The sequence below is a fragment of the Pleurodeles waltl genome, chromosome 8 (genome assembly GCF_031143425.1).
Source record: "Pleurodeles waltl isolate 20211129_DDA chromosome 8, aPleWal1.hap1.20221129, whole genome shotgun sequence".
In the NCBI taxonomy this organism is placed as follows: domain Eukaryota; kingdom Metazoa; phylum Chordata; class Amphibia; order Caudata; family Salamandridae; genus Pleurodeles; species Pleurodeles waltl.
In genome coordinates, this window is record NC_090447.1 from 1,300,348,840 (window position 1) to 1,300,420,928 (window position 72,089).

The 72,089-nt window shown below is 45.5% G+C and overlaps 1 protein-coding gene across 1 annotated transcript; it reads right to left on the reverse strand.

The window, feature by feature from the left end:
* Positions 1–8,454: 8,454 nt before the first annotated feature.
* On the reverse strand, positions 8,455–35,744 carry SAP18 (Sin3A associated protein 18). Its single transcript, XM_069202262.1, has 4 exons — positions 35,531–35,744; positions 22,518–22,627; positions 9,689–9,811; positions 8,455–8,862 (listed from the first exon to the last, which is right to left on the reverse strand). Exons 1-4 carry the CDS (start codon positions 35,663–35,665, stop codon positions 8,706–8,708), a joined length of 525 nt encoding a protein of 174 aa, XP_069058363.1. The 5' UTR covers positions 35,666–35,744; the 3' UTR covers positions 8,455–8,705.
* Between the last annotated feature and the right edge of the window lie 36,345 nt (positions 35,745–72,089).

The following is a 72,089-nucleotide window of genomic DNA, read 5'->3' on the forward strand; positions in this document are numbered from 1 at the left end:
AACGACATCCAGCCATCCCAAGACCCCTGCGACTCCCTAGCCTCCTACTTCCACTGCAAGATTGCAGACATCCACGACAGCTTTAGCACCCAGATTCCCCCCCCCCCCCCCCCCCCCAGCAACCACCAATACCACAGATTCACCTCCGACCAACCTCCTGCTCTCTGGACCCCCGTCAACGACGACACCATCGAAATCATGAACACCATCCACTCCGGCTCTCCATCTGACCCCTGCCCTCACCACATCCTCAACAAAGCAAGCTCCCTCATTGCACCCCAACTACAGAAGATCATCAACAGCTCCTTCGAGTCCGCCACCTTCCTGGAGAGCTGGAAACACGCAGAGATTGACACCCTCCTCAAAAAACCCAAGGCGGACCCAAAGGATCTCAAGAACTTCTGCCCTATCTCCCTGCTCCCCTTCCCGGCAAAAGTCGAGAAGGCAGTCAGCAGACAACTAACCCACTTCCTAGAGGAGAAACGCACCCTGGACCCTTCCCAATCTGGATTCCGCAGCAACCACAGCGCCCTCATCGTGCCACAGACATCAGAACCATACTGGATATCGGTGAAACCGCAGCCCTCATCCTCCTGGATCTCTCGGCCTCATTCAACACAGTCTGCCACCACACCCTATGCTCACGCCTCAGCAATGCTGGAATCGGCGACAGAGACCTGGACTGGGTCACCTCCTTTCTCATTGGCAGAACCCAGTGTCTGCCTCCCCCCATTCCGCTCGGAGGCCACCGAAATCATCTGCAGCGTACCCCAGGGTTCGTCCCTCAGCCCGACCCTCCAACACCTACATGGCCCCGCTCGCTAACATCGCCCAGTCCCACAACCTCAACATCATCTCATACTCCAACGATGCCCAGCTGATCCTTTCCCTCACCAAGGACTCTGCCAAGACCTACCTCCACGAAGGAATGAAGGCCATTGCCAAATGGATGAAGAGCAGCTGCTTCAAATTAAATTTGGACAAGACGGAAGTCCTTATCTTCGGCTCCACCCCCTAAGCATAGGATGACTCCACGTGGGCTGCCACTCTCGGAACCGCTCCGACTCCCACCGACCACGCACGCAAGCTAGGCTTTATCTTGGACCACTCACTATCCATGACCCAGCAAGTCAACGTAATCTCCTCCACCTGCTTCAACACCCTCCACATGCTCCAAAGATCTACAAATGGATACCCACCGAAATCAGAAGAACTGTCACCCAAGCCCTCGTAAGCAGCAAACTGGACTACGGCAGGCACCATGGCCAAACTCCAGAAGAGGCTGCAACGCATCCAGAACGCCTTTGCACACCTCATCCTGGACATCCCCCACCACTGCCACATCACAGACCACCTGAAAAACCTGCACTGGCTCCCGGTCAACAAGAGAATCGCCTTCAAACTTCTCACCCAAGCTTGCAACGCACTGCACAACACCGGATCAGAATACCTAAACAAATGGCTCCTTCTACACCCCAATCCGGAATCTCCGCTCCACTGACCTCGCCCTTGCAACCGTCCCTCACATCTGCAGAACTACAACCGGCGGTAGATTTTTCACACTGTGGCACCAAAACGTGGAACACTCTTCTCACTCAGCTGCGCCAGACCAAGACCTCCTTACCTTCAGGAAACTTCAAGACCTGGCTGTTCGAGAAGTAGCATAACCTCTTCCCCCTTCCCCCCCATCTTCTCAGCACCTTGAGACCCTCATGGGTGAGTAGTACACTTCACAAATCCCCTAATTGATTGATATATAATCCCACTGACATTTCTTATTCAATCATTTGATTTTCTCCTGCGCGCTTGTGGCTGGGCCTGCGACTCCTCCCTGGGCATACACCAGCAGGTGTCCGTTGCGACTAGCCCAGCTCCCTCCCCACCTGAGGCAGGGGAAAACAGGGTCTCATGTTTTCCCCTGGGCAACATTAGTGAGGACCTGATTGTAGAGACTTTGCTCGATCCAACTACAGCCGGCATTTGCACATGCAATTGCAGTGAAACTCAGTGTAATTGTAGGAAGCTGGGTTCTGGTTGTAGTACCCCCACCACCAATTTTTGCCTGTTTTTTTTTTTTTTTAAATACATTGACTGAAGTGCACTGGGCTCCTGCTAACTAGGTCCCAGTGCCAGTGTTCCTTCCCCCCACCCCCCCAAAAAGGCACACCTGGTCACTTGATTCCCAAGTGGGCAGGCCCCATTAGCACCTCCATAAGTCCCTAGTAAATGCTACCTCTGGCTTGGGTACTAAAGAGGGTCCCTAAGAGCTACAGCACAACTTGTGCCACTCTAAGGGACCCAGCACCAACCTCGTGCAGACTGCGACTGGAGGCTGCGTGACAAGGTGCTCCCTATAAGTGAAAACACGACATGGCACCCCTAAAACACTGCCTGTAATATTTCTAAGTCACCCCTACAGCAGGCCTTACAGCCCTAAGGCAGGGTGCAATAGATTACATGTGGGCATATCTGCAAGAGCCAACAGGACCCATCAGGGTCGGTGGGGCCCCCTTGGGTTCCACACCAGCAGCTTTGGCCTCTGCTCCCGAGGGCACCCCAAGATCTGTTTCCTGATCTGAGCAGATGCCAGTTGTGCCATTGTGACCTTTCCAGTCGCAGAAGTCTCCAGAGGTCAGTTGTGCCCACAATCCACGTTGATCCCATACTCATTCCAGATTCAGACCTGGAGCAGGAACGACGTCACCAGATGCAGATTTCGACAGGGACATCACACCTCAGGTTGAAGCCTGACCCTTATATCTATGGGTATGGTGAGAGTATGATTGGGGTTGCTGGATCCTCTAGAATACCAGCTTGAAAACCCTTATATAGAAGGGGCTCAGGAATTGGGTGAAGTCAGTGGGGTGGACACTTCCCCTGACACTGGCATGCTTTCTCCCCCTGCCATGGCTATGGAGAAGGGAGCCTCTTATTCAATGGTGGTGCAAAGAGCAGTGGAGGTCTTGCGACTCAAGCTGCCTTCAGTGGGGGTCAGAACTAACCTCTTCCCGAGGTGCTTTAGCCCCAGGCCTCCACATCTGAACCCATATTGCCCTTATATGTAGGGCTCACTGATGTCCTGCCGGGGATATGGTCTAAACCCAGCAGAGCGGCTCCTGTCGACGGGACAATTGCCCGGTCTCGGAAGCCTGCACCTAATGACCCTAAATTCCTGACCCAAGCCCCTATGCCTGAGAGCTTAGTCATTCAGGCTTCTTCCTCTTTTGGCACATTCCCTTCCGCACCCCCGGACAGGAAATTAAAAAGACTGGACCAACTTAGGAAGAAAGTGTTCTCTCCTCCAATTTGGCATTGCGGTCCTATAACACTGCATGCCTTTTGGGCAAGCAGTTGCTGACGGGTGAGAGACAGCCAAGTTCACAATTCGATGTGGACTGGACACCAGCAACTGACTGCCCAGATCGGTTGCACCAGAGGCCCTTTGGCGCCACTCGTGGTTGATGACATCTGGCTTTTCAGGGGATGTCCAGCAATCTCTTATGGATATGCCCTTCGATTGCACCCATCTTCAGAAACAAGTGGACTCAGCAACTGAGCACTTTAAGGAGCCCCAGGCTACAGCTCGGTCCCTTCCCCACCTTGAATCCATCACAACAGACAGGTGGGTTTTGCAAATCGTCTGAAGGTGTTACTCCCTCCCCTTCGAGACTACCCTTCCTGCCATACCACCATCCTATAATCAGATGTCAGAGGATCACTTGGCACTTCTCTGCGAGGAGGCTAGGGCTCTCTTGGCCAAGGGAGCCATAGAGGGGGGTCCCTGTGCCTGAAGTAGGTTGTGGTTGTTATTCCTGCTTCTTTCTGGTGTGCAAAAAGGACAAGGACCTTCATCCTATCCTAATCTTCCAGGCTCTCAATTTCTTCCTCAGGAAAGAGAAGTTCAAAATAGTCACTTGGCTCGGGTCCTTTCAGCCCTGCAACCTGGACGGAAGCGTTGGTCTTGCAGGACGTCTATTTTCATATTCCAATCTTGCCTGCCCATAGACTTTACTTGCAGTAGGTCACGAACACTTTCACTTCACCGTGCTTCCCTTCAGCCTTACCAGTGGCCCTCGGCTGTCTCCCTACTCCAGACTACGGTGGACCTCCTGCATTTGCTGGGGTTCACTATAAATGTGCTGAAGTCATCCCTGACTCCCTCTTAGACACTCCCTTTCATCTGTGCCATTCTGACACAGTGCAGTTTCGGGCCTATCGCCCCAAGCGGCAAGTCCAGGATATTCAGGCTATGATACCGATGTTTCAGCCTCTATCCTGGGTTTCGGAGATAATGACTGAGGCTTCTGGGCCTCATGGCTTCCTGCTGGTCACACATGCCAGATGCTGGCTCCACAGTGGGACCTGAAGTTCCAGTGAGCGAAGCATCAGAGGAAAATCTCCGACATGGTCCAGAGATCGGAGGGAACTGCGCAAGATCTACAGTGGTGGCTAACGAACAGAGATCGGGTCCGAGGCAGATCCCTCTCCTTAACCAGATCAGAAAGTGGTGACAGATGCGTCACTTCTGGGATGGGGCGGCCACATGGGAGAGGTGGGGATCAGCGGCATCTGGTCTATGGCGGAGTCCGGGCTCCACATCAACCTTCTGGAGTCAGACTTGCATTGAAAGCATTCCTGCCATCTCTCCAAGGGAAAGTGGTGCAGGTGTTCACAGAGAACACCACCACCATGTGGTAATACAACAAGCAGGGTGGGGTCGTTGACCCTTTTCAAGAGGTCCTGCGTCGCTAGACATGGCTGGAATGTCTGGGTATTTCCCTGGTGGTTCAGCATCTGGTGGGCTCTCTGAATGCCAGAGCAGACAAAATCAGCAGTCAATGCATGATCAATCACGAATGGTGTCTCCATTCGGAGGTGGCGCATGGTCTCTTTCAGCAGTCGGGAGAGCCTTGGTTAGAGTGCGCATGCTCTGCGGAGGTGAAGAAATCTCAGTTGTTTTGCAGGTTGGAGTATCCAAGGCGGCACTCCAACGGAGATGCTTTTCTTCTTGAGTTGAACTCAAGCTTTCTGTACGCCTTTCCGCCAAAACCACTTCTGCCCAGAGTTCTCAAGATGATCAACAATGACCGGGCCCAATAACTTTTTGTGGCTCCGGACTGGGCATGGTATACCAAGCTTCTGAGCATGGCCATTGATCCTCCACTCAGACTTCCTCTTCAGGAGGATCTTCTGCTGCAACAGCAGGAGGTCATCCACACAAACCTGCCCAGTCTTACTTCTTGCGTGGCGATTGAACAGTAGCACCTGACAGCTTTCAACCTTCTGCCCGAAGTCGGTGATGTTACCTTGGCAGCCAACAGAACTGCTGATCTCCTTTCTGCACCTCCATCTGAGATTCTCTTGTTTATTCTCTCTCACGCTCAGCAGGGCACTGCTTTGGGCACCATTACGGGTTAGCTGTCTGCAATCTCTGCTTTCACCAGACTTACTGATTAACCCTTCATGCTTATATCTCCTATTGTGGCGCGCTTCCTTAAAAGTCTTACTCACATGTTCCCGCCTACCCAGTTCATAAAGCCCCACTGGGATTTAAACCTGGTACTCACTTTCCTCATGTGTGCTCCTTTTGAGCCTCTTCATAATTGTCCTCTTCGGCTCCTCACCTTAAAAACAGCCATCCTTGTACCATCACCTCTGCACGGAGCCACCCTTCATCTCGGTCCATCCTGACAAAGTGAAGCTTCGTACTAGGGCCTCTTTCCTCCCTAACATGGTCACGCCCTTTCATGTAGGCCAAACCATCACCTTGCCTACTTTATATCCACCCTCACATCCTTCTCATGAGAAGAGACCTCACTGGATCAAAAGAGCATTGGTGTTCTACCCCAATCATACTAAAGACTTCAGGTGGATGATCAACTCTGTGGGTTATGTGGGTGCGAAGAAAGGACAGGCAGTACAGAAGAGAATCATCTCTAGATGGTTGTTCTCTGCATCAAAATGTGTTATGCTTTGACATAGAAGCAACCCCCTGAGGGTTTGGCTGCTCACTCCACCAGAGCAACAGCTGCAACCATTGAGTTAGCACGCAGAGTTCCAGTCCTGGACATCTGCCAGGCAGCAATATGGGCATCCTTGCACATGTTCAAACACTACTGCATGAACAGTCCGGTCCGAAGAGGCGGCTATTTTGGCTGTTCGGTCCAGCAGGACTTCCTAGTATGATCTTGGTTTGCAGACCCACCTCTGGGGATGGTATTGCTTGGGTATCTATTCTAAGGTAAGGAATCTATATATGACCGCAACGTCATCATATCAACCACGATGCCAACGACAGATGCGGAGTCGACCAACACCACCTGATCGCACCCAAGGGTACTGCACGAAGAATAATCTCCGGATCTATTCTGACGCCTGGGGGAAAAGTGTAAGTTAAGGAATCTGAAACTAGAATGTCTCTACCAGATAATCCGCTATCAAAGGTTAAGTAACTTGTTCGTTTTGTTTTAGAATTTGGTGTCAGATTTTTTTGAGTGTGTATCTCCCTTACATGCTGAGCTCTAACCCTTTTATTTGCTCAACTGCCCCACCACAGTACCCAAAAAGAGAACATTTGGGATGTCATTTGTACCTCTGGGGATTGCTTGGACTCTTTGCACAGTGTCTCTCATTTTGGTCCAGCTTTCTCCAGTAATCGTGTATAGCTCGGGACTACCAAGGAGGCAGATTTAAACAATTAAAGACATTTCAATGACTGACAATAACTTACTGCCTCGCAGGACCTGTGTGATTTTCCGAACCAAGAGTACCAGTAAAAAAAAAAAAAAGAAACACGTTGTGGTCCCTTTGTTCAAACCCCAGAGCAAAAATAACATTTTGCCTTACCCAAAACATGGAAAGTGTGATCAGTGCTGATCAGGCTACTGGTCATGAAGCTAGTTTAGTTTCAGGTCTTAATGTAGTACCACAGTTTCCCCACTCACAATGGAGGCAGTGTCAATATACCAGAAGCTAAGGAAGTTCAGCCCAGTTCCTTTTCTTACCCAATTCTCTGCATCACTGCACAACTTTGTTAATATTCAGTTTAAATCAACTAATGTTCTGAAGAAAGTCTCCACCAAGCTGCATGCCTTGGAAAGAATTGTGTTTTCATCCAAGAGGATCCGGTCTGGTGCTGGTGTCTAGGCCAGATGGAGTGCCTGAAGAAGGTTTCTTTGGGGAGGTAGGGGAGGGGCGCCTTGGCCTCATCCCCGTTATCGAACTACTTTCCTGACACTAAGTCGGGTACTCCCTGTAAATCATAGAAAACGTACAAAACCCATTTGTCATCTTTACCACGACCAGTTTTATTTTTTTTGGGGTGGGGGGGGGGGGGGGGGGGGGGGAAGGGGTGAAGTGGAAAGTCAAAGGAGATTAATTTCCCTTTTCCTCCCCCAGATCAACTGTCTTATAGTCACCAGTCTTCCCCTCCCACGATACACCTTCCAAATTGTGAAGTAATGCTTGCAGACTGGAACCTCACTTTTAGTTCTGCTAAGCAGAGGGTGTGTGTATGTGTCTTGGAGGGGGAAGGAGGAAATTAAATAACAGAACTACCACTGCTTAACCTGCTCTCTTTAATTAAAAAAACATACCAGGGTATGCTGAAGGCCTTGGTTTTGTCCACTATGCAGCAAATCAGATAGTCCTGCACGAAAGCTTAAAATGCATGGATAGCTAGGAACATTCAAGAGCCCACAAATACAACCTTGGGTCCAGACTCCACTGCAAGGGCTAATAATTATTCTCAGCATCGCATACATTATTCAAGTCACTACACCTGCAGGCCTGGTGACATTTGTATTTGTTTTTACACCTGGAATATGTGCCAACATTTAGCTTATTTTGCCATCTTGCTTGTGAGAAGTGCTGACAATGTGAAAGCAGATATTCCCGGGGGAGATGGGGATACCCATGTAGAATGAATATGCACTAAACCACAAGTCTGAGTCTTTAAGGTGTTAAGAAGAGAGGCAGATTCATCAGTATGTCCACTGTTTTAAGTAGAGCAATGCAATGTGAAATTGCAAGGAGTAAAAGCAGGCAGAAGCAAAGAATGAATGCAACAAGAGCAGTTAATGTAAGTTCCTGGAGTGACAAAAAAGGGCTTCCAAATGAAAGCACATTTAAAGTAGTGCAAACGATGAAGTGTAATTTTCATATGATGTGAACAAAACAAAAGCATGGACTCCTTCACAGGAGAGACCATCCATAATGCTCTATTTACTTGCAATTTGGACAGTCAGCATTGTAAATGTGTTCACATAAATGAATACAAAAACTACTCACTTTTAGAAAATAAATATTTGCTAGGAATATTAAGCTGTTTGAACATTCAATCGGAGAAACTGTAGTCAGTGGTCCAATTCAAGTGCAACATACATTTCAGCCAGCTACCCAGGAGGAAAACAATTGTGTGCTACCATAAAAACAAAGAGCCACATCAGACATGCGAAATTTCACAATGTTATATTTATTACAATGATAAACACTGACATTTTGCCCAATATATATGTGCATTTGTGACATTTTCAAAATCCCTTTCTTGTAAGGAAAAGGGAACCAACACTTGCATTGCATTTATGTTTTTTTTTTTTTCCAAATGGAGACTGTTAGCTTCAATGTGCTTCAGCAATTTAAAATAAAATACAAATTTACAAATAGTCCAGTAAGATTGATACAAAAAAGCCAAGAATGCCATATAGTTAATATGGTCTCATGCGAGCAGATGGTGGTGGTGCCCTGTTGGGAGGCGTGATTGCAATATCCAGGTAATCGCCAATCTGGAAACGTTGTGACTGAAGTGTCATTGAATCCTCGGTACCCTTCCTCCCAGAGATTGTACTCCCAATCGACTTCACCCTGTTGATGGAAAGCACAGTACTGCCTTAGACTGATAAGCTAACAGACTGCTGTACAGTACGTGTGTTTTACTTGACCAGTCATGCATTAGAAAATTACTTTACGGTACCAAGCAATCACACATAAAAGATACTACCAGAGTATGCAAGCTTGAAAAAGACGTAAAAGGAAAAACGACTTTTGTGGTTATTCTGATACACTTAAGTTCTTTGTGTTTTTCACAGCTAGCTGTGATTTGCCATTGCCACAAGGACCAAAATAAGCTCCTCAAAAGACCTTTCACTTTAAACAAATTTCAGTACACGCAGGTGTCCCTCCAACCACTTAGGTTTAACCCCTACAAACGAGCAAGGTTGCCGTACTACAGTTCAAGGGGGTGGCGGGTGGTTGAGTTCTAAACGTTCCAAGTATTCCACAGACAATCAATAGCCAAACCATTTCTTGGTCTAAGGTCTTGTAATTATTTTAATATTGTAAGATGCTACAAAATATTTCAGAATCATATCAAATAACATTAAACTGCTCTAATTTTAATGGTAAAACTTTTTTTTTTTTACTTGCATAGTCTGCTTATTACAGATAAGTGACTTTATAGCTCTGTATCTATCTTCGCAGCGTCGGAAATAAAAAAAAAAAAAAAAAAACTACAGTTTGCTTATTATTTCATGTGTGAATGCGTGCACATGATATTGGTCATATGCACCTATGTATATGTTGTCAGCCTGTAGTGTTGCACGCCCTTTAATGAAGTCATGCGTAAACACCGCTAATAGCAGAGCTAATTAACATTAAGAATGGTTCACCAAATTTAGCACAGTCCACCAACCTGTATGCTGGCATCTTCGGATCTGGGTAAACAATAGCAAAATTGAAGTGAGTGCCCTTTTTGCGAGCTTCTGGATATACTTCTTTAACCAAACTTGTTAACTCTTTCAATGTTGCATCCATCCTACAACAAAAACAGGACTGACTTGAAAAGAAGTGTAAATACGCTTTAAGAAAATGATGAAAACCACTTTTACACAGCACTTAGTTATCGTTTAAACCATAAGAATGCAATGTGTCGATTAAATACACACCCGTGAGTCAGAAAGGGGGTGGGGTCACAATTTCAAAGTACACCATTAAGCACCAGTTTACACTGGACGGGAGCGAATGCAAGCGATTCATCACACTATTTCAGAAAAGAAAAAAAAATGCGAATGAGTACTGACTGGCAGGCGATCTGGGAAACGCCGGATGCTCCACTTCCCTGAAATCTAGAGCTGCCAGGACTGCTGTGACTGGGGCATACATGACACTCTCACCAAACCTCGCTGCTGTCTTTCCTGCTCACCAGAGACCAAAGCAGCAGAGTGGCAAGAGAACAAGTGTGTATGGCAAAGTATGTATATCCTTGAAGTACATATTACTGGGAACTAACCAGACTTAAGCCTGCGTACATTGAGTCTAGCATTCCCGGCAACTTCAGCTGGGAACTATAAGAGTCCCAATCTATTATTTCTAAGTATGGAAGGCACTCGATAACTTGTCAAAGCACCCACACTATCCCACATCAGACACTCCATAAGCCAGAGACCTCACTGCACAGACACCGTTACAATTGTACAACATGAAGGACCAGTATGCAGCACAGCACAACACCAAACCTCCACAAAAGCACCAGTGCACTGTTCCCAACTACTAACAGATACGTTTCCACCGCTGTGTGCTCAGCGATGCATTCAAGCAGTGCAAAAGGAGGGTGTACTGGATCTACTTTATAAAAATGGCTTTGCTGCCTTTCCAAGTCAGTTGACCTATTGAATTGCACTGCAATTGTGAGAATTTCACTGCATCCAGAAATAGGGTCAAGGCCCCTCCTGTCACAAGAGGACACTAAAGCTACAGCAACAGATTAATAGTGCTGCATCCCCACACACCACCCTTCTTATTCACTTGGCTTTTCAGTATCTTATGCACTGAAGCCTGTGCCACTCCTCTGCAATAGGAGAAACCCGAAGTGACCATAGTCAAGATCAACAAGTGTATGTGGCTTGTGTCATACGACATCTACAGTGTTACTGAGGTCACTGCCACAGTGCCTCCGATGGTGGACCCCCAAATGGAAGCCATCGATGCATTCATGGATTAATAGGTACACATCACCCTCAGGAGTCTCCAGCATCTGTCACTGACCCAAGAGCTTTGCAAGTACTCAAACTGGTACATCAAGCCTCCTATCATGAAGATCTCATCACTGGACTCTATTCTTTAGGTCAAATGGGCTTCTTTCTACCTGACTGTTTCCTGGTAGCTGCTGCCTAGACCACCATAGTGCCGAATGTGCCAAAATCCCTTGACACTATATTACCCCGCCAACCCCCTCGTTCTTCTGGGACTCCTGAAAACATGAGGACCAGCCAAGTGTGGGTTTTAGGTTGCCCAGTAGAGACTTTCTGGGCAGAATGCATTTAAGAATCACTGGTTTTGGGTACCCATGTTTGGTCTCAAGTATCACCCCAGGCCTATATGGAAACATAGCACAACAATATATTTTCCACATTGACAAAAGGTTTTTAGCACTGGGTGCCAGACCTCCGTTGCCCCGTTTAGCTGGCTTGGACAATACTTTGCACAGTAAGTTTGGAATATTTTCAGAGCAATTTGTCACCCAAAAATATTAACACTTTAGATAATGGAGAATTATTAGAATTTTTTTTTTTTTTTTTTTTTAACAAGGGAGCTTCTACAGGGGGCATCTGCAATATCTGAGCCCAGAAAGGGTCTGCATCCAAAGAAACCTACCAACCTCAAACAGTTCTAAACACAGATCCATGGGAATCTCTTCTGGTGTGTCTAGTATAGATACCAGCACGTTTGGCTACCCAAAATGCATAGAAAGTGAGAAAATATGGATTTTTCTATAAAAAAATAAAATAAAATAAAAACACAACACACAAACACATTCATCTTCACTTGTCCGCAACAATTCCAGAATGTCTGGCAAATGTCCCACCCCTTCCTGACACCAATAACCTAAAGAATGAACCTGCCTTATAAGCAAATAGAAACATAAATGTATACTATATCATTAGAGTAGTCAATGTTTTATCCTTGTATAGTGTTAACACAATTCAAGTTGCTTTATAGGTTTAGAGGTGGGATAGGCAACAAACCAGATTATCACATAATTACACAAATTATAAGATTTGTTAGCAGGCAATCGTGAATAAAGTCGAACGCCTGGCTGTATAGATTTTGAAGCTTTTAGCACAAGGAGGGAGTTTTGCAGGATGAAGTTTTGTTGGACCAATGTCATGTATAATCATCTATCTTATAGTAAATTTGAGACTACTTTCTTTCCTTGCTAAGAGATGGAGTATGCTCGTTAGTATACCAACTGAAGATGGAGTTACTACAATAAAAGAACTTAAAGCGCCACAAACGTTTGGTAAATGTGACAGAAGCACACATTTCATATGGCCTTTCTCACTGACGTTACCCTCATGACAAATATACACTAGCACCTATTTTTTTTTAGCAAGGTCAATATGGAAATTATTAAGTTTTGCTCATTACCACTGTGTTATGTAACAAAATAAAATAAACCCCCAAACTGTAAGATTGCAGATCCATCATTAACTAGCTTTGGCAAAGCCTACATGTCTTTCCTATGAGAGTCACTAGCTTTGGCAACGTTTTTTAACCATGCTATACAGCAGCAAAGATGTTTTTCAGTCGGGCTAAAACTAACTTTAAAAAAGTACTATGATGCAGCCAGGGCTAACACATTTTTCTTTTTTGGAAAATTTGTGCTGGATGCATCATACTTCTCTCCTTTACTAGTTTAGCCATGCTGTATAGCAGCCACATTGCTATACTGCATGGCTACAAATCATTGCCAAAATCGGCAATACCCATGCGATTCAGCATTAACAAAAGGCAAGGTAGAACCGAACCAATAATCTCTAAAAGAGAGACCTTTGCTAATGCTAGTTATGTCTCAGCACAACACCCCTGTGATTCTTAGCAAATAAGTCACTCTCTCCATGCCTGAAAAGAAAAGTTAGATATGAAATTTGGGGGAGAAATCCTTCACAAAGAAAGCAACTGCACCCAGGTCCATGTCTTAGTGAAAATACATTTGGAAGCAGAAAAAACGTCTTTTGCCAAAATACACATCCATTTCAAAGGAGAAAAGAGCTTCTTTGAATTGTGTGGCACAGTAAAACAGCTACAAATGGCAAGAGGTTCAACAAGATTGACAGGAAAGAAATCCCATACAAAAGGTACTGGAATGAGGGTCTCAGCAGGACTAGACCCAGTACATATTTTTATTTGCCCTACCCATGAGTGATAAGGAGCAATAATTACATTGAAGTGTTGATCAGTGAGGTAACAGTATATAAAGCTTCTTTTTATGGGGAGAGTGGACTGTACAAAAAAGTCCCAAAAGAAGCTATGGGAAGCATGCCCATGTTAAAAATGAATGTATTAACCCCTTCTGTGCCGCGGACGTAGTGGTTACGTCCCGCGGCACAGTGCTGCTGTGCAGAGGACGTAACCACTACGTCCTCGGCACACAGCCCAGAGGGAGCGCTCTCGCTCCCTCTGTGTGCTTCCCTCCCACCCCCCAAAGTCGGGGATGGAAGGGGAAGCCCTTCCCCTTCCACCCCCGACCCCCCCATAATGACGTCAGCGCGCGATCGCGCGCTGACTTCATTATGGGATCCTCGCCGCACAGGAAGCCATTTGCTTCCTGTGCGGCGACGATAGAAGAGGCGAGTTCCTCTTCCCGGTGGGTGGGGGGTTGGGGCTAAAGAGGCACTGGGGAAAAGGAAAGGCTTTTCCTTTTCCCCGGTGTCTGAGCATTCCTGCTGCCCGATCGCATTGCGATCGGGCAGCAGGAATGCCCACTAGACACCAGGGATTTGTTTTCTTCATAGTTTTTTTTACTGTTTTTGGCACGCGGGGAGCGGCCCCTTGGGCAAGGGTCGCTCCCCTTTAGGGGGGCAATTACTACGGCCATTTCTGCCCCCCTTGGGGGCAGATTGGCTACTTTTCAGCCAGATCTGCCCCCAAGGGGGGCAGAAAACACTAGATCACCAGGGATTTTTTTTTTTTGTTGCATGTGTTGGGGGTGCCCCCTTGGGCAAGGGGCGCGCCCCCCCCAAGGGGGCAGAGAACTGTTGGCCTTTCCTGCCCCCCTTGGGGGCAAATCGGCCTATTTTGTTTAGGTCCATCTGCCCCCAAGGGGGGCAGAAGCCACTTAGGCACCAGGGATTGTGTGTGTAGTGGATGGGGGGGCGCCCCCTTGGGCAAGGGTCGCTCCCCTTTGGGGGGCATGTCTTTTAGGGCCATTTCTGCCCCCCTTGAGGGCAGATCAGCATATTATTTTTAGGCTGGTCTGCCCCCAAGGGGGGCAGAAACTACTAGAACGCCAGGGTTTTTTTTGTATTTGTTTATTTTTGTGGGGGGGTGTCCCCTTGGTCACGGGGCGCCCCCCCAAGGGGAGCATTGACCTGTTGCCCATTTCTACACCCCCTGGGGGCAGATGGGCCTATTTTCTTAGGCCCACCTGCCCCCTAGGGGGGCAGAAGCCACTTAGGCACCAGGGATAGTGTTGTGTGTGTTTTTTTTTTTTTGTTGCTTTTTTTTTTTTTGAGGGCTGTCCCCTTTGGCAAGGGTCGCTCTCCATGGGGACACACTACTAAAGGTATTTTCTGGCTTCCTTGGGGTAGACAGGTCTATTTTATTAGTAGGCCCATCTGCCCCATGGCAGAATCCACTTAGGCACCAATTTCTAAATGTTTGATGGTGGGGTGTTTGTCAACTGAAGAAGTCTTTGCATTTGTGATAAAAAATGTTTTCCTCCTTTTTGTTCTAGTTCAAAGCTTTTGCTTTATTTGCTGTGGCTCCTTGCGGTTTTGGCGGTGGTTGACCTGCAGTTTGCACAGTTGCATGTTTTAGGTAAGTAAAAACAATTTACTCCAAAGGAGTATTGTTGCCATGCATGAATGACATGTTTGTAGGGGGTGTACTAAATGCAGGATTGTGTGTGAAATTGTCCTTAGGTTTGTGCACAATGATATTTGTTTTGTCTTATTTCTAATTTGCCTTTCTTTCTTTATTTTTAGTGGGATATCATTGGTGATTGCCGTGTAGTTGCTGGTGAATCAAGCTTTTTCAGGCAAGTGAGCGGTATAGTTTTTGAGTTTACAACTCTTACTAACAAAGCTACACTTTGTCACTTGTCTTACACAGTGCTGGTTGTTGGTGGTGAATTTGTCCAGTTAATTTTAGCAGGAGATATCATGGCTAGCCGCAGGATGACTGCTCAGCAGGTGGTTGGTATGCTTTTTGAGTCACAGTCTGATCAGGACTATGAGACAGACTCTGCATCTGAGGCAGAGGAGGAAGTCAGAGATTCTGGCAGTGATGTTTCTCTTGGAGGGGAATCTTCTGATGAAGCCACACTCAGTGCAGATGAAGGGCCTGTTGTAGAGGAGGACATTGATGTGCCAATAGTGCAGCAACCTGGGGCTGAAAGGTTTCCCGTTATAAGACCTGATGTCTGGGTTGCCCCAAACATGCAGCAGCCAGAGTTGCCTGCCTTTACTGGTCTCCCAGGGTGTAACGCCAATACAGAGAACTTTATGCCTATCAATTTCTTTGAGTTATTCATGGATGATGTGTTTTTGGAAGAGATTGTTGAGCAGACTAATTTGTATGCGGAGCAGCATTTGAGGGACAACGCTGCTAGACTTAGGCCACACTCTAGAGCTGCCCAGTGGATTCCCACTAATTTGGAGGAGTTAAAAAAGTTTTTGGGTTTGACTTTTTTGATGGGGTTGATAAGGAAGCCGTCACTGGCTTCTTATTGGTCTACTAGTCCCTTGATGGCAACAGCTATATTTCCAGCGACCATGAGTCGTAATCGGTATTTGCTTCTTCTTAGGATGCTGCATTTTGTTGACAATGCATTAGCCTTGCCACGAGATCACCCAGATTCTGACCGTCTTTTTAAGATTAGGCCTGTCCTTGATCATTTTGTAGATCGGTTTTCGGAGGTCTATGTTCCAGGCAAAGAGTTAAGTGTGGACGAGTCTTTGGTCCTCTTCAAGGGTCGTTTGGTTTTTAGGCAGTACATTCCTAGCAAAAGGGCACGATATGGAATTAAATTGTATATGCTGTCTGAAAGTAGGACAGGATGTGTATAGTTTCCGTGTGTACACTGGTAGGGATTCCAATATTGACCCCCCTGGTTGTCCTCCCACTTTTGGAGTTACTGAGAAAATTGTGTGGGATCTTGGTAGACGACTGTTCAACAAAGGTCACCATTTGTATGTAGATAACTTCTACACTGGTGTGCAATTGTTCAAGGAATTGTTTAGAGTGGACACAGTTGCTTGTGGCACAATCCTTTCTAACCGGAAAGGCTATCCAAGGGAGCTTGTCTGTAAAAAACTTGAGGACAGTGCTGTGCCTTGCGGAACGAGGAGCTGCTAGCTTTGAAATTTTCAGATAAGAGGGATGTCTACATGCTAAGTACCATCCATGATGAGAGTACTTCCCCTGTGACTGTTTGGGGCCAGGTTGCTGAAGTGCGCAAACCTGTGTGCATTTTAGATTATAATAAGCACATGGGAGGTGTAGATAGAGTTGACCAGAGGTTGGAACCTTATACTGCTATTCGTAAGTCTTACGTTTGGTATAAGAAGTTAGCACTTCCTCTTCCACTTAGCAACCTTCAATGCTTTTATTGTGTTTAGGGATAGGTCTCCAGAGTCAAAGATGACTTTTGTGAAATTTCAGGAGTCAGTGATAGAGAGCCTTATTGTGGTGGAACAGGCCAGAGTTCCTAGAGAAGCAGTGGTGGAGGATGTGGCTAGATTGAAAGATCGCCACTTTGCTGAGCACATTCCTCCCACACCCAAAAAAGACTTTCCAGCTAAGAAATGTAGAGTGTTTTCGAAGAGGTATCCGGAGGGAGTCTCGAATGTACTGCCCGGATTGTCCTTCAAAGCCTGGGCTGTGTGTCGGTGCTTGTTTTAAGAATTACCACACCCAGAAGAATTTCTGGGAACAACCATGAGTGTAAACTCATGTCTGTTTTGTATTTTCATGTGTTTAGTTTCATGGTTAGCATTTCTGTCATGTTCTTAGTTAGAGCTTTTGTGTTTGTAGTTTTGTAATTCTTTCTACTTAGTTAGGGGTTCCTCTGTTAAAAAAAAAAAAAAAAAAAAATGATGCCATTGTGGGTGGAGTGGGGCTTGGCTGAGAGTGTACATATTGACTTGCTGTTGGCTACTGCAACACACTCCCATCAGCTGGTGTGATTGTTGTATCAGGCACGTGGGCGTATGTAAGTGATGGGCCCTTGAGTGGCGCTGTCTGTCGATGTGAGTGTTGTAATGTGCTGGGCCCGTGGCTGGCGGTGTGAATGGCCTTGTGTGTGTCATGTATGAAAGTTGTGTGAATGGACTGTAAAGCGGTTGGTGCCTTGTCGCGGCTTTACAGCTCACGAGCTGTGAGCCGTTGGTTCCGTTTTTTGCCTTTCAGTTACTAACAGTGCATTTCATTTTTGTGAAAGCTCTTGTTAGTAAAATTTGATCCACTGAACCATCACTCACCCTCGTGCCAAATCCAACCAGTATGTGTGGTAAAAATGACAAAACCTGCTCCGCTGTAATCAGGCGTCGCAGCACACCTGTGACACGCTAGGTGCCTCAGGTGGGACCCCGATGATGAAGCATGCCACCAACTTGGTTGGTGGGTGAGGGGTCTTTTTCACATAACCTAACTGTTTCTTTTCAAAATTTTAGTGTTTGGCACATCACGGACATATGTGGGCACATCAAAACGATATATTACAAAACTACCTGTGTTTGGGGGGGGAGAGGGCACCTATGTTTTTGGTCCTGTGTGCGGCCTTCATCTAGGGAAACCTACCAAACCCAGACATTTTATAAAACTAGACACCCCAAGGAGTCCAGGGAGGTGTGGCTTGCGTAGTTCCCCCAACATTTTCTTACCCAGACTCCTCTGTAAACCTCAATGTGCTTAAAAAAAGCATATTTTCCTGACTTTTCTTCGTAGGATCACCACTCCAGCACAAAATTCCTACTCCCCAGTGTTCCCCTCAGCCTCCCAAGTAAAATGACACCTCACTTATGTGGGTCCCCAAAGCAGAGTCAGTCTAAAGATGTATAAAAGAATATGTCCTTATAAACTTGCTGTGCTATCCCCTCTATCTCTACAAGTTTTGGGCCTTATTCTGTTGCAGGCACCTGGCCCACCCACACAAGTGAGGTATCATTTTTATCGGGAGACTTGGGGGAACGCTGGGTGGAAGGAAATTTGTGGCTCCACTCAGATTCCAGAACTTTGTCACCGAAATGTGTGGAGAATGTGTTTTTTTAGACAGAATTTGAGGTTTGTAAAGGATTCTGGGTAACATAACCTGGTCCGAGCCACACAAGTCACCCCATCTTGGATTCCCCTAGGTCTCTAGTTTTCAGAAATGCACAGGTTTGGTAGGTTACCCTAGGTGCCGGCTGAGCTAGAGGCCAAAATCTACAGGTAGGCACTGTTTTCAATGAAAAAATGTGATGTGTCCACGTTGCGCTTTGGGGCGTTTCCTGTCGCGGGCGCTAGGCCTACCCACACAAGTGAGGTATCATTTTTATCGGGAGACGTGGGGGAACGCTGGGTGGAAGGAAATTCCTGGCTCCTCTCAGATTCCAGAACTTTCTGCCACAGAAATGTGAGGAACATGTGTTTTTTTAGCCACATTTTGAGGTTTGCAAAGGATTCTGGGTAACAGAACCTGGTCCGAGCCACACAAGTTACCCCATCTTGGATTCCCCTAGGTCTCTAGTTTTCAGAAATGCACAGGTTTGGTAGGTTTCCCTAGGTGGCGGCTGAGCTACAGGCCAAAATCTACAGGTAGGCACTTTGCAAAAAACACCTCTGTTTTCCTTCACCAATTTGGCTGTGTCCACGTTGCGCTTTGGGGCGTTTCCTGTCGCGGGCGCTAGGCCTACCCACACAAGTGAGGTATCATTTTTATCGGGAGACGTGGGGGAACGCTGGGTGGAAGGAAATTCGTGGCTCCTCTCAGATTCCAGAACTTTCTGCCACAGAAATGTGAGGAACATGTGTTTTTTTAGCCACATTTTGAGGTTTGCAAAGGATTCTGGGTAACAGAACCTGGTCCGAGCCACACAAGTCACCCCATCTTGGATTCCCCTAGGTCTCTAGTTTTCAGAAATGCAAAGGTTTGGTAGGTTTCCCTAGGTGGCGGCTGAGCTACAGGCCAAAATCTACAGGTAGGCACTTTGCAAAAAACACCTCTGTTTTCTGTGATGTGTCCACGTTGTGTTTTGGGGCATATCCTGTCGCGGGCGCTAGGCCTACCCACACAAGTGAGGTATCATTTTTATCGGGAGACTTGGGGGAACATAGAATAGCAAAACAAGTGGTATTGCCCCTTGTCTTTCTCTAAATTTTTTCCTTCCAAATGTAAGACAGTGTGTAAAAAAGACGTCTATTTGAGAAATGCCCTGTAATTCACATGCTAGTATGGGCACCCCGGAATTCAGAGATGTGCAAATAACCACTGCTTCTCAACACCTTATCTTGTGCCCATTTTGGAAATACAAAGGTTTTCTTGATAGCTATTTTTTACTCTTTATATTTCAGCAAATGAATTGCTGTATACCCGGCATAGATTGAAAACCCACTGCAGGGTGCAGGTCATTTATTGGCTCTGGGTAGCTAGAGTTCTTGATGAACCTATAAGCCCTATATATCCCCGCAACCAGAAGAGTCCAGCAGACGTAACGGTATATTGCTTTCGAAAATCTGACATTGCTGGAAAAAGTTACAGAGTAAAACGTAGAGAAAAATTGATGTTTTTTTCACCTCAATTTCAATATTTTTCTTTTTCAGTTATTTTCTGTAGGAAACCCTTGTAGGATCTACACAAATGACCCCTTGCTGAATTCAGATTTTTGTCTACTTTTCAAAAATGTTGCGGTTTCTGGGATCCAGCGTTGGTTTCATGCCCATTTCTGTCACTGACTGGAAGGAGGCTGAAAGCACAAAAAATCGTAAAAATGGGGTATGTCCCAGTAAAATGCCAAAATTGTGTTGAAAAATTGGGTTTTCTGATTCAAGGCTGCCTGTTCCTGAAAGCTGGGAAGCTGGTGATTTTATCACCGCAAACCCTTTGTTGATGCCCTTTTCAGGGAAAAAACCACAAGCCTTCTTCTGCAGCCCATTTTCCCATTTTTTTTTTTAAAAAACGAAATTCACTCTTTTTTGGCTAATTTCTTGGCCTCCTTCTGGGGAACCCACAAAGTCTCGGTACCTCTAGAATCCCTAGGATGTTGGAAAAAAAAGGACGCAAATTTGGCGTGGGTAGCTTATGTGAACAAAAAGTTATGAGGGCCTAAGCGCGAACTGCTCCAAATAGCCAAAAAAAGGCTCGGCACAGGAGGGGGAAAAGGCCTGGCAGCGAAGGGGTTAAAGTTTCGGATTTTATTTAACATACCAACATTTCACAGGTAATTACCAGTGTATAGTACCATTAACACTATTTACCTCTTAATAGAATTATAGTCACATCCCCCACGCCACATTTTTAAGGGGTATCATTTATATATGGTGAGCCTGGTAAGCATGGCCTATCTATGGATACTACGAATCAGTTGCTGAAAGTAGTCTTGCTCTGCCTAATTTCTTCAGGTAGTTGGTGACAACTCAAAACCATAAGAAATAATTGTAAAAAGAACCTTGCAAATCGATAAGGCCAACATAAAAGGAAAACTGACACCTGCCTATGAATCATTAGTACAACACAAATAAATACGTCTGCAGTCATAAGCGATAGCGTTTGCGCCTACCACAGGCTGTCAGAGCACAACCCTGTTCTTCCTGTACCTCACGCACGAATAAGATTAGAAAAATGACTACGTTTGACAAACTCCAATCCTTTCGTGACTATACTGGTAACAGGCCCTTAAGAAAGGAGAAACATTTTTGAGTAACTGAAGACAACAGATTGAAGAGGCTTGGCTGACCGTTTGGCATATACTGTAATTGTTCAAAAAGTCTAAATAACCCAAGACTCTTCTTTCTCTTGAATATGCACTCTCCCTGTGGGCTCACACAAATACACATCCCAGAAGTTAGATTTAGGACTTTGGTGTCCAAGGAAGAGAGTCTTACTTTTGGTTTGTCTCATATTAGTATGATAATCAAATTAGGTCTGTGGTACAAGTGATAGGATGGTAAATATTCACTAGTAATGGTCATCATGCACTGTAAGAAGATTGTATTCAGCACCATACTATATTTAAGAAAGTTAGTAGGGGACATTAGAAGTCTGAAAACTGGTTAATGATCTACTCAAATGAACAAGCTTTGAGCAGGTTTCCACCAAAGTTGAATGGTGAGAGTCACTAATGAGAAGGGACTACTGCTCTTCAGCTTGAGTACTGCCATGATTTGTTTGTGGTGTTGTCCTTCAAATGTGGAATCTGAAAAAGATGTGGTTGTTTACGGTGTAAGGGTTCAACATCAAAGCCATTTCACATTTTGGGGACATTTGGGAAATTACCAAATCTCAGTGAGAAATAGTACATGAGGCTTGAAGCAATTTGTTTTGTCTCAGATTACTGTGTAGATAGGAATCTATGGTACAAAGCCTCATTTTCCTCTTCTAAATGGAGCCCCATAGATTCTACTCAGTGACTATAACATTAAACTTTGAGAACATGCAGATAAAACTCTACTTTAACATCCTCTCCATTACACACATCCAACACCTCAAACACTGCCTGCACGCCCAGCAACGAACTGAAGAGCAACCCTCCAACAGAATTCTTGTTATTTGCTAGCAGCAACTAGTCCAAACCTAGCTCAATCACACGGACCTTGAAGGCCTTGCACCCTAACTTCTACCCAAAACAAAGCCAGTTGAATTCATTCTCTAATGCCCCAGTACCTCTTCCTCAAGGAACACATTACCAAAAAAACTAAAGACTTAAGAGTGGCTTCAGAAATGTTTAAGATCTCCATCTTGCATCTTGATGGTGACTTTACCCTGCTCCATGGCTTCCCCGACTCCACAGTGGGCTGCCCTTTAGGGCACACTACAGCATGTGGCATGAAATGCAAGCACGTCATTGGCTCCCCTTGCCATCTTCATGACCACCTACATAATTTACAGGGTTGTTAGAACCAGCATCTGTCTGACATACTCATGACCCATGGCAAGAAGCAATTGATGGGAGGCAAACAAGTGCAAAAATAAAAGCAACAAGTCTTTAACTAGGGTATGGAACAAGCATCCCCATATCCACCTGGACTCCAACTATGCTCCAAATTTAGGAAAGGTGAAAGCACACCTCTTTAAAAACATTACCTGCAATAAAACACCCCGTTTCTGCTCCCAAAACCCAGCTACCTCTTCAATCTTTTATTGGCCATCTTTGTCTTGGACCATGTACATTGTATCCTAACATTCTGGCTAGATTGCTACATAAAACGCACATACATGCATACCCAAGGTTGTAATCAGTGACATGTTCTGATAATGTGCTTATCATGCAAAAACACTATTTGTTTTATTTTCCCTTCAAAATCTAATATTGTCTAAAACTCACCAGGTGTATATTTGTAGTTCGCTTGATGGAACATTGCCTCTAGAGAATTCTTCCAGCCGGTGATGCCGCCCGTTGTTGGTGGTGAACACTCTCAACAGAAGTGGGCAAGTCTAGAGAAACACCAAAAAATAAAAATAAGCAGCTGAAAACAGTTTGCTACTTGCAGACAGACCACAAGTATTTGCAATGCAAAAGGTTTCCATTAACTTGAGTTGGAGCTACTGGCACTGTAAATTTAGAACTGGACTTCTTTTGCCACATTAATTGGTGAACCCTGCTGCATATTTTGGTCCTTTCTGCCCTGCATAGAACTAAAGGGGTAGTTGGCCTACTGGAATATTTTTCAAACAAACAAGGCCTTTAAAACACCAACTATTCCCAGGTGCAAAACAAAAGTTCCAGCCATAAGAGGGCTTACAAATACACTGAATGGTGGGATAGGGTATTATTTTGGGGATCCAGGGATGATTTAGACAGAAAGAACACGTTGTGATGAACACGTTTCGAAGGTGATCCCATTGTCCTAGGACCACCATAGGCTGAGTTATGAGCAAACATGTTTTGCAAAAAGGATTGCCCTGCTAAGCACTATTGGGAGACGTTCGAGTGCCGCAAATATTGTAGTATGTTGACTGAATGCTCAGAACAGCTCATAAAGGACACCACAATAAAAATATCATTTCTAAGAAACAGTCACATAACCATATAGTTCGCCCCTAGACAGCTTAACCACATTAAAACAGAATGGCAGAAAATGCAGTGCAACCATATATTTAGCCCCTAGAGGGTGTAGTGCATTGTACATTTTCAAGGCTAGCAGGTCTACTATAATGATATTACAAACCAGACCCTTAAAACACAAACTACTCTCAGCCGTAAAACAAAAGGTTCCAGCCACAAGAGCTTAAAATGACACTGAATGGTGGAGAGGGGTATTAATTTGAGGTACCCACCGATGACTCAAACTGAAAGAGCATATCATGCTGAATGTTTTGGTGGTGGCCCCATTGTCGTAAGACCACAACTGAGTTGTGGGCAAAAATTTTTTTGTAAAAGAATGCTTGCAAAGCACAGGGCGTGTTTCCACAGTGTAGTGCAATCTGTAGTATTTGCTCTCCCACTGTGCTGGGAAGAGCCACTTTGAGGATTTCTGTGTTTTTACGTAAACCATTATCAATTACAAGTGTTTCTGAAAAGTTATGGAGTGTGAAGGGAAGAGGCAAAAGAAAAGACTGATTAGGTAATAGTGTGAACAATCTGACCAGTGCTTCTGATGAGTTGCACTGCTGTTCTGCACTGTGAGCGCCATGGCCACCATGGAGCACGAATGGGAGAGACAAAGGGGGGAAAAAAATAGCTCACCCACGCTGAAGTATATGGGCAATTGTGCAATAATCTGTGTAAGATGGTAAGTCTGCAAGGTAGAAAAAAAACTGCCCCAAGGCGGGACAAACAAAGCATTTACCAATTATATCAAAGGATTTTTTAAAGGCAAGTCCATGACCGTGAGATGGACATGGTTAAAAGCCCACAGAATACTTACAACAGGTCGAAAAGCACTTGTGCGCTTGACCTAGAAACGTGTGAAGAGCATTTTGTGACATGGCTAAAGCGGAAAGGAAACAACAATGTGTAAAAACGAATGCACAACTTCACATCCAACTAAATGTAGTACATAATGCTAGGCACAGACAAGCCAAAGGGTGCTTAACCGCACATGGGTTTATCACAGTATGCCGGAATAACATGCAGACCCATGTTTCATGCTTTGGAAGGATGTCAGATTTGAGTACACCTAGTATTCTGCTTGCGGTGCATAAATTCTACATTACAATCTGAGCCTTTTTGAGTCTCTAAATATTCGCAAAATCAGCTAAGGTGCACAAAGCCTCGGCTATTTACCATGCTGGCCACAAAAAAGGTGTTTTTTCCCCTTCTTTAAAGTCTCCAGGCAGTAAAAGAGGGTGTATACTAACTTTAGTGACTCAGGAGGAAAAAAAAAAAAAAAAAAAAAAAAAAAAAAAAAAAAAAGGGGAAAAAAAGGGTTAATGGCTGTATGCATACATGTCAAAACATACCACAATGCAGCCATGTTAACTGCTTCTCTAATGCAACACAGTTCACCAAGGCAGAACGTCAGGCGCACCACAGAGGGGCCCACGAAAAGGCTCAGACACTGTTGCCAACGTAAGGAGCATGTTGAAAGCAAGCTGTACACTTCCAAGATCTCCTCGGATACATCGCACTTAACGGTATTTTTGTTGCAATCTGTTTTAATTTCCATTTAATTCAGAGCACTTTGTCGTCTAGCGTCAGAGAAGTACTGAAACACTTTGCCCCAAATTCTGAACTTCCTCTAAGTTTGTTTTTCACAATGAAAAACACAATATTTGGTTCTGTAATGGAACGTCCTAACAGCATATAAATTATTCTACCTTTTGCCACCATTAAAAAATGTAAGTTACACAATACTCAATGAACGAAAACAAATGCTTCCAGCTAGATAAGCAAAATAAAAGTCAGAAGGGAAGCCCACATAACCATCTTCAAGAATGACAACTTTCTCATACAAGTAGCAGGCCACAGCCGTCAAACATTTGATCCTCACCTATATATTAAAAAAAAAAAAAAAAAAAAACTCAAACTACAAACCCGCATCCCACTGCACTTACTGCTCCAGCCAGTAACACCAGGCAACACACTGCCTCCTCTAAAACCATCCAATCAACCCTACCACACCGTCAAAATCTCCATAGGACCCCAACACATGGAGAAACACTGACTAACCACAGACCTATGCACCATCTTTGCACCTTCAGAGATACCATCTGCTATGACATCATCCCACCCGATAATTCATAAACTGAAGCTACAGCATTCCCAGACCGTCTTAAATCATTAGTCCTTTACACATAACCACACAAACCTCCAACAGCTAGAAACTGAACCGCTCGTTATTCAACACATATATTAAATCAACACTCGAGGAGACCCACCTCAACCCATACACTCTGACCCCTCTTCCCCCACCCTTCCCCAGCACCCTTCCCAAACCAAACAAGTCACACAGCTGAGCTATTTAAAGGGAGCCCATTTTAACAAAGCTGCCCAGACTCCCTCACACCCACACAAAACAAAACCTCACTTCGAGGGACATTAGATTGTGTAACTCACGTCTCCATACTTCCCAGAGTACATAGTAACGCACAGAATACCTCAAAGCCCAACTTCGGATTCCACTCACAAGATATCTAAACGCACACTTAGCCCGTCCACTAGTCCTCCATACATGCACACATACCTATTGAGACTCACACACCACCAAACTACTAAATAGCACAACGCAGAGGCTAGCAAGTTACCCCACATGTTGACAATACAAACAGAGAACTTCAGAATACCCCACCACACAGGCAACCCAACGCCCCCTAAAATACTAACTGCCTCGCGCTAAATGGTACTGAAAACTGCCATTCCATCCACTAACCCCCCTGCATTCCTCCTTACTACTCATGGTCCCATATAAAACAGATCTGACAAACTAACCAAAGGCCTTAAAGCCACCTCAAACAACCTCAACTCTGGCACACAAGTTGGCAGAAATCTCATCACCAACTGGAAGCATGAAACTTCAATTCTAGAATGGAGCAAACTAAAACAAACCTGGCCCACTACTCTAAAAGATAACACAAGAAGACCAAAAGTGACCAACAACAGGCGCTTACAAAAATAAATTGACTCACTGCTCAAGTTCTATGGCCCTTGCAGCCCAAATATCTATTTCAACAAAAAGCACAGGGAGCCAATATGATAAGCTGCCAAACTACATTATAAGCTAACCAACAGTCCAGACCAAGCAAAATCCATACCCAAAACAAATCACAAATGTACGCTCCAAAACTGAATATATGCAGTCAAATGCAATACAGAAATAGCTGAACCGATTAATACACACAAACTAGATATTGCAATTTTCACATAAACCTGGCCGACATTGCCACACCCTGGGTAGATGTTTAGGTCCCCCCACCTCATACCTCCCCAAAGATTATACCACTGGGCCACCTAACCAAGACAACTGACAGAGTAGGGGAGTGGTGGTAATCCATAGGGGCAACAAAAAAACAAGAAACACTCCTTTAAATGCGTAGGAGTCGAATTCACCCCACCGGGCTTGGAACCAACATTTCTTCATCATCTAACACTCCCCTGGAGATCAAAAACTCTTCTCAGAGCATCTACTAGACCGCATAACAATCTCATTGACCACAACAATATATCTAGGGGATTTCAATATTCACCAACACAGTAAGAGCACAACTGCTTGCCAGAAAGTGTTTCACTGACCTTTCACAATACTGCAATGACAGATCCCAATGCGAATCCTTTTTGACCCTCGATATATGCATTGGCAATCCGACTGCCTATATCTGGGACTCCATCTAACCTGAAGTCTTGCCAGAAAACCGCACCCTTTTCCACCCAAATAAAGAACCCCAAAAAGATCAATGGGCAAAGTTATTTACTTAAGTGGTGGTTAAGGGGAAGAAAAAAAAAAAAAAAAAAACACACACACACACACACACACACACCACATTGGAAACAAGGCTGAATGATCTGCAGACGGCAAACAGGCACAAAAAACATATCTTTAATGTTAAAGCAACTATCCACAGATCACAAATACCCCAAGCGAAAACTGTCCACCTCCATCCCCCCAAAAAATATATACAACTGACAACAGGTGACCCCCTCATCCTCACTATCCAACAGTGAATGGCCACAGTGAAACGATGCAAGCAAGGGCTTCTCAAAATTCAGAAACAAGACAGCAGATCAAAAGTTCCCTGATTAACAGTCCCATTACCATCAGACCTTCACTGACACCACAACAAAACCATGGGACAGAAAATAGTGAAACCTCTCCAATGAAGAGGAATGCAATCTGGCAGGAATTCAAGTCACTCAATATTAAGAAAATTAAAATATTTTAGTCATTAACAATGACCCTGAAACGTGCCAACCGTTTATACCACCACAGGGCGCAAAAAATAAAAAAAATTTACTAGACCTGCAGGTCGAGTAACTTGAATCTACTCGGCCTAATCAGTGTACTTGACCAGTAAACGGGTCTCAAATTGTGTGATCCTAGGCAAATAATTTAGAGTCTCCTTTTTCTTAATTCTCACATTATGATTGCACCTTCAAATATGTGAGCTCCATATTGCTGTAGGACAAAAAAAGCCTTGTTTGATTAAGTAGACTAAGGTTTGCTGCATGCATCATAACAATCTAGCCTTCATACCCATGAGGTCTAGCCCACATAACCTAGGACTTCTTTTAGTTTACTAAAAACATTGACATCAGGGAAGGAGTGTTTCTCTGTTTGAACACTCAACTTTAATAAATATATTACAAAACCATGTGGTAACACATTGTCATCTACACACAGTAACGTTCCACGAAATGTCCAAACACCTCTCCACTAACTTGCAGCGTTACTGATAAAACTATATAGTGTATTACAATCTGTAAAAAATGGGTTTCAGAAAACATATCCTATGCACATCCACATGTAAAGTATTCCGATTTGTTCTCTTCCTATTAAAATATGTTTTCATCACACAAATATAAAAAAAAAGAGGGCACAGTTGACTGAACCCATATTTCCTTTTATTTTACATTCTAAGCAGGACACACAGTTCACCTTACAAGGTCCTGGAACTCTGCAGTCACCTCACACCTAGAGGCCCTAAACTGCAGGCCTACAATCACTGACGTCATCAAATCACTTGGGATCACGCTAGACAAAATCCTGATTGTAACTGCCCAGAAACTCCATTGCAAGGAATGCACAATTCAACCGTAAACTCCTCAAAAATATCAAACCCATATTGAAAGACCCTGAACATGTGGTATAAATCCTACTGATGCATGGCTGGCCTATGCTTGGGGTCCACAGGGCCAAAATGAAGTGTGTGTGGGGTGGCTGCAGACAGCCCCCTCCCCAAAAAAAAGAAAAAGAAGCACAATCCCAGGGATGTGGTCCTCGGGGCCTCAGAGGGTTTGGGGAGTGGGACACCCTGCCCCCTTCTCTATAACATTTAATATGGGCCTGGGAGATAAGGGCCCCAGGGCCTGAGGCTCAGTGAGCACCCCCCGATCCCTTTGAAAAACAAGCAACTCAGGGGTATGGAGTCTCTGCGGGCAAAAGAGGTTCTGGGGGGGGGGGGGGGAGGAGTTGTAAGCAGGGTCACATATCACTCAAGAAATGTTATATGAAATTGCTGTTGACTTTGTCCAAGCTTCTTTTCTACACATTCCTTTATAAACTATTATGTCATTAGGAGCCTGAAAGCAGGTACAAAACACCTAAGCTGTATCAGATACAATTCCCTTAGGTGCAGCAAGCATGTGCTATATGCAACATTGAGCGTATACCATGCACGTTGTGGGTAGACTAGTTCACATTAACAATCAACCACAAATATAGGGGAAACTCATTGCATACAGTTTAATACTCCGGACAGCTTTTATCTGCATCAAATCACTTTGTGTCACTGAACCTACTTTGAGAAATGAAGTTGATACGATTACAAAAGTGGGTACTGTAAATAGTGATTACACTATGGCAAGCGTACACTCTGTACCACACTGCTTGCAGACCGTGAAACTCATGAGAAACACGCCACTTAGTTTTAAAAAGGTATACAATAAAAACAGTGTACACTATGCAACACTTGTTGCAAAGACAGTATGCGCTTAAAATAGCCACGGTTTGAGGGTTCTAAAGATTATACTATCTGCAGACATCATACTGTGGTGAAAATTGAACATATAGCCCACCCTCTGAAGCAAAAGAACATGCACATAGGTTAGTCCTGGTAAACGCAGTTTTCTATGGTATGTAAAAACTGTCACGCCAAAAGACTTGAGGAACATGCTTAAGTTGTAAACTGTGCAGTTACTCTTCAATGCAAAGTATAACATGTTCAATCTCTCTACACACCTATGATGCATTAAGAAAACATGCATTTTGTAAACACTTACACCCATTAGCTGGACACAGGCTGTACAAAATTAGGTATACAAGTAGTATGATAGCTACCAGCCACCATGTAAACTATAAAAACAAACTTATTGGATGATGGCATCAAATATGTCATTTGAGATGTAATATGTGAGGTAATAAGCAGTGCATGGCGGGTCGGCAAGTTAGCTCTGCTAATTTTACCTGGTGAATGTGGCCCACTGAAACTATGTGGTGGGAAGCACTAACTTATGCAGCAAGGGAACACTAAATTACATTTTTTTTTATAGTTTTGCTAATACTGTCTAGGTAAAGATTTCACCTGCCACATAATTCCAGTGTCGCTGCATATCAATTTACCTTCTTCCTCTATCTGCAGCCAAAAATGAAAAATGTTTCCTTTCAGCATCCTAATTTAAATCTGCCATGCTGATTCCAATAGAAAACTACGTCGGATGCACAAAAAACCTTCAATTCACCAACTGACCAGTACACTGCAGACGCCCACACCCAAGAGAGGCCTACCAAGGAGTAGGGAAGGCAGGCTGGAAGATTGCCCACCGAGTGTGAATGGCGGTGTGTTTTGCCTTTATAAATGAACATCTGTATTTTTATACACCACATTTCTAAATGCAAAGAACTAAGGCAGGAGGCATGTAGTAAAATCCCAGGATCAGACCGTTTCTTTGAGTATGGAGGCATGTGGCTCAATGGTTAGAGCGGTAGACCCTGATGCAGAAATCTGGCCCGGGACCAGGGTTCAATTCCCGCCTCGGCGGGTCTTGGGCTCAATTTCCTCGGACCTGATAATTCTTGCATCAGTGCCTAATCTAATTCATGGGTCCCACTCTAACTCTGGGCAATAGCTTGCTTAACCTCCACAACGGCCCCAACAGCGCTGGGATGCCTGGCTTCACCTTGGAGGTTGCCCATGAGTGGGCACCTCACAGGGAAAAGCCAGGAGGGGTTCCACAGCGGTATGAGTAGTGCGCTATACAAGTACGAAGTTTACAGTTCATTAAAAAAAAAAAAAGTGTTGTCTTTTTTTTATAGAGATGTAAAGATTTAGACAGCAGAATGTCACTATCTTTAGTGGATTCCCTTGAGATCTGAATTCTAGGTGGACTGAGATTCACAACCCTGCATCTTGCGAAGGTTTAAAAAAGAAAAAAAAAAAAAAAAAGGCAGAGATACTGGTGGGCACTCCTCACGCCACCAGAAGAAAAAAAAAAGTGGAGGACAGCATTGAGCACAACACAGATATCAACAGCCATGGCAACACCTAACTCTTCCCACGATGTGGAGATACTGGACTTGCCTCCAACATAAGCCATACCATACCTGAGCTCTTTGCTTGAGCCCTAAAGGTTATTTACCTCTGTTCAACGTCAGCAGATCATCCTCTGCATTATGGGCAGAAACATAACTACTTTTACCAAAACTGAAATACTTCAAGAAGTCTGTTGGCAGTATGCTCTCCAGCCAGAAAGGCACAATTAACCTTTTGGCTACTGGGAGGAGTAGCATTACCTGCTTTCTAATGTTAGAATGAGCAGGAAGTTATATGGGATTGGCTACCCAGTGAGACCTTGTGTTATTTTAAAAGCCCCATAAAGAGAGAAGTATAACTTTACAGGAAAAGAATGAACAGCTCTAAAAGTGCTGCTGTCATGATACAGGACCCCCTTACACATACTCTTCACACATCTCAGCACACAGATGCTAGTTTGCCCGTATTCTGGAACGCCTTCATTCAGGAGTGGAATGTGTTCACTGGCTAAAGCCATCACTCCGCTGAGGGTTTTCCCTTTTGAGAGTTACTCTGTAGTAGATAGCTGCTGTGCCGGCCACAGACCCTGTTCTCAGAGGTGCCTTTATTTCAGGTGGTTGTAAGACTTTAGAAGAATTTAAGGTTGCACCAGGTCCGATGTCTTGAATCCTAAACTACCTTGCAGTGACACACAATCTTAATGAGGGGCCGTTCACTGATCTGAAGCCCCGTTTAACAGGAGGCGGGGCCACAAAACATGCCTTCCCTTGCAACCAGGACACAACTTTGTCCTCCATTGCCCCATTGTTCCACCATCCAGTCTGTAACCAGGGTCAATGGAATGATGCAACTGTGTAGTGTTAGCTCTTTCTGCACTTGCCATATACTCCATTGTCTGCTGCACAATTTGAAGACGAAGGAAATAAACTGTTTTGAAATCCAACGGATCAAAAGTTGCTAAAGAATGCTGCAGGAGTGTTGCTGCTCAATGCCATAACTACTGCATAATTTGCCTTTTTCGGCCACATAATTTAGTCAACTCTGCTTCATAATTTGGTCCTCCCTCGCAGCAATAATTCCAATGGTCCTGTCCAAATCAGAGGAGCTGCTTTTATATCGAATTACAAGTCAATGCCGCAATGGTGCAGTCACTGCGGCTCTGCCTTCATGCGGTAGGCCGCTGCGAAGGTATTCTCAGCTGAGGAGAGAGAAAGCCAGTGCCGCTGGTGTGATTATTTATGCAAAGCAGAGAAGGGAGTGGGGGGGGAGAGGGAGCAGAGCACAGGCTCACATCAGGAAAGCGTTGCAGCATGTATGTGATGATGAATGATTTAGAGAACACTGGCTTTGTACATATAAAGTACAGCATGCATCAGAAACATGTAATCTGATTAACATGCATGTTACAAAACATACATATGCAGGCGTTAAAAATGTGAATTCTATAAAGAACCCGAATGGACATATAGCAGATGTGCAGAGTGTACTCCCACTTTCGAGTGTGGGGAGGCAGCCAGGAGTGAGGAGAGACTGCACTAGAGGGGCTGCGATGCCACGGTCCTTCCCAAAAGGTAATAAGCTGCATATTTCACTCATGCTTATGTGGTTTACGCCATTCTGCTTTGACGTATACTGGTTATAAACACAAGATATTTACCCAGAAGCTGGATTCCACACAATATTCAAGTGAAGAGGTAAAAATCACACTAGATAGGGTTTAGGACTACCTGAAAAAAAACCATGGAATATAAACAATAAGGTGGTAATATTTGTGAAGTTCCTACACCGTCAACTAGGGGTTGACATTTACAAATAATGTTGATTGCAAAATAAGACCCTGGCACCCCTGCACTCAGATCCGAGGTTGCCTTGGCACATGGTGAAAGCCCCGAAAGGTGCCGTGCTAGGGCCTGTGTTGCTCTGCTGGGCAGCGCCGTCTGCTGCCAAGCTGAAAGTAGCTGTTTCGGGGGCAGAGCGGAGAAAAGGGCTTTCAGTTTATGATTACCAGTCTGAAGCTAGGGGATCCTTGAAACTCAAATGTGAACGCTTCTCTGGTGAAAAGCATGAAGACAATCAATCTGCGTCATTGGTATCCCACGGATGTTAATGGCCAACATGATAGCACCCAATGGTAAAAAAAGTGAATAATACAGCTCAGAGGTTTACTGCACACTAATGTAATAAAGAAGTGCCACCGAACTGGGAAATATCACCGCCAATCCATAGCGCCACGAACAGCGCCATAACCTGGAGTCATTGGCACAAGGGTGCAGTGCCATGGGCCGGTTCTAGGTGTCCATGTAGAGTCAAAAACAGAAGGAGCAGTACCACTGGCAGTGGCTGGATGACCCTGTGGAGCCAGAAGTACTATCAGAAATAAACTGTTTTTGCATTTGCAGAAGGTGTAACCCCACTAGTCGCAGCTAGATGTCCCCCTTGAACCTACTGAGTTAGTAGTGCCTTGGGGCAATTATCATCCTTCAGTCCTTGGACAGCATAGTGCATTACACATTTGCAGGCAGAGCAAGGCTGTTAAAATATTATTACAAACAAGGCCCTTATAACACAAAGTCATCTGAGCTGTAAAAGCAAAAGTTCCAGCTAGAAGAAAGCTTAAATATGCAATGAATGGTGGAAGAGGTTATGATTTTTGGGCCCCCTCTAACCAGTGTGACCCACAAGATAGCATGGACAGAAAACACATTGTTCTGAATGTTTTGGTAGTGCCCCCATTGCCCTAGGACCACCACAGGCTCAGTTATGGCCAAAAAGGTGTGGTAAAAGGAATGACTGCAAAGCGTTCTGGGGTGAGTTTCCGTGCACACATTAAACCTTCATCAGAAATAAACTGTGACAGTGCATTAGCCAAAGGTGCATTACCACTCGGTGGCTAGATGTCCATGTGGAACCCACTGAGTTAGTAGTGCTTTGGGGCAATCATCAGCCTTCAGCCCTTGGAGAGTTTAGGGCATTACACATTTGCAGGCCGAGCAAGGCTGTCATAATATTATTACAGAAAAGGCCCTTATAACACAAACACCCCAGCTGGAAAAAAAATTCCATCTACAAGAGAGTTTAAATACACATTGAATTGTGGAAAATGCTATGCTTTTTGCTCCCCCCTTCCTCTAATCTAGTGTGACCCACAAGATGACATGGACAGAAAGAGCACATTGTTCTGAATGTTTTGGTGGTGGTCCAATTCCCCTAGGACCACCACAGGTCGAGTTATGGACAAATATGTGTTGTAAAAGGAAAGCCTGCAAAGCATTATGGGGTGAGTTTCCCCCGAGTGCAGTGAATACTATAGTATCTGCACCCCCGGTTGTTGAGGACTCATTCCTGGGTCGATTTCATGCTACATAAAGCAACAAAAAAAATAAAAAAATGTACAAAACACACCCATGACACTACTTGTAAGTACTGATTACATAAAGTAAGTACCATGTGAAGGGCAAACGCAGAAAATGAACCACACGAGTGAACACGAGTGCTTACTGGCAAACACAAGAAGCAAATAAAAATAGTCCATCCACTCAACAGAAAAACATTCCAGGCATAATTAAACTGTACTTGGCCGGTGCTCGTCAGCCAAGTACAGGAAGTGACATATGGGCTGCCAAACCAGTTACGAAGCAGCAAAACAAGAACGACATTGCCTTTAACCTATTGTAAGCAGCAAAATCCTATACCCCATCCAACAGGTCTTGCAGACAGAGCATGCGTGCTGTCTAGGCTCAACCTAAAAAATAGCCCAGGAACTATGCAGAAGACATGGAGCTGTGTATGTTTTCAGTAGTTGGTTGGTGCTCTCAAGAAGGGCTAAACACTAGAAAAGGCATGATGTATGCATGCCTTTCACTAATGAAACCAAAGGAATTTTAAAAGGCAAGCCCACAAACTAATGTGATGGGCGGGGTTAAAAGCACATAGAAAGACCACAGGACGGAAGCGCTTGCACGCTCAACCTAAAAAACTGCTGCCGCAGAACACGTAGTTCCAGTGACACTGATTATGTCTGTATACTAGAAACTAAGCAACTTGTAATTACCTCTGAAAACTACACAGATCACGTAACCGCTAATGTCGATTTGGATACATTATCGTGTAAAGCAATCTGATGCCAGAGGGTCACTATAGAAAACTCTCAAATAAATAAAAATAAAAGCTGATGGGGCAAAACCAGCACACGGACATCAAGATTTCATTCTTTGAGGCACTACAGGTTTGCATTTATCATAACAACGTCGCTTTGAATTAGCTTTGTGAAGGACACCTGTGCTGCTTCTGATTTTCTCTTCAGCCATTCAGTAAATAAACAGTGGCTGCTGAAAAGCACCCTTTCACAGTTAGCGATAGTCACATCATTTGGGGCACCCTAAACAGTTGCACTATGCTGTTGCACTTGGGTTCCACAAAGAATATTCAGCAGACCGCCACAGACACTTTGAACATGCCTATTCCATCATGCAATAATCCAAGGGAGTATGTCCATATAAGAAAAGTCCAATTATCGCCGTGCCCCAAGAGGTGGATGAACCAGTGTGGTAGCAGATTGCTGACCAGCTAGCTTGCGGGCTGTGTACAAATGAGTACTCGTTCAACATACTCTACGCTATGTTAAAAAAAAAAAGCTCAGGTCTCTTCTACGAGGTCAGTGGAGAGGCTTTCCTCCCCCAAATAATGTAGTCTGGCCCTCCGGTAGCAAGATACCTTCTCGCGGTCGATGGGTTTCTCGGGCTCCTTCTTGATCTCCTCCTGGGTGACCCGGGACTCCACCGCCATCTTATCTCTTCGCGCTGCGAGCGCCACCTCTGCGCCTGCCGCCGGGGAGCGACTCCCTCCCATCACCGAGAAACCGAACCAAAGGCGCCTGCGTCGCCGCCGCAGCGTATTAAACACGTCACGGCGGGCACTGGCCGTCAAGCACGCGAGAGTACGCTAATGAGCGCACACGCCGCTTCTCCTGGGCTTACCCAATTGGTCTCACGAATGTGGGCGTGGTCAGGAACAATACAATGAGCGATACAAAAGGGAGTCTTCCAAAAGTGCTCCATTGAAGGTCTCGGTTTACAGTTCACACCCAGGAAGGTCTTGTACCTCTGTGCTAGACATCCTTAATAGTTCTTGGAAAGAAATGGAGTGCAGAAGTAACGAAATCACTTTAGAAATCCTTCAGTTTCTTATACTGTAAAGATTGAGTTTGCGAAAGAAAACGATTAATTTCTAGTATCTCGAGGTCTACGAGTAGGGGAGATCAATCAGTATTGCCATTCGTTATTTACCCAGTTTTTCAGTTCGCAGCACTTTTTGAACGGCAGAATTCATTATCATTTTTAGGGTGGCCAGATTTTCAAAACCAATACTGAAAACGTGTTCAGTCTGATTACACCGACAAAACTCACTGACAAACTCACTGGCATAGCAAGACTAGTGTTAGAAAAGAAAACACTAGGACCAGTATATTAGCAGTGGCGGCTGGTGAATTTCGCAATTAGTGGGGCAGAAGATTTTAGATATGACTGTAATGCGTAAGTGCAGCAAGCAAGTCTGAACTGAAAATGGAGAGGTGGGGGTTCCTGTTATAATAACATGCTGTAAGATTAGGTCATTTAGGAATGTTGGTGTGATAGAACCTTTATTGTGTAGGATTCTGTGATGGAATGTATAATGTAATGGGGAGAGGGGTTAAGAATTATTACTGAAGAGGACTCGGCTGGAGGAGTACTGTGCTAGAAGAGAATAAAGACATTGTTAAACTTTACATCTTACAAGTGGATTGGATCCTTACAGTTCCCCCCCAGCAATTTTTTTTTTTTTAATGGATTCACATGGTGTATTTTACATCATACATTTGCAACAATTTTTTGGGAAAAAGGGTAGATGGAAATCCAGCACTTTACCACACAAGTGTAAAAGGGTCATTATAAGCAAGCCAAAAAATACCCCAGACCTAACTGGTGTGTTTGCAAGCTGGCCAGTCACCCCAAGCCACCCACCCATGAAAATAGGCATTCAAGGTGTGCCCTACTTGTAACATCACTTCTGCTTCTTCACTGTATAGGTCAATCAGAGCAAAGAAAATTGGTGACATTATATATAACAATTACTGCAAAAAAAAGGTGCCAAAAGATGGATGCATCCATAGCATTTCACCTTTGTACTATTGGAATAAGCCATAGAAGTAACAAAAAGTTTGAGCTTCCAGTTACAAGGCCCATTTTTTTTTTGTTGCAGTTATATACCGCATACAAAGCAAGCACCTGAAGGATCTAAAAAACAGGAGAAAAAACAACAAACACCTAAAAAAATAAGGGAAGAATCTACACATTCAGAGACCTTTCAAAACCGCTATAATCTTAGAAATAGAGACAATATACAAACGCCTGACAGATATCAATAACTGATATACGCCAATCTCGTTCCTTTCAGGACTCACCGGAAAAACGCAGTGAGGGAGGTGGGCGATTAGAGCAGTGAACAGAGTACATGAAACTGAGAAAGGACTCACAAGGCTTGTCTGAAGTTTCTGTTGAGAAAGAAGAGAAATGTCCCCAACAAAAACCCCAATTCAAAAAGAAAAACGTGGCAGCAGTTGCAATACAACATGCCACTCAGGAAGAGGGCTTTACTGAAGCACAGTAAGTGGGCACTAGCACTGCTGACAGTGCAGCAGAGGTCACAATAGTTCGCTGGGATCTTCAAGAGCATCTGGAGGTGAAAGTAACTGATGATTTCTTACAAGCTGAGACTACAGACATGCGTGTCTCCACGCCCGACAGGGCGTATAAAGTAACTTTACAGTTACAATGCGATATCAAATGCATAATCAGCACCATCTTTTGGGATTGCATGGTTGCCATTTATGATATCTTGCTGGCCGAGAAGTATTGGCCACCAGAGTTTGTCCGTAATCTCCCTTATGGGGAAGAAATAATTGAAAAGTCTTTCTCGCCCCGTGTTCCCAATAAGCTTGTTGAAATTCACGCCATTGATTGGGCAGTGGTGCAGGTACCTGATAGGAGGAATCTTTATCCCACATATGGTGGGATAAAGATTCCCCCTATCATGTAATACCTATTAAATCCCAACCCCAACCTTAACACCAATATCCAATAAAGCATGAAGCTAAAGCACCTGTAAGGGAAATCTTCACACAGTGTAAGACCAGGGTGTAATTGAGCCCTGTGTCTCACCAATGAACAATCCATTGTTCCCAGTAGCTAAACCAGACCATTTGTACAGAATAGTGTTAGACTACAGACTTTTAAACAGTCATACACGCACATTTGCTATACAAAATGCACACAGCACAGCACTTATGAACAACATAGTGTGCAAAAAATATAAAAAAACCTTGGATATTTTCAACAGATTTTTCTGCCAAAATATAGCGCCTGAAAGTAGGGACTTAACACATTTTAGAAAAAACTTTTTTGACTCCCACAAGGGTACAAGAATAGTCCAGGACTGATTTTAGCTCATGTCACATCTATTTTACACAATATTGACCCTGATGCGTTGTCCTACGTGGTTGATATCTACCTTACGGATGACAATCTCATGCAACATATGACAGGTAGCCTGCATGGTTGTGGGATTTGCTGAAATAGGCTATAAATTCAATTAAAAAAACATAGCCTTCCTTAGAGTCCTGTTCCTGGGATACTAATTATCAGATGAAAGCAAGTGTCTAGTGCCCCAATTTTTAGAAAAATTAGCACAACCACAACCTCCAAATACTATCAAAAAGCTCCAGTCTTTATTTGGCTTTTAACATTTTGGCAAAATTTACATTCTAGATTATGCACAATACATCAAACCTTTATATGGCTTGATCTGTCCTGACTTCTCCAGTAAATACTGGACAGTCGGACACATACACATTCTCAGAGCACTACAACAAGGCATGCTTGCAGCTAAACACTTACACACAAGGGACAACAAAAATCACCTGGTCATCAGAATAATTGCTGGTGCCACTGGTTTCACCTAAGTAACATTCAATGAGGTTGAGCCCTTCCCGATTGCATACAAATCACATTTGTACTGTAGAGCAGAACAATGCTTTGCTCCCACTGAGCAAATGCTCACTGCTGTTCCGATGGCTGTCATCAATGAGAGACCTCTGGCCCAGGGGAAACGTATCATTGTCGCATCCCCCATCCCGGCCCTTGAGGCTGTTACTAAGGCTAGTGTTCCTAATGCTAAAGCACTACATCCAAGTTGGATTCAATAGGCACAGTCTTTGACGGACACTGATGTTGACTATATTTTTGGTTTAAAATTACAAACTCAAGAGTTTTGCAATACAAACTTGAATACCCAGTTCCAGCAAACACATTGCCTGTTGAACAACATCAGCCCAACCAGCTATAGGCACAAAACATCAATACTCCGGCGCTTGCTTAGTCGTGAGTGGTTACATGAAGGATGGTGAATTCCATCCACAACATACTTACACCCAGACCTTAGGGGACTGCACTGTACAATTAGCAGAGCTCAAGGCTTTGGTGATGGCACTGGAACACGCGGATCCTGAACAGCTGATGCTGATTGTCTATCATTCATACTACTTTGTCCAGTCCTTCAATGAATATCTGCATTACTGGCACCAGAATGGGTTCAGAGATTCAAAAGGAAACACCATCAAACACAGACTCTTGCAGGGGAAAGTAGCGGATCTGAAGGAAATGCTACCCAATGTCCATTTTGTACAGACACTGGGACACCATCATGTTGGAATAGACGCTGCTGGCAATACCTTGGCTGATGAAGCAGCCAAATCAGCAGTAGCTACAGCTTCTCTTGCTGCAGTAACTCATTCTAGAATAAAATTGGATGATGAAACACTGACTGCTGTGAAAGCTGCGGCTGATGGCACGTCCTTGCCAAAGTCTTATCCTGCCAAATATTCCTACCGCATATCATGCCTCGGTACAGCCCTAGTAGTAATACCAGGAGTAGGTAATCGTGTGATTCCCAATAAAGATCAAAGACCAGAATTGATCAAAGCAGCGCATGAGAGAGTTGCTTCTGCCCATGCTGGTGTGGCGGCTACAAAATCATTGTTACAAGCACGTTACTGGTGGGTAGGTCTATACAAACAGACCAAGCAGCATGTCCTTTGTTGTGACATCCGTCAGCAAATAAAGAGGTCCACCGTCAAAAGGCCCACTGCAAACACCCCTCCTAATTTCAAACAAACCATTACAATGTGTGTACTTGGACCACTGTGGTCCCTTGATACTTGACAGAGCACACAATTACATTTTAGTCGCTGTTGACTCATGCTCCAGATTTCTAAGGGTTTGGCCACAATGCTCGGCTGACGCTCAAACTGTTATTAAAGATTTGCAAGTCTTTATCGGCACATATGCTGTAGCGGCTTTCCACTTGGACCAGGGCCCTGCTTTTGCCTCAAGGGCTTTCAGGGACCCCATGGCTTCATTAGGGGTCCAACTGCATTATTAGTTTCCATTTAATCCAGAGGGAAATGGTGTTGTGGAGTGAAGAAACTGGGATTTAAAGTAAATATATATCATAATGAGGGCCATAGTGTTGGGACATTTTTCCAGCAATGGTTGAAAAGTTCCTTGCTTGCTGCTGTTAACCCCTTCGCTGCCAGGCCTTTTCCCCCTCCTGTGCCAGGCCTTTTTTTGCCTATTTGGGGCAGTTCGCGCTTAGGCCCTCATAACTTTTTGTCCACATAAGCTAACCAAGCCAAATTTGCGTCCTTTTTTTCCAACATCCTAGGGATTCTAAAGGTACCCAGACTTTGTGGGTTCCCCTGAAGGAGGCCAAGAAATTGGCCAAAATACAGTGAACATTTCGTTTTTTTCAAAAAAATTGGAAAAAGGGGCTGCAGAAGAAGGCTTGTGGTTTTTCCCCTGAAAATGGCATCAACAAAGGGTTTGCGGTGCTAAACTCAGCAGCTTCCCAGCTTTCAGGAACAGGCAGACTTGAATCCGAAAACCCAATTTTTCAACACAATTTTGGCATTTTACTGGGGCATACCCCATTTGTGCAATTTTTTGTGCTTTCAGCCTCCTTCCAGTCAGTGACCGGAATGGTCATGAAACCAATGCTGGATCCCAGAAACCTAAACATTTCTGAAAAGTAGACACAATTCTGAATTCAGCAAGGGGTCATTTGTGTAGATCCTACAAGGGTTTCCTACAGAAAATAACAGCTGAAAAAGAAAAATATTGAAATTGAGGTGAAAAAAACATCAATTTTTCTCTACTTTTTACTCTGTAACTTTTCCCTGCAATGTCAGATTATCGAAAGCAATATACCGTTACGTCTGCTGGACTCCTCTGGTTGCGGGGATATATAGGGTTTGTAGGTTCATCAAGAACCCGAGGAACCCAGAGCCAATAAATGAGCTGCACCCTGCAGTGCGTTTTCATTCTATACCGGGTATACAGTAATTCATTTGCTGAAATATAAGGAGTAAAAAATAGATATCAAGAAAACCTTTGCATTTCCAAAAAGGGCACAAGATAAGGTGTTGAGGAGCAGTGGTTATTTGCACATCTCTGAATTCCGGGGTGACCATAGTAGCACGTGAATTACATGGAATTTCTCAAATAGATGTCTTTTTTACACACACCCCTATATTTGGAAGGAATAAATGTAGAGAAAGACAAGGGGCAATAACACTTGTTTTGCTATTCTATGTTCCCCCAAGTCTCCCGATAAAAATGATACCTCACTTGTTTGGGTAGGCCTAGCGCCCGCGACAGGATATGCCCCAAAACACAACGTGGACACATCACAGAAAACAGAGCTGTTTTTAGCAAAGTGACTACCTGTAGATTTTGGCCTCTAGCTCAGCCGCCACCTAGGAAAACCTACCAAACCTGTGCATTTCTGAAAACTAGAGACCTAGGGGAATCCAAGGAGGGGTGACTTGTGTGGCTCGGACCAGGTTCTGTTACCCAGAATCCTTTGCAAACCTCAAAATTTGGCTAAAAAAACACATGTTCCTCACATTTCTGTGGCAGAAAGTTCTGGAATCTGAGAGGAGTGACAAATTTCCTTCCACCCAGCATTCCCCCACGTCTCCCGATAAAAATGATACCTCACTTGTGTGGGTAGGCCTAGCACCCGCGACAGGATATGCCCCAAAACACAACGTGGACACATCACAGAAAACAGAGCTGTTTTTAGCAAAGTGACTACCTGTAGATTTTGGCCTCTAGCTCAGCCGCCACCTAGGGAAACCTACCAAACCTGTCCATTTCTGAAAACTAGAGACCTAGGGGAATCCAAGGAGGGGTGACTTGTGTGGCTCGGACCAGGTTCTGTTACCCAGAATCCTTTGCAAACCTCAAAATTTGGCTAAAAAAACACATGTTCCTCACATTTCTGTGGCAGAAAGTTCTGGAATCTGAGAGGAGCCACAAATTTCCTTCCACCCAGCGTTCCCCCACGTCTCCCGATAAAAATGATACCTCACTTGTGTGGGTAGGCCTAGCGCCCGCGACAGGATATGCCCCAAAACACAACGTGGACATATCACAGAAAACAGAGCTGTTTTTAGCAAAGTGACTACCTGTAGATTTTGGCCTCTAGCTCAGCCGCCACCTAGGGAAACCTACCAAACCTGTGCATTTCTGAAAACTAGAGACCTAGGGGAATCCACGGAGGGGTGACTTGCGGGGCTCGGACCAGGTCCTGTTACCCAGAATCCTTTGCAAACCTCAAAATTTGGCTAAAAAAACACATGTTCCTCACATTTCTGTGGCAGAAAGTTCTGGAATCTGAGAGGAGCCACAAATTTCCTTCCACCCAGCGTTCCCCCACGTCTCCCGATAAAAATGATACCTCACTTGTGTGGGTAGGCCTAGCGCCCGCAACAGGATATGCCCCAAAACACAACGTGGACATATCACAGAAAACAGAGCTGTTTTTAGCAAAGTGACTACCTGTAGATTTTGGCCTCTAGCTCAGCCGCCACCTAGGGAAACCTACCAAACCTATGCATTTCTGAAAACTAGAGACCTAGGGGAATCCAAGGAGGGGTGACTTGTGTGGCTCGAACCAGGTTCTGTTACCCAGAATCCTTTGCAAACCTCAAAATTTGGCTAAAAAAACACATGTTCCTCACATTTCTGTGGCAGAAAGTTCTGGAATCTGAGAGGAGCCACAAATTTCCTTCCACCCAGCGTTCCCCCACGTCTCCCGATAAAAATGATACCTCACTTGTGTGGGTAGGCCTAGCGCCCGCAACAGGATATGCCCCAAAACACAACGTGGACATATCACAGAAAACAGAGCTGTTTTTAGCAAAGTGACTACCTGTAGATTTTGGCCTCTAGCTCAGCCGCCACCTAGGGAAACCTACCAAACCTGTGCATTTCTGAAAACTAGAGACCTAGGGGAATCCAAGGAGGGGTGACTTGCGGGGCTCGGACCAGGTTCTGTTACCCAGAATCCTTTGCAAACCTCAAAATTTGGCTAAAAAAACACATGTCCCTCACATTTCTGTGGCAGAAAGTTCTGGAATCTGAGAGGAGCTACAAATTTCCTTCCACCCAGCGTTCCCCCAAGTCTCCCGATAAAAATGATACCTCACTTGCGTGGGTAGGCCTAGCGCCGCCGACAGGAAACACCCCAAAGCGCAACGTGGACACATCCTAAATTTTGGAAAAAAACAGAGGTGTTTTTTGCGAAGTGCCTACCTGTAGATTTTGGCCTCTCGCTCAGCCGGCACCTAGGGAAACCTACCAAACCTGTGCATTTCTGAAAACTAGAGACCTAGGGGAATCCAAGGAGGGGTGACTTGCGGGGCTCGGACCAGGTTCTGTTACCCAGAATCCTTTGCAAACCTCAAAATTTGGCTAAACAAACACATGTCCCTCACATTTCTGTGGCAGAAAGTTCTGGAATCTGAGAGTAGCTACAAATTTCCTTCCACCCAGCGTTCCCCCAAGTCTCCCGATAAAAATGATACCTCACTTGCGTGGGTAGGCCTAGCGCCGGCGACAGGAAACACCCCAAAGCGCAACGTGGACACATCCTAAATTTTTGAAAAAAACAGAGGTGTTTTTTGCGAAGTGCCTACCTGTAGATTTTGGCCTCTAGCTCAGCCGGCACCTAGGGAAACCTACCAAACCTGTGCATTTCTGAAAACTAGAGACCTAGGGGAATCCAAGGAGGGGTGACTTGCGGGGCTCGGACCAGGTTCTGTTACCCAGAATCCTTTGCAAACCTCAAAATTTGGCTAAAAAAACACATGTCCCTCACATTTCTGTGGCAGAAAGTTCTGGAATCTGAGAGGAGCTACAAATTTCCTTCCACCCAGCGTTCCCCCAAGTCTCCCGATAAAAATTATACCTCACTTGCGTGGGTAGGCCTAGCGCCGGCGACAGGAAACACCCCAAAGCGCAACGTGGACACATCCTAAATTTTGGAAAGCAAGGGTCGCTCCCCTGGGGGGGCAAATTGTATTTAGACCATTTCTGCCCCCCTGGGGGCAGATTGGCCAATTTTAGGTCAATCTGCCCCCAAGGGGGCAGAAACCACTAGGCACCGGGGATTTGTTTTTTGGCGCCAATGTCACGCAGAATTTGCCTGATGGGTCGCTCCCCATCTCTAAAAAAAGAAACAACAAAAAAAAAAAAACACACAAAAAAAATTGCCCTGGCGCCTAGAGTGTTCTGCCCCCCCCCCCCCCCCCGGGGGCAGTTCGGCCTAATAATAGGCCGATCTGTCCCCCGGGGGGGCAGAAATGGCCTAAAATAAATTTGCCCCCACAACCCCCACCCCCCCGCCCCGGGAGCGACCCTTGCCTACGGGGTCGCTCCCCCTGCGTGACATTGGCGCCAAAAAAAAAATCCCCGGTGCCTAGTGGTTTCTGCCCCCTTGGGGGCAGATTGACCTAAAATTGGCCAGTCTGCCCCCAGGGGGGCAGAAATGGTCTAAATACAATTTGCCCCCCCAGGGGAGCGACCCTTGCCTGATGGGTCGCTCCCCATCTCTAAAAAAAGAAACAACAAAAAATAAAAACACAAAAAAAAAATTGCCCTGGCGCCTAGAGTGTTCTGCCCCCCCCCCCCCGGGGGCAGTTCGGCCTAATAATAGGCCGATCTGTCCCCCGGGGGGGCAGAAATGGCCTAAAATAAATTTGCCCCCACAACCCCCACCCCCCCGCCCCGGGAGCGACCCTTGCCTACGGGGTCGCTCCCCCTGCGTGACATTGGCGCCAAAAAAAAAATCCCCGGTGCCTAGTGGTTTCTGCCCCCTTGGGGGCAGATTGACCTAAAATCGGCCAATCTGCCCCCAGGGGGGCAGAAATGCTCTAACTACAATTTGCCCCCCAGGGGAGCGACCCTTGCCTGATGGGTCGCTCCCCATCTCTAAAAAAAAGAAAGAACAAAAAAAAAAAACACAAAAAAAAAATTGCCCTGGCGCCTAGAGTGTTCTGCCCCCCCCCCCCCGGGGGCAGTTCGGCCTAATAATAGGCCGATCTGTCCCCCGGGGGGGGCAGAAATGGCCTAAAATAAATTTGCCCCCTCAACCCCCCCCCCCCCCCCGGGAGCGACCCTTGCCTACGGGGTCGCTCCCCCTGCGTGACATTGGCGCCAAAAAACAAATCCCCGGTGCCTAGTGGTTTCTGCCCCCTTGGGGGCAGATTGACCTAAAATTGGCCAGTCTGCCCCCAGGGGGGCAGAAATGGTCTAAATACAATTTGCCCCCCCCAGGGGAGCGACCCTTGCCTGATGGGTCGCTCCCCATCTCTAAAAAAAGAAACAACAAAAAATAAAAACACAAAAAAAAAATTGCCCTGGCGCCTAGAGTGTTCTGCCCCCCCCCCCCGGGGGCAGTTCGGCCTAATAATAGGCCGATCTGTCCCCCGGGGGGGCAGAAATGGCCTAAAATAAATTTGCCCCCCCAACCCCCACCCCCCCCGCCCCGGGAGCGACCCTTGCCTACGGGGTCGCTCCCCCTGCGTGACATTGGCGCCAAAAAAAAAATCCCCGGTGCCTAGTGGTTTCTGCCCCCTTGGGGGCAGATTGACCTAAAATCGGCCAATCTGCCCCCAGGGGGGCAGAAATGCTCTAACTACAATTTGCCCCCCAGGGGAGCGACCCTTGCCTGATGGGTCGCTCCCCATCTCTAAAAAAAAGAAAGAACAAAAAAAAAAAACACAAAAAAAAAATTTGCCCTGGCGCCTAGAGGTTTCTTCCCCCCCTGGGGGCAGATCGGCCTAATAATAGGCCGATCTGCCCCCAGGGGGGGCAGAAATGGCCTAAAATAAATTGCCCTCCCCCCCAGGGAGCGACCCTTGCCTAAGGGGTCGCTCCCTTTGCGTGAAATTCACGCAAAGAAAAAACTCCCTGGTGTCTAGTGGTTTCTACCCCCCTTGGGGGCAGATTGGCCTCATCAAAATAGGCCAATCTGCCCCCAAGGGGGGCAGAAATGGGCAAAATATAATTTTCCCCCAAGGGGAGCGACCCTTGCCTAAGGGGTCGCTCCCCACCAAAAAAAAAAAAAATGAAAAAAAAAAAAAATAAATGGTCCCTGGTGCCTAGAGGTTTCTGCCCCCCCCTGGGGGCAGATCGGCCTAATAGTAGGCCGATCTGCCCCCAGGGGGGGCAGAAAAGGCCTTCCCGAAAATATGCCCCCCCTGGGAGCGACCCTTGCCCAAGGGGTCGCTCCCTTTTGTCAATAACAATAAAAAAAAAAAAAAATCCCTGGTGTCTAGTGGTTTCTACCCCCCTTGGGGGCAGATTGGCCTCATCAAAATAGGCCAATCTGCCCACAAGGGGGGCAGAAATGGCCAAAATATAATTTTCCCCCAAGGGGAGCGACCCTTGCCTAAGGGGTCGCTCCCCACCTCAATAAAAAAAAATGAAACAAAAAAAAATGGTCCCTGGTGCCTAGAGGTTTCTGCCCCCAGGGGGGGCAGAAAAGGCCTTTTAAAAAAAATGCCCCCCCTGGGAGCGACCCTTGCCCAAGGGGTCGCTCCCTTTTGTCAATTTCAATTTAAAAAAAAAAAATCCCTGGTGTCTAGTGGGGTTTCAAAAGCCGGATTGCAAGCAATCCGGCTTTTGAAACCCTCGGAGGGACTTCAAAGGGAAGGAAATACTTTTCCTTCCCTTTGAAGCCCCTCCGGGCCTCCCAAGTGATTGAAAAAGAAATGCTTTTGCATTTCTTTTTCAATCGTGCTGGAAGCAGAGCTTCCAGCGCGACGAGGGAGGCCCCTGTGACACATCAGCGCGTCACAGGGGGGGTGGGGGGGGTCAGGGGTGGAAGGGGAAGGTCTTCCCCTTCCATCCCCGACTTGGGGGGGGAAGGGGGGTGCACGGGTTCCCCGTGCCATGGACGAGATGATCTCGTCCAAGGCACAGGGGAACTGTAGCCTTGGACGAGATCATCTCGTCCAAGGCACAGAAGCGGTTAAAGAACATCTCAGTCTTCTGTCTAACGATATAGATTTACAGGATTTCCTGTTAAGCCCTAGAAGACAACGCCAAAAGCTCTTTTTATATGCAGTATATAATGAAATTTGGAAACTTTCCCAACAAGAAGCGTCTGCCTGGTTAAGGCAAGTAGATCAGAAAAATTTACAGAAAGCATTAGCTGTTGTAGATAATGGGATTAATACCTTGTCCAACCGGATATACACTTTGAACAACATTTTCTCTTCTGCAATAGACAGAGTACAAGAGTAAACTAAGGTCCATTATGCAGTTAGGTTGGACACTACAAACATTGAAAGCAGGTCGCATTCCCTGGCAACACATTAGCGCAACATATTTTCACCATTTAATTTAATGGGACAACAACAAATAATGGCTAAGAAGGAAGTGACTTATGTCATGCTAAACATTGAGAAATTAGAAAAGTTGCCTTTTACTGTGGCTGAAATACCATCTGCTGAATGGTTCATACACAGGGTTATTAATCTGCCTATTTCAACACCTCAATTCACATCCTGCTTGAAACACATTCCAGTAGGCAGATATGAAAGGCTGGGAGATAGTTATATACACGAGGTGTGGGAGCTTCCCTTTTTGTACAAATGTTTTCAATGGCATGAAAAAGGTCTTTCTTAGCGGCAGTGAATACAAGACTTCTGTGAGCCATTAGATTGTTTGAAAGCAGCTGTCCTTGCACGGGGCATGCATGGACTCTGTCATTTAGACCGGTTTCGGATTGTGTGCAGCCCGTGTTTCAATGCCTTTGGTGCCATTTTGAATGTGCACTGAAAGTTTGTCTTTCTACGAGGCGCTTACTTTCACTGGAGGCTGATATATTGATGTTCTCGCTGAGGGCTCATTACCAGACATGCGCGTTGAGGGTGCATTTGCTATGGAAAGCTGCCTATGATTTGTCCTTCGTGGATAATGCAGCCCTTAATTCAATGTTGGGCACACCACGGAATGTTGCTACCTCAGCTGGACCTAAGGCTATGGAACTTGAGTGCTCTATTGTTTTCCTTGGCAACAATTTGGAATTCTTTACCACCTGCCGAAGTGGAACATTTCCTGGCTTCAATTGTCCCAGATATAATAGGCAATTTTAAAACTGACTCTGACTTTTGAATTTGGTTCTATTGGCACCACTGCTGATGTTTTAAATTGTCCCTTTTACCTTATGCTCAAGTGTCTTTTAGCTTGTTACTATTGACATTCATGTTTATATGCTTTTATTAATAGAACCTAGTTGCTTTGATATTTTAATTTAGGCTTTGAACCACCTTTGAACCGGCATGGGGAGGGTGTTGTATAGCTATTTTAGCCATGTTTTAGACACATTGTTTTAGCAAATTAGGCCTACCGTTTTGCACTTTAGCCTAGTAACATTTTATTCAGCATCACTTTATTTTTCTAGCATTAGCCACATTTGCGGTGTTGTTTTATTTTCTCTAGCTGCTTGTTCTTTTGCCTAGGAAAACATCATGTTCTTAGGACTGCATTTATTTCACATTGTGCTTTCCTGAGGGCTGCAGTCAGATACGATTGCCGTCAAAAGATGTACACTGTCTCTCCAACATTCACAGAAACATACACATCCTTACGTGGGGACATTTTTCCTAGAACTTCCATTGTTTTATTACAAAACACTTCTCTGTCCCATACGCGTTAGAGGGAGATTCCAGCCAGATGACCACAACTGCATGCTGATTGCTGAATGTCTTTTCTACAGCTGCTTGCTTAGACTGCCAAATCCCTGGCCAACATGGGGATGGTGTCTTTTTAGACAACAGGCTTCCTCGCTCAGGTACGGGGATGATGTCTTCCCAGGGGGGGAAACCTGGAGGACGGATTAGGGCTTATCATGCTGTGCTCTAACATAGCTAAGGTAGGAAATATATATATAATTCCTAGTGACAGTATAGTGGGACTGTTTTTGTGTTTCTCTCTCCTTGTCACAATTTTGCTTCTAATGTGTTTTATCATCCTAGTTATTGCAAAACATGCCATTTTATCTAAGATGCAGTTACTTCAATAAACCTTATTGAACTATACTCTGTTTCTGTTTGTCTTTGCCTGTGTGAGGCTAATATAACTGAGAGAAAAGGATGAGATCTGATTGACCACGATTCCCCTGAGGAGTCCTCTCTGTCATACGCCCAGAAAAGGCACTGCTAGTTGGCAGGAAAAACCTGGATTAGGCCGACAGGCGTCACATGGTGTAGGATTGTACTCAGTACCCTACAATGCAGGTGATTCTGCCGCCCAAATCCAGTAGTCTCATTAGGATAATGAGAACCTATGGGACATGGTAAAGCCAATAAATGTTACTTCAAGTGATATAGAGGGGGCAGAACTTTCACCTTAACTTCATCCAGTAGAATTGGGCTACCTTTGTCTTCAAATTTCAGGAAACAGGATAAATGTAGTTTTTGTGGGTTCAGATTTAGTGAGTAGTGTGACACCTACATTTGCAGTCGTGAAGACAGGGCATCATGCACCTCTTGTGCAGATTTTGAGTCCATATGCCCTCTTTAACTTTTAGGACAGTGAATACAGTATAACAAATGGAAAACTTAGAAATAACACTGCAGTGCAGTGACAACAAGTCGCCTTTTGTCACTTTGGAGCACTTTCACATATTGTAAACATAAAATGCAAATTACTGAATAACCGAGGAAAGAGGCGGATGCAGCAATACACTGGCCAATGTGTTCTAATTTGTGAACTGGGCAGAGGGTGCGTGTACTTCATTGAAATAAATCCTGCTTAGTCTAATCAGTGCATGGAGCAACGTGTCACGAGCTGGCTGCCAAATCCCATGGGTGTTTGGTTTTACTTGAAGAGCAAGTAACTGACCACTGTACCCATCTACTGAGGCCTCAGCTAGGCTGCCACTGGAAGCTGTGGACTTCAAGGGCCTCTTTCAATGAATCTTGCTCCTCAGACATAGGGGGTCATTACGACCCTGGCGGTCGGCGGAGAAGCGGCGGTCTTACCGCCAACAGGCTGGCGGTAAAATTTGTGAAATTATGACCATGGCGGTTACCGCCATGGTCATCCGCCACTTCTCCGTTCCGCCCATCAGGGCGGAGATGACCGCTGGGCTGGAGACCTGGGTCTCCAGCCCGGCGGTCGTCACAATACCGCCGGCGGTATTATGACCCGGCTGACCGCCATGGATTTCATGGGGTTTGGAACTGCCATGAAATCCATGGCGGTAAGCACTATCAGTGCCAGGGAATTCCTTCCCTGGCACTGATAGGGGTCACCCCCACCCCCCACCCGAGTCCTTCCCCTACACCCCTCACCACCCCTGCCACCCCCCAAAGGTGGCAGGACCCCCCCCACCCCTACCCCCAACATCACATCACTCATACACACCAGACACGCACGCAGGCACCACCAACACACATACCCGCGCACACATCAACATACATGCCAACCGCCACACACACAGTCATACACGCACACCCACATACATGCACACATCCATACAGACATACTTACAGACATACACGCACTCATTTTCCAAACACACAACACCCTTGCATGCATACACGTACTCACACACCTCCTCTACATACACACATGCACACCCCCATGCACGCACACAACACACATCATCCCCCCACCCCCCTTCCCTAACGGACGATCAACTTACCTGGTCCGTTGATCCTCCGGGAGGGGACGGGATCCATTGGGGCTGCTCCGCCGCCACCACACCGTCAACAAAACACCGCCACACTGAATCACAGGACGTGATTCGGTGGCCGGTGTTCTGTTGACGTGGAGGTGGAGCAACCTCCACTTCCCCGCCGCCCGCCAGTATGGCTGCTGGCGGCTCTCCGTCCGAAAAAGGACGGAGGGCTGCCAGCAGTCATAATACGCCAAGCGGAAAACCGCCACCACTGACTGTCTTCAGCACGGCGGTCCCTCGGCGGTCTTGGCAAAAGACCGCCAAGGTCAAAATGACCCCCATAGTCTGCATTCTCTCCTTAGCATATGTCTTCATCTCCTAGAAAACACGTTTTCAGAAACTCTTGCACAGCACACTTGCAGCCCACGCTGTTTAAGTACTGACACACCCACAATTTAGCCAGATGTTTGGGCTGTGGAAATGGTGAGTGAATTTGAGCAGTACATTCTCAGTGCGAAATGTGCATTAATGTAGCAAGACTGCAGAGCAGTCACTCAGTGGGAGGAAGCACTGTGATTGAGAACGAAGAGGAAGGATGGTCCACAGGACTGGAACTCTACTTTGAACCTGTTGTGAACTCAGTTCCTGGCAATCATTGGTTCTCAAACAAAACAAAAATGAAGCAACAACATTTAGGCACCCTGTACCAAGGACAAATGTAACCCCATGTGCAATTGTAAAATACTGATGTGAAAATGTACAAGCTATGCAGCACGCTGGGACAAGCTCTGTAGGTAAGCTAGTGCCTCTCCTGATGAGCTATGTAGGTGTCAGCTGAAAATCCAGAAGAAAAGTCGTTCCTCTCATCAGAGTCCCAAAGGTTTTAAAAATCAAAAAAGCAGGACATGACAGGTTCTGCTTCCCTCAATTGTTGCATAGTCATTTTGGGTGGCTCTGGAAGTGTGGCTATGAGGCAACCATTGGGATTTAGGGTTTGACCAAGAGAAGTGGATTTGTTAGTCAGACTGTGCATATGGAAGGTGTCATGGGATTCAATACATTTATTGGCCATTCTGCTGTGCACCTTGTATTCTGCTCACCCATGCACCATGTGTTCTCACACAGTGACCCACAGACTCCTGCATTCTGTCCACTCTGCCAGCATTTTCTCCCTCCACCTTGTATCTTTTCCTGGGTTCTCTGTCTGTACCCTGTGTTCTCTGCCACACCTTGCATTCTTCTCACACACCCTGTTTTCCCCCCACACCTGGAGTTCTCCCCATATACCAGGTCTTGCTCTGCACACTGCATCAAATCCATGCACTCCATGCCCTCCTCCTGTCTTCTCTCCCTGCAGCCTGTAGTCTCACGCTGCACTCTCACTCCTGCATGCTGGGACGCCTAGCCCTGAACCTCGCTCTGTGTTTCTTCTATACCCTGCGGTCTGCCGTGTGCCCTGAGCTCACTAAGGATCCAGTGGATCTTTTATTAGTGTCACATTGTTTTTATCTTCTCATTCTTCTTGTCTTAAGGTTTCTGTCTCGAGTCTCCCAAAAGTGACTGGATAGACGTGTAACAATTTCAATATTCATTCGCACAAAATGAGGTTTGTTCAGTATCGAAATAACATAAGCAAGCAGTAGAAGGTTTTTTTCTTCTGATGCTATCATAAATGGAGTACATAATAGTCTTTAGATTGCAGATGTGCAGGGCAATAAAATATATTCTCCCTAATCGTTATGGCTTGAAGAAAACAGTGTGCTAAATATAATTGAAGGAATTAGACCATGGTAGGACTAGTCTATAGAGCAATCCGGACTGAAAGTGTCCGAGAGGCCAGTCTGAAAAAACAATGTATGGGCTGATTTGTTTGGTTGTTCGTCGGCCTGTTTTTTATGGTGTGGTGGGATGGTTTTTATTGCTCCTGATTTTTCAAATATTGCCACAAACAGTGTTTTAAATGGGCGGGTACTGTCCGGTACTGAGTGCCTGCACTTCTTTAATTTGGAAGGGAGACTACCCACATTTCTCAGCACTGCTGCAATACATTTAATGATAGAGTACTAGAACTTCTCAGGGGCAAACAGTTACTCTAAATTTCCATTTAAAGCACTAGCCACAAACAGTGTCTGCAATAACGGAGCAACCACAAATACATCCAATCTCCAATGGCTTGCAACATACCTATACAATACAGCTTGCCTTTACATGTTTAACTTTAAAACTGCCCCGATTTGCGAATCTAGGTCAGAGACCCATCTCTTTTTAGCCCTCACAACCAAGGCAAGGCATGAGGCTGCTCGAGTGGTCAGTCCACGACCCACAGCCCCTCTAGACTGGGAACTTACCTTTGAGGTGCTAGAACTGGCAGAGACTCAACTGTGAGCCCTGAAAAGCACGCAATAATGTTCTCTTTGAACCATTTGGTATCCTCCTCCCCCAGGCTTCAGCCCACTTATAAATAAGCAACAACAGCAATTGATGGGTTGCTTGAAGGAGGGAAAGCCGAGGTCAGGTTACTGGCCCCACACCCACTCTAAAACGCTACCTCTCGGCCAGCTCCACCCCCTTTTGTTTAATGCATTCATGCAATCCCGTCCTGGGCCTTTGACATTAACACCGAAAATGAAACCCCATACCTAACAATGAAACCCACTACACCCACCACTATGACATCACTGCTGTAGCTTATTATTCCTGGGCAAGGGAGATTTCTCCCAGTCAGTGGCAGTGAATGTGCAGGAGTCCATCCTTCTAACCCATCCCTCTCCCCAACCTCCCACAGACCACACATTCAGCCCACTTTGACTCCGAGCAGCAACTGCAATTTATTTGTTTTCAGCTGCTCGTAGTTCTGTTCATCCTCCTGTTAGTCCCCGCAGTGGTAGGTCAAAGCCCCTCACGCTCATCAATGCAAGCTGCTCTTGTTGATTATTAAACAGGATACAAAGTCACCCAGAAACATGTTTATGCACAGGAGAGATAACAACTTGCAGATTCATGGAACGTTTGTTGTCAACATAATGAACATCTGTAAGAGGATGTGTAAAGGCACATGCCCACAAAGGTAAGGGTGACAGTGAACAGGGTGGGGTAAGAGAAACAAAGGAAGGCACTTAGGACTTTACCGCACAGCATAGTACACCTGGATCCAGAATTCTGGATTAGAATTGGCCATGAAGATGCATGTGTCCACGCACAAAAAACAAGCGTTTTTGGAAATCTGTCTGACAACATATGTCTGACTTTGACTTATCCAAAAAAGTATATATCTTAGTAGCTTTAGGTATAATGTGGCCCATTCTCCATAGCCAGTGTCCTATTTGTACTATGAGCAGGGCTATTGGCTGCCGGAAACAAACAGGTACAAGGCTAAGAGATAGGGGGCAGACTTTGGCTCGAACAATCAGGAGCAGGGCAGAGAAACAGGAAACAGGTTCAAGATAGAACAGAACAGGAACAAGACTGGAACACCATCTGATAAGGGGTCTGTAAGACAAAGGAATCGGATTCCAATGCACAACGAGGATCTTGAGGAAATGGCTGCTTATAAGCAGTGCCAAGCTGCAGAAAACCCCAGGTGGAATCACATGACCAGGCTGCACAGGAGAGTTATCAGGTGTGTGCAGTTTCAGACACTCGCAAGTCCTGAAGGAGAGGATCCGGTGAAAAGGAGCAACTGGACTTCTCCCATAGAAAACAATGTAAAACAGAATCCAGGCTTTCCTGACTACCAGGCTGTGCATTATGGGATTTGCAGTCCAAGGACCCAAATGTAATACTACAAAAGCATACCATAGCGAAAAGAGAAGCAAACGGGAGTCAGCAAGGGACTCTAGATAAGTGTTCAAGGTGATTCCCAGGCTGCCGACAGTCCCCTTACAGCGCCCCCTAGAAATGGGACGACAGAGTCGTAACAGGCGTAGCCAAATCTTTGTGTAATATGCTTCAGAAAGTCCAAAATAGGGCTGCATAGAACCCTATACAAGAGTGTGATTTCTTAATGTTAAAGAGAGCCCCTTTCCATTAACTTAGAAGACAAATCTATGCTGGATTTCTTTCTTATTTTATACTCTGCATTTGGTGATCTGAACTTTCTTGAGTTCTTGATTGATTCCATACCTTAACTAAGGTTTGCACTCTGATTTACTGTCTAATTGATTCAAATGCATTACATTAACTTCTGTATGCCTGAATTGTTATGGAACAATTCTTTTTATTGGGTTATCCACATAGAGGCCTAAAGGCCTCCTTCAGCAGTTCACAGCATATCGCCTACAACCCAGTGGGCTGGCTGCATATAAGTATAAGATAAAAAAAAAGCACTTAACACAGCCATGCACCTACAACTTGGGGGCTGGCGGCAGAGAAGAGGCATTAATTAATGCACAAAACTCATTATAAGAAAACCCTAAACCCTCCTCCCTTCCCATCCTGTCCATTGCTAATATATCGACAAGTAGGCGGTGAGTAAAGTAAGGCTGCAGCATTGAGTGGCTACTATTCCCCAGCTCCTTCTGCAACCCTTCCCTATGATGCGTCTGGAAGTAAACTCAAGATCCGGAGATAGGACGGGCAAGTCATTTCCTGGAATTCCTGTGGTAGAAGATTGATAAAGGGGGCCCACATGTCAGTTTACCTAGAAGGGTCCAGCCCTACAGCTTCTCCATATCCAAAACGAACCATAACCTATGCAACCAGCTGGTATGATCAGGGATGGTAGCTGTGCCCCATTGGTCCCAGAAACAAGAGAGCTAGGGGCAATGCCACAACAGATGCAGTAAGGTTCCAGTGTTGCCACAGCCCCTCCAGCATTCTGGGGACTTATGGGTCACCCGTTTCTGTAATCTCAGTGAAGTAGGGTACCCATTAGAGCCAATCTTATAGACCATTTCAGTCCCTGTTATGCAGTGCGCTGTGTGGTGAACCCTATAGTGTATATCAGCCCATTCTTTGGCGGAGAGAGGCCTACTCAGTTCAGCTTCCCTTCGCAGCAGGCTTTTGGTTTTCGTCGGGGGCTGATTCTGACTCAAGAGGTTATATAAGTCAGAAACGAAACGTCGATTATCATTCTTACGGATGATATCAGACATCAGAAAGTCATATTCAGGATGTAGTTGCATGTACAGGGTCATCAGTCAGTGTAGCCAGGACTGCTTCTCTTTCAAGTGCCACATTGGGCAGGTCCGGATGGTGTGCTACCAGAGGCTTCTGGGATTTCTGCTTGCGGTGGTGTTTATAGGGCCCTGAGGTTGGGGCCTCACTGGGGCTCCGCTACAGTTTCTGTAACGCCATGTGCTGTGCAGGCCTCCCGCAGGGACTGTAGTTGATGCAGTTTGCCATCAAGGTGGAAGATAATTTGGAAGGGGTTGCCCCACAAATAAGAGATCTCCGCATTCTATAAGTGAGATGTAACTGGTCGGAAGTCTTTTCGTTTATGGAGGGTAATGGCAGTTAGGTCCTGGTACAGTAGGGGTGTGTGGTCTCTAAGGTGGAGGGGATGAAGCTCTCGATCCCTGGGAAGAATGCTTTCTTTTAGGCCAAAGTCATGCACATAGACTAAAATGTCAGCCAGGGGCCTTGGTTCATGGCATGGTAAACCTACTTTGTGAAGTCGATCAAGTTTCGTGTTTGGAGGCGATTTATGCCCCAAAATGAAGATAAAGGGGGCCATCATGTAAAATTCTAGGTCCATTCCTACCCCTGCAGTAAGGACTCCCTGAATGTGAGCATTATGCCACCAGGAGAAGTTCTCCTAATCTTCAGTGTGGTACTGGAGCTCTATCTGTAGAGCTTGAAGATGTAGGATTTCTTGTTTCACCCACTCTATTTCTTCATTTCGGTCATCTTCCTTGCGTTCCAGCTTTGCATCTCTCTCTCCTACCGCATCCAGATCTCTGCACACCTCTTGCAGGTCCGAGGAAAGGTCCTTTTTGATGGCTTGCAGGTCTTCCTGCAGTGAAGTAAACAAGGCCTCCAGAAAGGAGCGCGCCACTGGGCCCTCAGGTTCCTCAGTGAGAGCGGTCATCCTCTTCTTTTCTGCCTTGGGGGCCCCCAGCGGGTTTTGCCCTGAATTTTTAAAATAAACCCTTTAAGGTAAAAACTTCATTGTCTATCATTTTTGTGTGACCTAATGTGATCTACATTTCTGTCAACTGAAATTGCCAATCTTTGAATGTCTTAGACTAAGACGAGTCAAGCAGGGAACACCAAAGTTTGTCTACAAGCTACACCACTCACTATCCATCAAGGCACACTTTGAGACGAAGAGCATAGTGGGTTTTGCGTACCATCAGATCTGGTGGTTCTGAATGGCATGTCCATTACTGAGTAGACCAGAGTAGGTAAATTGACTACTGTTGGGCCTTAAAAGAACTGAATTTCAACCTATTGAGCACACTTTTACCAGTGGGGTCCTAGAATTCAGCCTTGGTTTATAACAGTGAAGATATCAATTCTGAATAGATGGGTTTTGAGTTAATTTTGAGTTAATTGAGTGCAACATTTATTCCCTGTGAGTCTGCCCTGTGCCTGGTGAATTCATTGATAGATCTGTGCAATTAGTTTGCTCCCGATCCCCTTACTGACTAAGTCCTCCCCTTGTAGAGGAACTAAGCCTCAGTGGTATGTCCTGTAGTATCCTTGGGATTGGTCGGCCTGGAACAAACGGATGCCTCAGCCGGGGGAATAATCAGAGCATTTGCCGAAGGCAAGAAGCCTATTGCGATGGACACTGGAGTCTGAGCAACAGGTAAAACGGGCGCTTCTGAATAACTTGAAGGTGCGCAGGCCTCTGTTGAGAGTTCTGCAGCTGTTCCTGTATCAGTCGACACAGGGGCAGTAGCACTCAGTGTATTGGTTGGTGCATTGTGAGGGGAAGTTTTATGCTTAGGAGCTCATGTATGAAAGTGTCTTCCTTCTTGCTGTCTGTTTCCATCTCCTTCTTTGGGTTTGCCCTATCTTTTTCTTCATTCTATAGCAGGGGATAGGCTCCAACAGTCTCTAAAGCCTTCTCTCTCTACTTCCTTAGCCTTTCCTCGTCCTGCATGCTTTTCCCGGAACGAGCCATACTGTGTATTTTGAATTCAAATTTCTTTTTTTTCCTTTCACTTGCCATCTGTTCTCTAAGGTTCAAGTTTTAAAATTGCGAGGGCCTAGGCTGTGGATTCAAATTGTACATTCTTCACCTCAGGTTCTCTATTCGAGGGATGTGGAAAATATTGCTCAACAAGAATCAGAGTTTCCCACCTTTGGATTTATATTTTTACAATTGGTTTAGCCACATGTATGTGTGTAACCCTTTCTTTGATGCCATTTTCCTGGCTGGAGTGCCTTCCGGAGGAAACTTTTCCTCTCTATTTACATTCTTCTCCTTCTTTGATAAGAGATTCCTCATTCTATTAACTTCTCATTCACTCTTTGACTCAATCTCCCATCTTTACTGCACTAACAAGCTCAAAGTCCGTCCATCAATACCAGCGAGTCTCAGTCAAAGGTCACCCTATCATAGCACGGTGATAGCGCTGCACTTAGTGACACGACACTTTGCTGCCACCAGACTGCTTCTGAAACCCTTTTCATAACTTTTTCAGTGTTTGCCTGTTTTAAGTACACAAAGGGTACAACAAGAATACTACCTACTATCGTACAATAGTGAGCCTTCAACCTGTGAAAGTCACTATACACAGCGCGTCCCCTCCCTGCTCTAAGAAATGAACCACCACCGAACTCTGTTAACACACAAGTGATACGAAAAAATGAAGGGCCTGTTTTAGATATTGGCAGACGAGTTACTCCGTCACAAAGATGACTGATATCTCGTCCGTCGAAATCTAAATCCCATAGGATATATTGGAATCTAGATTTCAGTGGACAGGATATCTGTCAAAGTTGTGATGGAGTGACTCGTCCGCCAGTATCTAAAGCAGGCCCTAAGTCTCTAATTTAGTGTATCTATTAGTGCCTCACAGTACACCTCACCTAGCAGGTAAGTTAGCAGTTTAGGATTCTAACTTGAGGTACTTCTTTTAAAAATCCAAAGACGTCATCAGTAACACAATAATTACAGCTGAGACAAGTCCAGCCATCAAAGCCACAAAGTAATTAGTTTCAAATTGCATCCACTGTATTCACTGCTTATACACCTACTACAACTCCCATCATGCATTGTTCCACTACTATTTCATGTTTGCATTTTGCATGCAATCCCTATTCATACTCCCTCATTGATATCCTTTGGTCACCTTGTCTTTCTGGAATCTGGATCAGATTGGCACTTGGTCAATTTTAGCTCTCCGGGTAAACCGCCAGGACCATGAAGGCACAGTACTGGGTTCTATGTCCAATTAATTTGTCAATTTGCATTGGCTCCAATTGGAACAATCACCTCTACTACCAGCGTGTTTCACTGTATGTTAAATCCCGTTCATGGGGAGCACCAACATCTAGAACTGGGAGTAGTGTAGTTCAGAAATGGACTTTGGTGCTCCCAGACTGGAGCCCTCTCTCTATACATTTCAGTAGCCATTGATAAAGAGTCCAATAAGAATGTCAGACAATAGCTGTAGGTTCAAAGCTTTATGTAAAAAAATATAGGCATGCTACAAAATATATGCCATTAAGGAGTTTAGCAGCAAAGCATATAAGTCATAAGTAGAAATAACTCAGTACAGTTCTAGGTGAATTCTGGCATAGATGTGCCTTTGCCTCCTATGAGTGGGGAAAGGTGAGATGCCTTCCCACAGAAATCTACGTCCTTTTATAGGACATTAGACAAAGACAGTCATACATTCTACGTGAGTGCTCATTTCTCAGGATATTCTCCAATAGGGAACAAGCAGTGAGAAACAAATTTAATACCGAATACATTCAGAGATTCTCTCATGGTAGCCCTATATTGAATATGTAGATATTCTCACAGTTAGTTCACTAGTTTAATGCATACATTGTGTGTTCATAGCCTGGGACAGTTGAAGAATCCTTGGCGCATAGCAAAGAGGCCTCTGGGAACAGTTTTCAGTTCATTTAGTGTGAGTCTTGCAATTTTTTATTTGGAGCAAAAGAACAACAGCAATAACGTGATCTTGGTGACATTGGTACAAGACGGAGGTTTCATAAACACAATTCGAGTTAGTGTAAGCCCGAATTGCAATGTATTTTAAAGTGAAAGTGGATTAGCTCCTACATTGGTTTACACATAAAATCTTCTTGCTTCTTGACCCATACTTTTTGGGGCATTGATGCCTAATGAAGAACCTCTGATTATGGAAAGCCCGGGAAGTCTAGGTTTTCACAGCCTTGGTATTCCAGAGGGAATAGCAACCCCTTCCAGTAACCACAATGCCGCTGACTGTGACATGATGATGTAAGTGTTAGAACGTAGAGCAGTAAATGCAAGTTCAGAATGTTGAGCTTGCAGTTATATGCTAAAGGATAAAGACATGAAATACATAGCACTGTGTATGACGTATTCATTAGCGATTACTCAGGCTGGGGAGGACACTACAAATGGCAATAAGATAGAGTATAAGTAACCCAATTATTGACAGTGCTCTCCTGGAGAGTTGCCAAGCAAACTGCTCGTATGCGTCACGTGTGACCTCTTCAAAGTGCAGAATCAACGGTTGGTGCATGTGGAGTCAAAGTGCAACTCCAGCCAATGTAAAGAATTTGAACATAAAGAGAGCTTTACTGAGAAATCTATGCACCAGTTGTCAAGATATAACGATTAAGGCCATACAGAAAGGTACTGTGCTACTATGCAATATAGAGCTATAGTATAGTTCTATATATATACTATATACAGAAGTGCTACTGCTGAAAGTGGATATAAGTAGGTTTTACAAGTGCAGCAATTAGCAATAATGCTGCAATCAGAAGCACTGCATGGGGGAGATCAATCAGGTGTTAAAAGAGCAAAAGAAATACTTAAACACAATCAATCAAATACATAAAAGGGTAATCTGCTTACCTGAACTAATTAAAGAGAGTCATCATACTGCTGCTGAAGGTGACTCTAAAAGAAGGGCTTTGGAGTTGTGCTTATGGAGCCGTCCATAACTGCAGCTACAAGAGATCCGTTAGAAAGCCTTTCTGCCAGTGGAGACCATAAAAGATGACCCAGAGGCCGGAAGACCACAGGGCCAGGGTAGGGTCATGAATGGAACAGATCCTGATTTCTGGCTGAGGAAGCCAGAAAGAGCTTCAGTTGCAGTGTCAATCACTTCAATGAACAGTTACAATACTGCCACCTTTCTGAAATCACCACCACCTTTTGATACCGCCAAAAAGCTAAATATTGGTGATAGATGGACTGCTTGGATAGAGACATTTGATGAATTCGATGATGCACTAGAACAAATAGATAACAAAAAAGATTATCAAGTACATCAAAAATCTTCTGGTGGTGGTGTAAAAGAAGTCATAAAGAAAACGCAGCGATCTAGTGAAGTTAAGTACTGTCAAATCACAGAAGCCTTGAACCTCAAGTTCAATCCAGTGCCAAATGTAGATTACCAAATGTACATTTTCAGTCAACAATGACAACGTATTGGTGAAACCATAGATTAATTTGTTGAGAGACTGTATTCACTCATAAAACACTGCAGATTCAATGAATTTAATAATGAAGAAGCAATACATATCAAGAGTTATTGATGAATGTCTGTCAAATTCATTCAAATGATGATTGCTGAGACAAACTCTTAGATAGGAGTAAGTTCTTATGGCTCCCAGCACTGAAGAGCATCATGATCCAAAAGCTGCTGACATGGAGGCTGGAGGTGCTCAAAGTGAGTCTGTCATGAACATGAAAAGTAAGCTGAACACAAAGCTGAAGCACCTAAGTTGATGTGTCCACGGAAAAAGAAGTAGTGGCTCAAATGTAGATTGTCGTTTCCACAAGAAGGTACATTTCCTGATATCGGACTGAGAAGCAAAGGCTGTGGTAAAGAGAACCATTTTGTGACGGTTTTCAAGGCAAATGAAAAAGTAAGTGTGTCACAGCAAGAAGGCAAAATGGCCGACTGAACGTTCAGAAGCGACGTTTGACACGTGCCCACAAGACCAAGCGACATCACCAGTTGAGACTAATCAACACCAAAAGAAGTTGATCGTCATCTAAATCATCGTCAAAATGTTTGTCAGCATCAATATCAAGTGAAAGAGAAGAAGATGTCAATATTTACTTCCGAAAAACGTGCACATGGGGGACTGGCTGCATGTGAAGAGAAATATCAAAGAACAGTGAACATAAGAAAGCATTCAAATCATTAAAACATTGTCCAAAGATTACACTGTAAATCCATTTTTGTGAAACACCTTTTATCGTCGACAGCGGTGCATCAATAAATATCATGCCTGAGGAGAAATACAATGAACTGTCTCCATTAACGCGATTGACGCCATCGAAAACAAAAGTGTACACATGGGCTGCTTTGACACCTTTGAAAAGTAAAGGTTCATTTGTAGCAACGATGGGGCACAAAAAAACAAAAGTGCAAGCACCCATTCATGTACTTCAAAGTACAGTGTCAAGTGCCTGTTTACTCAATTTCAGCATGGCTACTGACATGGGACTGATTTTGGTGAATTACAATATGAATGCTCATCACAAAATAGCAAGCCAGTTCCTTTCATCAACTCGCAGATTAGGAAGACCTAAAACTATAAAAGTACAATTGCATATCAACGAAGATGTACAACCTATTGCTACGAGACACAGAAGAATTGCATTTCATTTATAAGAAGCTATTGAAAATGGACTCAAATCACTACTTATGCATGATATTATTGAGCTTTCTCCTGGTCCAACGACATGGGTCTCTCCTATAGTGGTAGTGCCCACACAGTAAAGGAGCTGTATGCATCTGCGTGGACATGCATCAAGCAAACAAAGCAATTGAAAGAGAACAACATCCAGGCCTGCACATTGCTGATATGATAACAGAACTGAACGGTGCGAAAGCCTTCTCTTGCCTTGATTTAAATAAAGGATATCATCAGTTGGAACTCAAGTAGAATTGCAGGTACATTGCAACCTTTTCTAGACATATTAATCTGTTTCATTACAGAAGACGAAGGGCCAGATTTAGCTCTCAGCAAACAAGATACTCCACAATGGTGACAGATATCTTATCAACCAAAATATAAATCCCATAGGATATAATGGGATTTAGATCTCAGCGACAGGAAAGCCATCACCGTTGTGACGAAGTAACTTGTCTGCTAAGATCTAAATCATGCCCTGAGTTTTGGTGTGTCTTCAACTGCAGAGATTTTTCAAGATGTCATTAGACATATCATTCAACCTGTTGTAAAAATATTCCACTACAGGGATGACATATTGTTTTTTGGAGCTACACAGAAGGAACATGACAACGCTTTACGGCAAGTGTGTTGTTTACTTGTTAATGCTGGTTTAATGATAAATGCTGATAAATGTTAATTCAATAAGACAAAGCTAACATTCTTTGGCCATATCGTTTCTGATGGGGACATGACACCTATCCAGCTAAGGCATAAGTAATGTCAACTGCCAGTCCTCCACAAGATATTTCCACGTTGTGTTCATCCTTTAGAATATCCAATTACTGTTTACATTATATAAGAGACGTTGCTGCTGTGAGTGCTCCACAGAGAGAGTTGATAAAAAGAATGTTCCATTTCACTGGTGACATGAATGCGCGCAGAGTTTTAAGAGCATTAAACAAGCTGTCAAAAACGCTACTGAAATGGTATATTTCGATCCACAGTTACATAAGGAAGTTGTTGTTGACACTAGCCCAGTCGGGTTAGGGGCTATTCTTGCACAGCACAAAGGACAGCCAAAGGCTAGAAGATAAATTGTGGCCAATGCAAGCAAGAGTTTGTCCCAGACTGAACATACTTGTTCACAAGCAGAAAGCAAACAAATAGCAGTGGTGTGAGCTTGTGAACATTTCATATATTTCTGTACAGAAAACCGTTCACACTTGTGATGGGTCATCAAGCATTGTTGACTATCTGTGGCAATCCTAAAGCCAAGATGCAGCTGTCAAAACCCTGCCTACTACTTCTCAAGAGTGCCTAAACAATGTCTAATGTACCTCCTCTAAGACTGCTGAAGCCTACATAAATTTCATAATGAAATCAAACACACCAGTAGTGATTTTGTTGGAACAAATTGTCACTGCAATGAGCCAAGATAGTGACATGTTGAAATTGAAAGACATTATTATTCATCAGTCACCAATCAATCGTAGCATTTGTAAAGCTCAGCACTATCACCCCAAGGGTATCTGGGCACTGAGGGTGCTTTGTCTCCAGCAAAAAGGCACATTTTGAGTCTTCTTGAAGTCTGCCAGGGAAGGAGCTGCTCGAAGGTAGAGGGGCAGACTGTTCCAGCACTTGCCTACTGTGTAGGACAAGGAGCGCCTTCTGCTGCAGCTACCAGAGGTGCAGGGTGTGTGTGCGAGGTTTAGCAAGGCAGAGCGTGGTTGTCCTCCTGGGACATAGAAGCTAAGTTGGTGATTGATGTAGGATGGCCTTAAGTGTGGAGGTGTTGTATGTGAGTGTGAGGATTTTGAATTGGCATCTCTTATGGACTGGGAGCCAGTGTTGGTTCCTGAGATGTGGGTTGATATTTGAATGCTTGGAGAGGTTGAGGATACAGTGTTCTCTAGATTCTGGAGTCTTTTAAGTAGCTAGGAGGACACTCCGGCGTAGATATCATTACCATAGTCGATGTGCTGGTGACCAGGGCATGTGTGACTCTCTTTCTGGTGTCGGTAGGGATCCATTTGAAGATTCTGTGGAACATACAGAAGATGTAGAAGCAGGAGGAGCCAACTGAGTTTACTGGTCGATTCACGAATAGTTGGCAGTTGAGGATGATGAAGAGGTTTCATATGTGGTCTGGTGGAGAGGGCATTCAGCTGGCCACCAGCTGTGGTCCCATATGGAGGTGTTCTTCCTGAAGAGCAGGACCTCCTAGAGTTATGGAATCAACATACTCAACCTCTTACAAGTGACAATGAGTTTCAGAAATACAAAAAGGTGAACTTTTAAGTGACCCAAGAAGAAATTATCCTGAGAGGCTCAAGAACTCACTCCGGAGAGTCTGCGATAGCAAGTGATTGAAATGGCTCATGAGGGATATCGTGGAATCATTGACACTAAATGAGCTCTCCGAGATCGTGTCTGGTTTACTCATCTAGATGAACAAGTTGGAAAAGAATTAGAAACCTGTCATCTATGTAACTGATTGTCCTCGAAATCTACTCCATACCCCATTAACATTTTGGAGATGCCCAAGCATGCCTGGGAAAGAATTGCTGTTGACTTTTTCGGTCTACTGGACAATGGACATCACCTGATGGTGATTATGGACGAATACTCTTGCTTCCCCTTAATTGAAGATCGCTCATCTATTACTAAGGACAAACTTATTGAGAGATTAGATGGTATCTATGTGGCATAGGGCATTTCTATTATTTTGAAAACTGACACTGGTCCACATTTTAACAACAGAGAATTCAGAGACTTCCTCAATCTGTTTAATGTGAACCATTAGAGAAGCCCACTTCTTTGGCCACAGGCTAATGACCTCTGTTAGACCTGTGAGCTCTTGACGTGGCTTCCCCTGTCTTTTTGGATTCTGACCTCCTGTTTTTGATCCTGTGCTGAATTTAATTTTTGCTGGCTTTAGGACTTTGGGCACTTTACTACTGCTGACCAGTGCTAAAGTGCAAGTGCTCTCTGTCTAAATGGTATTGGTGATTGGTTTATCCCTGATTGGCATATTTGATTTACTAATAAATTCCTAGTATAGTGCACCATGTGTGTCCAGGGCCTGTAAATCAAATGCTACTAGTGGGCCTGCAGCACTGATTGTGCCACCCACATGAGTAGCCCTGCAAACATACCTCAGCCCTGCCATTGCAGTGCGCATTTCTAAAATGCCATGTTGACCTGGCAAGTGCACCCACTTGCCAGGCCCAAACCTTCCCTTTTACTACATGTAAGTCCCCCCTAAGTTAGGCCTAAGGCAGCCACATGGGAACAGTGCAGTGTATTTAAAAGGTAGGACGTGCTGGTGTATTTTGACATGTCCTGATAGTGAAATACTGTTAAATTCGTTTTTCACTATTGCAAGGCATATCTCTCCTGTAGGAAGCTGGCCTGGTAAGTACCTATGGTATTATCACCTTATACCAGGTCTAGGTATCCCCCTATTAGTGAAGTGTAGGCAGTGCCTAGAAGCAAGGCTCTCTAGAGGAAGCTGTGGATGAGCAGCCAAGACTTATCTAGGAGACATGCAAAGCTTATGCAATACCACTGTAGTCACACAGCACTTACACTCATGAAAGAACCACACAGTGTTACAAAAATAAAGGTACTTTATTTTAGTGAGACGAGTACTAAAAATACTAGATAGGCAATGCTACAATAGGAGGTAAGTAAACACACTATGGCCCTCATTCTGACCTTGGCGGGCGGCGGAGGCCGCCCGCCAAAGTCCCGCCGTCAGATTACCGTTCCGCGGTCGAAAGACCGCGGCGGTAATTCTGACTTTCCCGCTGGGCTGGCGGGCGGTCGCCTTCAGACCGCCCGCCAGCCCAGCGGGAAAGAGGCTTCCACGATGAAGCCGGCTCGGAATCGAGCCGGCGGAGTGGAAGCTGTGCGACGGGTGCAGTTGCACCCGTCGCGTATTTCACTGTCTGCAAAGCAGACAGTGAAATACATGTAGGGGGCCTCTTACGGGGGCCCCTGCAATGCCCATGCCAGTGGCATGGGCACTGCAGGGGCCCCCAGGGGCCCCGCGACCCCCCCTACCGCCATCCGGATCCCGGCGGTCCGACCGCCGGGATCTGGATGGCGGTAGGGGGGGTCGGAATCCCCGCGGCGGTGCAGCAAGCTGCGCCGCCGCGGAGGATTCAATGGGGCGGCGGTACACTGGCGGGACCCCGCCAGTGGTGCCGGTCCGACCGCGGCTTTACCGCCGCGGTCGGAATACCCATTGGAGCACCGCCGGCCTGTCGGCGGTGCTCCCGCGGTCCTCCGCCCTGGCGGTCAAAGACCGCCAGGGTCAGAATGACCACCTATATATGTACAGTATCAATCAGAAATAGGCATAAAAAGCAATAGAAAACAGTGAAAAGCAAAAGGCAATACTGTAGTACCAGGGGGGAGGGGTCCAAACCATATACTAAGAAAGTGGAATGGGAAAGTAGGGTTCCCACCCAAGGATGTGGAATCAGAAGAGGGGAGCTGGAGGAACTAGGACGACCAGCGAGCAGGAGAGAAGAGGTAATTTACTGGTTCTACCCAAACCAACCCAAAGGACTTCAGAGAAAGATATTGCAAGACCCAGACAAGACTGCAAGAAACCAAAGGTGGATCCTGGAAGAGGAAGACCTGGAAAAAAATGGGACCAGGTCCAGTTCACGTTGGAGTGTCTGGTGGTGGCAGGAGCCACTACCCACCTGTCTGTGGATGCAGGAGTTGGTCGACAGGGAGAGAAAGACAGTCAGCAATGCAGCACTGGAGACAATGAAGAGTTCCTGGGTGATGCAGTTGACGTCCCATGCCGAATGAAGGATTGCAGTCAGTATGTGGTGTGGAAAAACCACCAACAAGCCTTGGCAAAGGCAATTGTTGGGGGTTGGTGAAAAAGTGGAGTTGCTGGGGACCAGCAAGACCCAGAGGGACTCAACCCATGGGAGGATTCCCAGGTGACATTCAGCAGTGCACACAGTCCAAAGAAAAAGATGCAGGCCCCACAGAAGACCCACAGACAAGGAGCCCAGAAGTCGTAGAGAGGCCCATGCAGCACACCTGAGGAGAGGTCCAGTGTCACAGGAAAAGCACACAGAGGGCTGTGCATCACGGGGACGAGTGCTGGGGGCTGGGGCTACACAGAGCCTGAAGATCTCTTGAAGGAGATGCCAACAAGCCTTGGTAGCTGCAAGAGATGTGGTGCACGGGACTACTGTCCTGCGTTGGAAGGAGAGGGATTACTGTCACCAAAGTTGGACAGCTGGCAGAGAGGACCAAGTGGACAACACTAGACCACCACTCATGATGCAGGATCCACACAGCTCAGGATGAGAGGAGAGCCACGCAGCCAGTCATCATTGCAGTAGGTGCCTGCAGATGTAGGGAAGTTATTCCTTCACTCCAAAGGAGATTCCTTTTTGCTTCTTGTGCAGAGTGAAGACTTGCCGCCCCCGGAGGATGCACAGCTGGGGAAATGTTGCAGTTGCTGGAAGGAGGCGGAGAAACAATGTTGCAGAGCAGAGTCATTGCGGTAGCTGCAGATTGTAGGTTCTTGTAGAGTCCAGTTGTGGTTCCAGTGGCCAGAAGTTGAAGTAAATAGTGCAGAGGAGTCCTGCTGGAGTCTTGCCCATTGAATCTGAGGACCCATCCATGAGGGACACCCTAAATAGTCCTGGATGGGGGATTGGTTACCTAGCCAGGTGACCACCTATCAAGAGGGGGCTGTGACATCACCTGCCTGACCTGGGCACTCAGATGCTCCCAGAGGCCTCTGCCCACCTTGGATTCAAGATGGCAGAATCAAGGGGCCATCTGGAGGAGCTCTGGGCACCAGCCCTGGGGTGGTGATGGACGGGAGAGTGGTTACTCCCCTTTCCATTGTCCAGTTTCGCACCAGAACAGGGCCTGGAGGTCCCTGAACCGGTGTAGACTGGTTTATGCACAGAGGGCACCAAATGTGCCCTTGAAATCATACCAGTGACTTGGAGAGGCCACCCCTCCCAAGCCATGTAACACCTATTTCCTAAGGGAGTGTTGGTCCCCTCTCCCAAAAGAAATCCTTTGTTCTGCCTTCCTGGGCTTGAGCTGGTCAAGCAGCAGGAGGTCAGAAACCTGTCTGAGGGTTGGCAGCAGCTTGGGCTGCCTTGAAAACCCCAGAAAGCTGGTAGGAGCAATGCTGGGGGTCCTCTAAGGAGCCCCCAGAGTGCATGGTTCATACAACCAATACTGGCAACAGTGTTGGGGTATGATTCTGACATGTTTTATACCAAACATGCCTAGGTTTGGAGTTACCATTATGTAGCTGAACATTGGTAGTGACCTATGTCCAGTACACACGTAAAATGGTGTCCTCGCACTCCCGAAGTCCTGGAAATTGGAGCTTGAGTTTGTGGGGACACCTCTTGTCATGCAGGGGTGCCTTCACCCACAGGTACCTGCACTCTGCCCTCTGGGCTAGGAGGGCCTACCATAGGGGTGACTTATAGTGACCTGGTGCAGTGACCTGTAGTGAAAGGGTGCAGGCACCTTTCCACACAGGCTGCAATGGCAGGCCTGCAGACACATTTTACATGGGCTCTCATTGGTGAGATAATACATGCTGCAGTCCATGGGGAACCCCTGGCGCCCCAATGCCCTGGGTACCTGGATACCATATACTAGGGACCTTTAAGGGGGCACCAGTATGCCAAATGTCGGGTGTTTGTGGTCGAAGCAAACAAGTTTAGAGGGAGAGAGCACTGTCACTGGAGTCCGAGTTAGCAGGATCCCAGTGAACACAGTCAAAACATACTGACAACAGGCAAAAAGTGGGGTTAACCATGCCAAAAAGAGGGTACTTTCTTACATCTCCCATGTGGTAACATGGGATTGCCTCGAAATATATTTCCAGTGTAATTTCCTATTGGGAGCAGATAGCGATATGGAGTTTGGGGGTCTCTGAACCCACAATTTAAAAATACATCTTTTGGTGATGTTGGTTTTGAAATTGAAAGTTTGAAAATGCCACTTTTAGAAACATCAGCATTTTCTTGCTTAATCATTCTGTGCCTCTGCCTGTCTGTGGAATGAACGTCTGGGTCAGAATGACAGTTCAGTTGTTTGTGAATTCACTCTATACAGTCACACAAAGGGAACTGAGGTGTGCTCTGCATATCCTTTTGGGTCTTCTTGGGCTAGAGTGGTGGGAGGAGCTGACACTTGCACCTGAATAGGGCCATACCTGTCCTTACACAAAGCAATCTCCAAACCCCTGTAGTGTTTCTGGGGAAAAGGGCAGGAAAGGCAAGGTCTTGTGCACTACAGGGACTCCTTTTGAAGTTTACCTACGTCAAAGGTAGAAATAGGTATAAGTACTGGACGTCTGACCCCACAAAGTCAGGATTGGATTGAGGACATTCTGCGAGGAAGAAGAGCTGGATGCTGTAGGAGAGACTGCCACTCCACCTGTTGCTTTGTTGTGCTGGTCTGTTGCTTGCTTCTTCTGTCCTTGAGTGAAAGGACTGGACTTTGTTTTCTACATCCTGCTTTCAAAGGTGCTCCAAGGACTTCGACTGTGCTTGCCTCCTGTTAAGAAGTTTCAGGGAACTCTTAGACTTAATCTGCCAGCACCTGGGCTCTCTTGCTGAGTCCTGACGTGCCAAGCAATGCCAAATCCAGTTCGTGGGCCCTTGGGAGTGAGTTCTGGTGTAACCAAGAAGAAACAAGGACATTGACTCCAGAGCAATTTCAGAACTGGTGCCTCTGTCTGACTCCACACTGCTGCCTGCACAAGAGCCGTGGTCCCCACTGAGTGGAACGACCATGACCCATGCTGTGGGCCAGATGCTGCCGCAGTGCCTCCAAATTCCTGCCACAGCATGAGTCCCGAGTGCGTGTGTGGGAGGCTGGACTGGCTTGTAGTGAGTACCAAGGGGTACTTACACCTTGCACCAGGCCCAGGTATCCCTTATTAGTGTAGAGGGGTGTCTAGCAGCTTAGGCTGATAGAAAAGGTAGCTTAGCAGAGCAGCTTAGGCTGAACTAGGAGACGAGTGAAGCTCCTACAGTACCACTAGTGTCACTTGCACAATATCATAAGAAAACACAATACACAGATATACTAAAAATAAAGGTACTTTATTTTTATGACAATATGCCAAAGTATCTCAGTGAGTACCCTTAGTATGATGATAGCAAATATACACAAGATATATGTACGCAATGCCAAAATATGCAGTAATAGCAATAGAAAACAGTGCAAACAATGTATAGTCACAATAGAATGCAATGGGGGCACATAGGGATAGGGGCAACACAAACCATATACTCTAGAAGTGGAATGCGAACCACGAATGGACCCCAAACCTATGTGACCTTGTAGAGCAGTGGTTCCCAAACTTTTTCGATCCCCGGCTCCTTTGACCTATTGGCCGTGTTGGCCACGGCTCCCCATTATGTAACTTTTTTTTGGCGGGTGGGGGAACGTAATCCCAGCCTGTACCTGTACCTACACTATTTACAGTTTGTCTTCTTTATTCTCTCCTTCAGGTTGCTGAAACCCATTTATTGGAAACTATTTTTGTTCTTTGGTCATAGGGATATTATTAATGGTACTTTGGCGCCCTCCGCTGGTCACAATAATTAATGCAGGGGGTTTTGTTTCCAATACCACGATGAAAAGCTGCCGATTCAAAGCACCTCCGAGTGTTTTCCAGACTGTGTGCGGCGCCCCTGGCTAGTTTTGAGGGCGCACCAGGGAGCCGCGGCGCACAGTTTGGGAACCACTGTTGTAGAGGGTCGCTGGGACTGTAAGAAAACAGTGAGGGTTAGAAAAATATCCCACCCCAAGACCCTGAAAAGTGGGTGCAAAGTGCACCTAAGTTCCCCAAAGAGCACAGAAGTCGTGATAGGGGAATTCTGCAAGGAAGACCAACACCAGCAATGCAACAACAATGGATTTCCTGACGAGAGTACCTGTGGAACAAGGGGACCAAGTCCAAGAGTCACGATCAAGTCGGGAGTGGGCAGATGCCCAGGAAATGCCAGCTGTGGGTGCAAAGAAGCTGCCACCGGAAGGTAGAAGCTGAGGATTCTGCAAGAACGACAAGGGCTAGAAACTTCCCCTTTGGAGGATGGATGTCCCACGTCGTGAAGAGTCGTGCAGATGTGTTTTCGTGCAGAAAGACTGCAAACAAGCCTTGCTAGCTGCAAGGGTCGCGGTTAGCCCACTCAGAAGCAAGCAGCACCCGCAGAAGTGCCGGAACAGGCACTACGAAGTGGAGTGAACCGGAGCTCACCCGAAGTCACGAAAGAGGGTCCCACGACGCCTGAGGACAACTCGGGAGGTCGTGCACTGCAGGTTAGAGTGCCGGGGACCCAGGCATGGCTGTGCACAAATGAAATCCTGGAAGAGTGCACAGGAGCCGGAGCAGCTGCAAAACACGCGGTTCCCAGCAATGCAGTCCAGC

What these genes read in the sequence shown, in the direction of transcription:
- SAP18 (XM_069202262.1), bottom strand. Translation starts at nt 35,665, where the DNA reads ATGGGAGGGAGTCGCTCCCCGGCGGCAGGCGCAGAGGTGGCGCTCGCA. An exon ending in GAACTACAAATATACACCTG is followed by an intron (nt 9,812 to 22,517) that starts GTGAGTTTTAGA and finishes TTTTTGTTGTAG; the next exon opens with GATGGATGCAACATTGAAAG. An exon ending in CCGAAGATGCCAGCATACAG is followed by an intron (nt 8,863 to 9,688) that starts GTTGGTGGACTG and finishes TTCCATCAACAG; the next exon opens with GGTGAAGTCGATTGGGAGTA.